The sequence below is a fragment of the Humulus lupulus genome, chromosome 9 (genome assembly GCF_963169125.1).
Source record: "Humulus lupulus chromosome 9, drHumLupu1.1, whole genome shotgun sequence".
Lineage (NCBI taxonomy): Eukaryota > Viridiplantae > Streptophyta > Magnoliopsida > Rosales > Cannabaceae > Humulus > Humulus lupulus.
Genome location: NC_084801.1, coordinates 184,099,987 through 184,165,381, shown reverse-complemented (window position 1 = coordinate 184,165,381; position 65,395 = coordinate 184,099,987). Strand labels below are relative to the sequence as shown.

The window sequence follows — 65,395 nt, the reverse complement described above, 5'->3', positions numbered from 1 at the left end:
AGTGTTGTTCAAGATAACTACGCTAAGTGGCTTTACGAAACCAACAACGCGAAAGACAGTCAACAAATTATACATTTTAAATTCACTAGCCTCATCAATAAAGTAGCAAGACAGTGGGTGACAAACACCTTTATTCTGAAAACCAAATAAATGAAACTAGAGCAACTATGCAACCAGACATAAACAACAAAACAAAAAAAATCCAGCAAGAGAAATGATCCTTCAGGTCCTTGCCTCCCGTCATCCACCATCCAACAGTCCAGATCTTCCAACCACATCGACCCCACTGCCCTATCGCCACCCTCCGGGATAAGCTGCCCCAAAACCCAAAAAGCCTCGCACCACCCCTACAAAAACACCTTGGCCTTGGCAAGACGGCAAACAACATAACAACAACACCAATTCGGACCCAAAGATGGCAGCGACATCCTGAAGCCCAGAGAATATTGACACAACCTCTCCCCTACCACCACCCAAAAATAGAGAAACACGACCCCTTGCCCAAGATGTTCCTCCACCTCACAATCGTCTACAACTATAGCATCCACACCTCTCATCTCGGCTAGGCATGTCCAAGCACACGACAAGCGCTAGCACCTGCAGTCTTAGCCGAGAAGAGATAAGAAAATAACATAAGCCTTAAACAACAACTAGAATTTTTCGTGACCTTTTTGGAGATTTTCTATTATAGACCTATAAAGTTATTTCTTAACACACCCCTTTCAACATATAGAGCATAAATAAACATTAAAAAATAGATTATCAATTTAAAAAATTCAATTTGTGCAAAATATAAATATAAAAGATTGTGACTCATTTTAGTTCTCATGAGATAATACTTATATTTTACTGTATATATCATATGAACTCTATAAAAATGTGCAATAAGAAGTGATAGTTGTCATAATATCTCTTAATTTTGGATATATATATATATATATGATCTTTGAGGCTTTATGACTAATCTATAAAATATATGTATATACTTTGGATATGATTAGCTAAATTTTTTAATATTTAAGCCATTGTAAACTAAGATTATTTTTTCCCAGGCCGGTCCATGAGCATTGGGACCCAAGGAAAATTTTGATATTTTTATAATATTTATATATAAAATGATATTTTTGTAAAATCATGAGTTCTTTTTGTATTGAAAAAAATAACATTTTTATTTGGGGCCTAAACACAAGTCTGACTCGCCGGTGACTAAATTTTACCAAGCTAGTTATGATTAATGTTTCTAATAACTTAGTATTATTATTTTAGTTGAATTTATATATATATATATTTATTGAGGGATAGGGATGGTCAATAAGGTATTTATTATTAAGAGATAATTTTATGCTTATTCAAAATTCAAAGTGTGAATTTTTTTTATAATTTTAAATTTTACGAAAGTGTTTTATTTAAAAAAAAAAAAAAGAAAAGAGAGAGAGAGAGAAAAAAAAAAGAAAAGAAAAAGGAAATGTGACCTGTCAATTTTAATTTGTCATTCAATCAATCAACCACGTAGGGCCTCCTAATCATTCTTATTTAAAGTTGGTTTTATCCAATTTGGGGTAGCGTAATGGCCTATCATCATTGAGTAGAATCACCCTAAACCTTATCTCTTATAAGCTTCAAACAAGTACCACAATAGGAGAATGATTATTAACACAATATATCAAATTTATAAATTTATTATTAACACAAGTATGGGTCCGACCATTGTTGTTGTTGTAATTAATTAATTAGATTTTCTTGTAGTTTTGTTGTTCGGTTATATGTTTAGTTTTATTTTAATTTTATTAATAGATATGATACCAAATTTTCATATCTATATATTTTTATAAATAAGATGCAAAATATAGTGCCACATATAAAGTCCGAATTGTCATTAAATAAAATTGATGCTCCGATCTATAATTTTTACACAATACAGAGCTTAATTGATATTTATTCAATATTAATTAATCTAGATTGTAGAAAATGAAAGATGTTTCAAAAAAAAGAAAAATTGTAGGATGTCACTTCATCTATGTTAAGCTCACTACTATTGATTATAAATAAAGTAACTCATCCTCTCTTATAAATTATTGAATTTCGAACACTCAAGTTTATTGTCTTTTTTACTTTTCGAATGGCATCTCCTTTTAACATAACAAGAGAAAAGGCACACAATTATTTATAGGAGCTTTAGCTAAAGCTATCGTCTTTATTATTCATGTCTTTTACAAAGCTGATCAATCATAAAGTGGCTCATTTTTTTCTGTTGGGTCATTTAAATTACAGATGGTAGAGTACTATACTACCATGCAATTCGAGTCACAAAAAATGACACAAGTGTTCACTCCCACGGTTCACAAACAGCTAGCCCTAATGGTTTTAGCGGAACTCATTTTTCAAATATCTGAATATGTATTAGCAGTTGTTTTTCGTGGGAATCCAAAGAGTACTCTCACGACTCTTCTCATCAACAAAACATATCTTTTGGACATGATATTCACATTGTCAGAGTATTTCATCGAAGTTTTCTTAGTACCAGAGCTGAAACAAGTATGGTGGATGGTTCAGGTGGGGATGAGCATGGTAGTAACAGGAGAAATCATACGCAAGATGGCCATCATAACAGCTGGTTATGGGTTCACACACCAGATCAGGACCGATCGGGACGAGGAACATCAGCTTGTAACGCATGGAATATACAGATACATGCGTCACCCTGGTTATGTTGGTTACATGATTTGGTCAAATAATACTATGCAATCCATTGTGGGCGATTGGCTTAGCAGTTGACCTTTGGCGCTTCTTCTCTGATAGGATTTTATATGAAGAGAAATACTTGAGGATTTTAGCAGTTAACTAATATGATGAGTACGCTAGGCGAGTTTCTTCTGGAGTGCCTTTTGTAAGATGATATATCACCAAGTCATTGATCTATGATGCTAAGCTATGCTACTGTGTCTTTTAGTAGGAGTAATATATATATATATATATATATATGGAAGACTTCTCTCAATGGTTACTACCCATAGATGAGTACTAATAATCATGGTGATGTGGTAATATGGTGACTTGGTATAGCAAGTCACCAACATGTCATTTTTATTAATTTAGTTATTATTTTTTTATCTTAATTAATCTTTACATAGAAATTTTAATCTTTATATAGAAATTGACATAATTTTAATTAGTCAATATGTAAGTCCATATTATTTTTTTAATCTCTCTACAAATATTGAGACCATTATATCATGTTTATAAAATTTGAGAGACTATTATCCATTAAAAATTTTTAAAACAGGTCACAGACATGATAAGGTTCCTAGTGTACAGCTACAATACACCTATCACAGTCATACTTGAGATCCCATCCAAGGATCATCCATACGACCCAGGGAGCTTACTCCTTTCATCACCATGGCATAGATGATTACTGTGTGCTTAATATTCTTCTATGTCAATTTGGGTTTCTTTCTATGCCTACCCCAGTTCAGATATAATAACAAAACATATATTTAGTTTTTGGGACAAAAAGATAATATTTCAATAAGATACTTAATATAGTCTTTTCTCTTTATATTCCGAATATGATTTTTTTTATTAAAATACAATTAAAAAATATATAAATTTTTAATGATATAAAAATGTTTTGAAAAAAGTCAAAAAGTTATTGTTGCTTTTTTTTTACATTATTTTCATATAATATTAATAATTTTGAAATTTATTTATTATTTTAATAAATATATTTTTCTCATTTTGAATTTTGAATATAAATACACAAATGGGTGATTGAATATTTGAAATTTAAATGCTAATCAGAGCCAAATTTTGTAATTAGTAATCTTATTAAATAAAAAATGTAACTTTTAATCTACCAATGAATTTTATTACGAGAGAAATAAAAATGACATATATTGTGCATTAAAGTTTATTAGATGATAATAAACACATATTGAGAATTCAAACTTTATCTTTACAATAAGAAACTACATTTTTTTTATTTTTTATTTATATTCCAAATAGGACATTTTTTTTATAAATAAATATAAAAAATATTTATAAATTTTGAATATGATAAGTTTTTTTATAGGAGTTTTTTTTTTATTATTTGCATATATTGAATATTGGCTTTTTTTTATATGATTTTCATGAAGATGAATGGTTAAAAAGATAATGAAAATAAATATATAAAATAAAAAATTTGGAAATTTTTATAGTGTCAATTAATTTCGAAATTGTGGATATATTTATATAAAAGAAATAAAAAATAATACTAAATAGGCAAGTGATAAGGATGATAAAAAAATTAAAAAATAAATAAATACAAAGAATTTCAAAATTTAGTTTAATTAGGTAATAAATATTAGTTTGAATGATAATTGTCACATTAATTATTATTGCCAAAAAAATTAGGTGACAGTTTATTTCAAATAAACATTTATGTAAATTTTATTATTTAATGTTTTATTATAGAAAAAATCTATTATTAAAAATATATTGATTTTTTTAATAAAAACTCAAAATAACAAAAAGATGTTTTAACAAATACTATATTTATATACGATATGTTAATGAATAAATTTTTTAAAATGTACACTATTAAATATATCAATCACCATTTTTATTTTTGGAAACAAATAAAATAATAATTTTTCATTAACTACTGAAGGGTATTGAATAAACTAATAGAATTATAGTTTTTATTAATTAAAATTTTAAAATAAAAAATATACACACACTAATGTTAAAATTATTAATTATATATAGAAACTAAAATATGTTGCAAACTGTAATTGTTGCAAAACTATATTCTTTTTAGTGGCATTTGAAAAAATGTAACTAAAAATAATTAAATATCATTTTCAAATATTACGAAATTTTTAATAATAATATATTACATACTTATTTTTTATATTAAAATTTTATTTTAGTGACATTCTATAAAAATGTTACTAAATGATATTTCAGAAAATAAATTCCTTTATTTGTAGACATTTTGATATAATAAAAATTTATAAATACTTTCCAATAACAATTTAACATTACAATATTAGTTTATATATACAAAACATCTACGTAATACACATAGCAAATAAAACGTATGTAATTCTATTTATAAAAGTTTACTAAAACAAAATACATAATTGTAGTATAGAGCTTTTCTTCTTTTTCTTCGGTTTCTTTCAATTTCTTTAAAAAAAAATTTCTAAGCTCTTAATTTTCTTTTGCAATCTGCATAGTCAAAATACTTGCACTGGTAATTCAGACACCTCCCAAATCTCACAGAATGATACCTAGATATGTTCCCTCCATCAACCCATTTCTTGCTAACGATGCTATCTCTACATCACTAAATTTAAATAATGCCTGCAAATCCAATAAAAATGAGGATAATAGTGAAGATTATAATCGCACACTCAAAGAAATTTCATTATCAATATTCAATATCTTCGACATATCATAAGAAAATAACCCAGAAAAAAAAGATAAAATGAAAATAAAGATGATAGTGAAGATTAAAATATGACAAAAGTATATGAGAGCATTACCGCACAATGACAAATACGGGAGGTGCGCGACACTGGGCTTTGAAGTCTTGACCCTAAGGTGTCCTATGGTGGTGGCAGTGACTTTCATATCTGTCTATAGAGCAAGATCGGAGCCGAGAATCCTAGAAACGCCGACGACATTCAAATCCAATTTTTTTGAAAACCCAAAAAATAACCAGTTTTTTTTTTTTTGAAAACTAGAATGTAACAGTTATAACATTCTTGAGTAATTTTTTTATTAATATATAATGCTTATTTATAATACAAATTTCCTTTATAATATTTAGATATGATTTTTTTAATTCTTTAATTTAATAATTATATGACCTACATGTCATTAGGTCACTCTTATAAAAATTTAAAAAGATCACAATTTATTTTTAGAAATTTTAATTAAAAACTATAAATATAAATCATTGATCTTAATCCAATGGTTAATATCAAAGTAACCATCCATGGGTAGTAACCATTAAAAGTACACCCATATATATATATATATATCAAACTGGCATATTATGCAGGCTTCTATCGTAACAGCTCTTTTCATTTTTTATATCAAATAGCGGTAGTTAATCTAAATCTAAATCATGAATGTCTTTGATCTAGTGTCCGTTTTCTCATGAAGGTAATTTTGTAATTTGGTCACTAAGGGCATTTTTGTCTTTTTTTGTATATTTTTTAAATTAGAGATGTATGAACTTCTGTTGTTAATAAAATTTACAAATTCTTCAGTGAAATATTTATTTTTATGGTAATTAAATCCCAGCATAAATATAATGCTAAGCGAATAAATAACTGTTCGAGTTAAGTTGTTATTTATTCGGTTGAATATTATTATTATTATGGACATAGTAGGAATAATAATAATAAGTATGTAAACTTCTATACGTATTATCCATATAAATATATATATATATATATCAAACTGGCATATTATATGCAGGCTTCAATGGTAACAACTCTTTTCATTTATTTTCAAATAGAAGTAGTTAATCTAAATCATGCGTGTCTTTGATTTTGCATTTTTCTTTTTATCTTGTTTAAGTAGCTTATTCAAATAGGTCATTGGTTTATCATTATTTATTGGTATACCAAAAAATTACTCACGGTCATGATGCAGTTTAGCTTAGTGAATTATATTTATCAAAATTGATATCATTATTTTAAAAAACAGTTACATGTCATTGTGTATAATGTTTTACTGTATATTTTAGGTGTACATATCATTTATCTTTCAACAAAAACTATGTTTAAGTGATCTTTAATATAGTTTGATCAATCATAAAGTGACTCATCACTTAAATTATAGATGGTATAGTATGTTATTTGACTCTAGCTAGATATCAAGTTGTTTATAAAAAATATAATAAACTGCATTGTACCATGTAATTTTAAACATGATGTGTTTACTCCAAATTTAGTGTGGTGTAGGGTGTGATTTGAAAATTGATGAATGCGATTCAAATCACATTGCATAATTTCTAAATATGTTATATTTGTTAAAAATATTGTTGAATAGTTATTATATTATTTGGAGTTTAAAGTTTATATAAATCAAATCTTAAACTTTTGTATACATTGTAATTGTTCTTGCTAAATTTTTCGGACAACAATTCCATAATGGATCTTCAATGAACTCAACTGTACTTCATTGTAGACACCTAGTTGAATAAATCAACATTAATTTGAATTGGAAAAAGAATCAAAAGAGAGGTACCTGAAAGAAAACTTTCTGATGCTTAAGTCAGTAAATAATCTTTCAATTTCAATAGAGTAACAGTATAGTAAAGATCAAGAAAATCCCCTTTTGTTAATGCCAAAGATAGCTATTTATAGAGAAAAATGAAACAAAGAATATAGAATAACTTATTCTTATTAGTCCACGTGTCCTGCTCAAAACTCCAATTTCCCGCTCAAAATAACTAACTTCTTTCCGCCTTGTAGAAACTTTTGCCTCTTATGAGAGGCCTCATCTCCTTTCGATAAAGATAAAATATAAACAATTGAACAAACTTCCCCGTATTACTATAATTCTCAACTGAACAGGGAAAGGTGCAGAGCACCTTGATATATAAATATATATATATATATATATTTATACAACAATGGTTTATTTATAAGTTTATTAATAAAATGAGTTGCTAAAACACCTTGCGATAGTAGAAGGGGCTCATAAATCTTTTTTCAGAAATACTAGTGTAACGCCTTGGATAGCCAAGACCGTTACACTGTGTGTTTATAAAGTGCCAGACTTGCTAACCAAGTCAATTATTTTAAATTGTGTTACGGAAACTATAAAGGGACTAGGGTTAAAAACGTTTTGGTCTCAAAAGCCACATTTTCATTAAGAAGCATCATCTGTTACACGGGATCCAAAAAATATTAAGTTTAAAGACCGTTTACAAAAGACACAAGATTTATATACAATATCAAGCCATACTAAGGCAAAACAGACAGTTAGGTAATCCCTGTCCTGATCCACTCCTCGACCATGGCGATCAAACAGCTGGCTATGTACATTCAGCCTCGCAGCTCTCCACCTCAGGACTGGTCCAGCTTGCCCTTGCCTTTACCTGCACCACGTAGCACCCGTGAGCCAAGGCCCAGCAAGAAAACACAACAACAACTGAGCATAAGCAATTAGCAGACAAATCAATATTTCACATTGCATCACATATTCTCAACCATATAGCCATTCAACTCATATCATTTACAGTTCACAAACGATAACTAGGGCTAGCGCCCTCAGGCTGCTCCCTCCGTTATCCCACTGACCCCGGCCCGCTTAAACCGAGCTCAGTGAATATTAAGCTGTCCTCGGCTACCAGTGGCAAAGCCGCACCCTGTGCGCTAATATTATGTACGACACTCTTAGGCCGCTTTTACATGTCCCATGGCGTAATACCATCATTGACACGATACAATTCTCGGGAGCACTTAGTCCCATCACAAACATATAATCGGGTGCAGTTTTCTTACCTTTTAGTTCACTAGCTTTGATCCCTCGACTCCTTGAGCACGATCCCCCTCGAGCCCTAGCGCTCACCTAAACACAACCACAGGCCAAAGTCATCATCAATCCTTAAGTTCAAAACCTAGCCTCGAGGCCAATCCCGAGCCCCCGGGAAGTCCTAGTTCCACCAAACAAAGTGGTGGAATCAAACCCCAAACCCTAGGTCAAAAACTCTTGCAAATAACCCTAAAATCCCCTTTAGGAAGCAGGGTAGCGCTACAACGCTCATGGGAGGGCGCTAAAACGCTACAAACAGAGGCAAAACCCCATCAGCAAGCTTGGCCTAGCGCTATAGCGCCCAAAGGCTAGCGCTAGTCACAGACAGATACCACCCCCAGTTCTCCTTCTTGCGATTTCCTCGAACCAACCTCAACCAAAAATCTTCCAAATCTTACCCAACCTCAAAATCAACCTTATAACCATGATCCACTCATCCCAAGCACCCCAAATACCTAGAACTCAAGCACATGCATCCACAAACTCAAAATTCACCTTACCCACTCCTAAACACTAAAACTCAGCAGAAACCAGTTTGAACAGCAAAGTTAGAGTTTAGACTTTATACCTTTGATAGGATTTCGACCAAAAATTGCCTCTAGACTTCCTTGACTTGCTCTTCCTCAGCCTTAAGCCTGAATTTCCCTATAGTTCCATCCAATTCAACTTAAACACCATAGCTCAAAAACAAGAAGCAGAAGCTGAAGAACTCCAAAGTCTTACCTCAAGTGCTGATGAATCCTTGCTAAACCTCTGCCAATTTCTCAATCCTAGGTTAGGATCTTGATGCTTAGTTTATTCCAGCTCTCCTCTGAGCTTTGCTCCAGAAATCCTCAAGAAACAGATGAAGGAAGTATAAACCGACTTAGAGAACTCTCTCTGTTTTTCTCTCTTTCTTTTGCCTTCCTTTTCCCTCTTTTTCAGACTTCTATACTTCTCTATAATTCCCACTAACATAAAGCCTTGGTAATACTTAACTCCTGTAAGCCAAATGACTATTATGCCCTCCCTATTAAGTCTAACCCCTTTAATCCACTTAGGGCATTTTAGTCATTTTACCCAATTCCCGCTAACTCCTCGAGTGTCTCTAATATTTCCCGCTTAATTCCCGATACCTAATTAATCACCAATAATGCTCCTCAATGTCAAGATAGACTCCAGTACACTCACTAAATTCCCATTTATACCCCTAAGCTCACCCCGAGCCAGGTATAAATCCCCTCCATGACTTTACCGCTACTTTGCTCACTAGGATCGTCTCGAGTCACAGATCACAGATATATCCACATAATAATGTGGTCTCGAAAATTATCACATATATCAATACAATTATGCCCATAATGACCAAAATTACGATTATGCCCCTCTAACCTAATCAGGGCCTACATGCATACTAATACACATATTCATCCATCTTAAATATTCAAATAATCATATAACATGCTTTAAATCATAATCATGCATCTTAATCATTAAAACCACACATAATTCTCATTATGCCCTCCAGGCACACTAATCAAGGCCCTTAAGCCTTATTAGCGAATTTGAGTCGTTACAACCAGCTTTCTCATAAACCTTCGATCATGTAATTAAATTATTTCAAAAGGATATAAGTATTGGTTGTTGCATATAAAAGGATCTAGGCATTGCTTCTTTAAATTTGTTTTTGTCATCGATAGATACGTCACCCAAGATATGAATATACGTAGATACGACACCTTATATATGAGAAAATAATAAGTTTACATGAGAAAAAGATTTTTTAGAAGGATTGTTGTTTCAGTAAAAAAGAGGATCGACCCAAAATCTACTATCATATGAATATAAAATTTATTCTCAAAACCCAAGTGTTTTTTATATCTATAAGGACAACTCTTTTTATAATTAGCTATAAACTATATATAAAAAGTTCTTATTTACTAAAAATATCGGGAATATATGAACGTGCCTAGAAACATAGAAAAATATACCAATAAACTCTATCAACTTAGTATAGATAGTAATGATATAGATTTATTAATAAAAGAACTAAAAGAAAATCTAGATAATCAGTTTAATAATTTATCACATAACATAGTAAATGTTGTTAATGAACATCATATCCAATTATCAAACGAGAAATATAATATTAGATATAAGTTTATATCTAATCAAATAGCTTTATTCACCATTTTATAATTAGTATTATGTAAATTGACATAAATATTCTTATATAATTTTAAAGTAATTAAAACAAGAAAAAGTAATATGTAATTTTTATTAATAGGATCAATCCAACAACGTATGTGACAAGTCGAATTGATTACAAAGCAAATTCAATTGACCAAGATATGCTAACTATTGAGTTGTTTACAATGTCCATTGTCAAAGAATTATCAATCTAATAATGAGTTCAAACCTAAATAAATTCAAGACATCATTATTGAAAATAAAGCAACGATCCACAAATCTCAGGAAATTTGGCGCATCGCGCCGAAATAACACAAAAAATGTGATCAATAAACATTTGAACAACACCCAAATGTAAATCTGAAGGAAATCCATCCAAGTGTTGTTCAAGATAACTATGCTAAGTGGCTCTACGAAACCAACACCACGAAAGACAGTAAACAAACACTTTAAATTCACTAGCCCCGTCAATAAGGTAGCCAGATAGTGGGTTACAAACACCTTTATTCTGAAAACTAAACAAATGAAACTAGCTAGAGCAACTATGCAACCAGACATACAACAAAACAAAAAAAAATCCAGCAAGAGAAATGATCCTTGGGATCCCTACCTCCCGTCATCCACCATCCAATAGTCCAGATCTGCCAGCCACATCGACCCCACTGCCCTATCGCCACCCTCTAGGAAAAGCTACCCCAAAGCCAAAAAAAGCCTAGCACCATCCCTACAAAAGCACCTCGGCCTTGACAAGACGGCGAACAACATAACAGCGACACCAGTTCGGACCCAAAGATGGCAGTGACACCCTAGAGCCCAGAGAATAGTGACACAACCCCTCCCCAACCACCACCCAAAGATAGAGAAACACGACCCCCTGCCCAAGATGTTCCTCCACCTCACAGCCATCTACGACTATAGCATCAACACATCTCATCTTGGCTAGGTATGTCCAAGCACACGACAAGCGTTGACACCAACTGGCTTAGCCAAGAAGAGGGAAGATAATAGCAAAAGCCCTAAACAACGACTCTAGGATTTTTCTTGACCTTTTTGGAGATTTTCTATTACAAGCCTATAAATTTCTTACTTAACACACCCCTTTCAACATATTGAGCATAAATAAACATTAAAAAATAGACTATTAATTTAAAAAATTTAATTTGTGCAAAATATAAATATAAAAGATTTTAATTCTATTAATGATTTTAGTTATCATGAGATAATATTTATATTTTATTGTATATATCATATGAACTCTATAAAAATACGCAATAAGAAGTGATAGTTCTCATTATATATATCTTAATTTTGGATATATATATATAATCATCTTTGAGGTTTTATGAGCAATCTATAAAATATATATGTATATACTTTGGATATGATTAGCTACAATTTTTAATATTTGAGCAATTGTAAAGTAAGATTATTTTTACCAAGCTAGTTATGATTAATGTTTCTAATAACTTAGTATTATTATTTTAGTTGAATATATATATATATAGAGGGGATGTCAAATAAGGTATTTATCATTAAGAGATAATTTTATACTTATTGAAAATTCAAAAAGTGTGAATTTTTTTTATAATTTTAAATGTTACGAAAGTGTTTTATTTAAAAGAGAGAGAGAAAGAAAAGAAAGAGGAAATGTAGGAATAAATACTCACTATTTAATATAATTTGATCTCATTTAAAATCTTACACTAATTTTGTCAAATAGTCCATGAATATAAATGAACTCCTTAATAACCCCACATGTGGCTACTTCAACCATACAATCACATCTCTCAATTTTTTTCCCACCTTTTTGACTAACAAGACAAAAATATAAATAATTATAAAAAAAGTTAAAAACTAAATTGGAATGTAAGATTTAAAAATGAAGGAGCAACTATTTTTAATATTGGTATTTATATATTTTTTTAGATTTATATTTCATCTTTTTATTTATTGAAATAATAATCTTTAACAAATTATTTCTTGAATTATGTATTTTATAAAATATTTTAAATAGATATCTAAACCCAATATTAATGAATTTATATTTATTAAAAATAACTACAATGTGAATACATACTTTATGTTCATACCCCACTATCATAGAAACAAGGCATGGTGGGTGTGCTTTGTTGAATTTGTGGATCAAATTTAAAGAATCTGTATCCATATATTTTACAGATTTCAGATTTATTTTAGCTCAAATAATATATGAATATCATTCAAGTTGCTATATAAACGAAAATGATGGTTAATTACAGTTACACAAAACAAGGGTCATAATTAATAAACACTAATCACTTTTGTAATTTCAAGTTGCTATCATTCAAGTTTCATCAATGGCGCACTCAATGGTGAAATAATTTCAATGATTTTGACTAAGATATAATCAAGGTCTCTCTCTACTTGTATATATTTCTCTAGAGACTTTTAATATTGTATATAGGAATATATATATATATATATGTATATAGAGAGAGAGGAATATAGATATAGATATAGATATCAATGGGTGGAGAAGATAGTTCTACGAGGGAAACGACACTCGAAACGACGCCGACTTGGGCTGTGGCAACAGTTTGCTTTGTTTTGATTTTGGTCTCTATTATCATTGAGCAATTGCTTCATCTCTTAGCCAAGGTAACCAACCATTTTATTTTCGTTACTAATTTCCTTAGGTCAATATATATTATTTGCATTAAAATTCATTTATGTATTTGTATAGTATTTCAATAAAAAAAGGAAGAAGTCACTGCTCGAAGCTCTTGACAAGATCAAATCAGGTGTGTACTAATCAATTATATATATATATATATTGTGGAAATATTATTAGAATATATTTATATATATTACTAATTAGTAACTAATTATGAATGTAGATTTGATGCTGTTGGGGTTCGTATCATTGTTTTTAACAATTACTGAAAAGACAATTGCAAATATATGTATACCCCAAAGTGTTGGCAACACATTTCTTCCTTGTATATCCATAGGTGTAGAAGAAGAAGAAGAAGAAGCCAAGTGTGCCCAACAGGTAAATCAAATACACTTTTGATAATATGGCATTTTTGCAAAACTAATATGGTATTTTTGCAAAATGATTGGGATGGAAAAACAGGATAAGATTTCTCTGCTCTCGAGGAATGGTGTGAGGCAGCTTCAGTATTTGATCTTTGTGTTGGCCGTTTCACATGTCTTCTCTTGCATTCTTACTTTCGCTCTTGGCATGGCCAAGGTAAAATCTTCTTTCGTTTTCAAATTATTTAAATTAAAAAAGAGAGAATAAATTGGATGCCAAAATACATTTCATCAAACATTAGTGTTGTGTGAGTCATAAAAGTGAAAAGAGAAATGAAAAGAAGATAAAAAAAAAAATACGAGATGAGTTGGCCTAGCAAAAAAACAGTATTGTTATTTGGCACTTTAAGGTATTCGACACCATAGAATTAACATTAGTTGGTTAACGATACCCTATAATACTTATTAAATTAAAATGTATGAGACCTGATAATATTAAATTGCATCAATATCAGTATGTAACTTTTTTGTGATATTGGGCTCCACTAATATTATTTAGCAATACTCGCAAAACACGTGGGAGTATCAATATGAGTAGGTCATTGCCTATTGATATATTTGGATTATAATCACTTCATTAAAACAAAATAAAAAGAAAGGACATATTGGCTTGTGATTGGATGTTATTATATATTGATTCTAATTTTCAATATTAAATATAAAAATACAAATTTCAGATGAGGAGTTGGGAGTCATGGGAGGCAGAAACCAGAACATTGGACTATAAATTTTTAAATGGTAAGTGTCTATATATATATATATATATTTATATGAGGATAAGAATCTAGTCTTGATCCCCTTAAAGAAAAATCTTAGTGTTGATATGAAACTACATTTTGTTGGCCCTAATTATACTATATTTGGTCTATTTTTCATTAATAAAATGTAAAGGACAAAAGCATATGGACCAAACTAATAGACAAATAATGTGAAAATTCATGAATGACATTTCAATTTTACCAAAAAAGGGGTTTTGATTTGTCATTCCATCTACCAAGTAGGGTCTCCTAATCATTCTCATTTAAAGTTGGTTTTATCTAATTTGGGGTATCATGATGGCCTATCACCATTGAGTAGAATCACCCTAAACCTTATCTCTTATGAGCTTCAAACACATTATATTAAATTTATAAATTATAATATATGATTTTTTTTGTTTTGTTATTATCACTAAAAATGCTACATCAGCCCTCAATTATGGGTCCCACCATTGTTATGATTGTTATTGTTGTAATAAATTAATTTTATTTTCTTGTAGTTTTGTTGTTCGGTTATATGTTTAGTTTTATTTTAATTTTCTTAATAATATTCCTACCTCTGAGGTTATAATCCATCTTTTATGGTGGTATTGTAGTCCCCTCTTGTGTGGGGTTTCATTAACTCTGTCATATTTGGTATGTGAGTCGGTTCGGTCCGGCCCGACTCACATTTTCGCACCTCTGAATATTTCAGAATGGGTCAATATTCAATTCATGTCGTGTCGAGTCAAGCCAGCACATATTTGAAAGAGTAAGTCCAGTACGGCCTATGGGCCCAACCCATGTCGTGTAATGCCGTGCCAATTTTTAATTCATGTCGTGCCTGGCCCAAGCCCATATTTTTTCGTGCCGTATCGTGCTCGTGCCAATTTCGTACCGTGCTAGAAAGTCCGACCTATATTTACAGCTCTTATTACTGTTCCCGTAAAAAGATTCTAGTAGCCCAGCACGAAAGATTCTAGTGGCCCAACACGATAACAGAATTTAAAGTCAAGATATTTTAGACTTTACGATGAGTTGCAGTTGCATCTTATTTGAATATTGAAATTACTAGTGGTGTATTTTTTTTAAAAATATGTATATCAGATCCGCGAAGGTTTAGACTGATCCATCAAACTTCATTTGGGAAGAGGCATTTGCACTATTGGAGCCAACATCGAATTCTGCGATGGCCGGTAATTACTTATTAAACCAATTTTTTTTCCTTCATAATAATGTGACATTTAATATATTTTTATTAAATTAAAGAAAATTTAATAAAATTATGATTAAATTACAGGTATGCTTTCTTAGACAATTCTATAAATCTGTATCCAAAGTGGATTATCTTACTCTAAGACATGGATTCATAACGGTACTTTCTACTGTCCTAATTCATCAGTTATACAACTATACTTGTACTTAAGTTATTTTTTTAATTATTATAAATGTGTAAAGATAATTGAAATTATATTATGATACCACTATATTCTAGGCACATTTTGATGAAGGAAGCAACTTTGATTTTCAAAAATATATAAGAAGGGCTTTGGAGAAAGATTTTCGTGTGGTTGTGGGGATTAGGTAAGTTTTCATTTTGAACAAGCACTCGTGAAATTTGATAGGGAATTTATTTATTTGGTATCTTGTATTTTTACAAAGTATCGTTTTAATATTTTTTTTTTAATAATGCTCGTATGTTACCCTGTATTTTAAAATCATACATATTTTGTATTTTAGACTCAGATTTGATAGATAAAATTTTATCAATATGACCAAATTGTCATCAGTTGTATGTAATTAAGTAATTAAATTTGAATTTGTAATTCATATAATTGAGAACAGATTGATTAAATTAGAAAAAATTTATCAATTAAATTTGAGTTTGGGGTAAAAAATATATATCATTTCAAAATACAATGTACAAATATGTACTATATCAAAATACATGGTATCAAATGAATATTATTGTAAACACAGGATACCAAAACGATACTTTACAAAAACACAGGATACCAAATGGTTACTTACCCAATTTTATATAATAATCTCCAATTTTTAACATAAATATATTTTTTTATTTTTATAAAAGATTTTATTATAGGAATATTATTTCTGTCCCTACCGGTAGAGGCATTTCTATTTTAAGCCTTTGGAGAAATTATATTCAAAGTCTTTTATATGACGGTATACATGATGGTTATAGCAGACATACCATTAATTTTTTTAAAATTCAAAATAATTTAGAGTATCGAAATCAGGGTTCAAATAACAGTCTATTTTACTTGCGTATAAAAAAATACCATAATTTCAACACTATAAATTATTCCAAATTTCTCAAAAACTAGTGGGATATATGTTATAATTGTAATGTAAACCGTCGTATAAAAAAATTAGACTACAATTTCTCTATGTGTAAAAACAAAAAATCTCCCTATCTAATAATTTTCCTATATATCTATATAGTTGAATTGTCTATTATATCAAAAACATTATGGAGCTTTAGTCAAAATGAAATTTAATGAAATATACATTTTCTTTTTCATGAAATACAATTTCCTTTTGTATTTATTTGAAAAGGACTATATAGTGAAACCTTTATTGCGCTTAAAGTCAAGAGAGTTTTTTTTCTTTCTAATATGTTATCAATGCATCACAACACAATTAGTACTTCATTAACTCACAATAATCAACAAAACTCTAATATTTCTTCTATTCTTTATGCAGTTGGTGGATTTGGATTTTTTCAGTACTATTTTTGTTCTTCAATGCACATAGTAAGAAAGATTATATTATATTTATATATTACTTTTTAAAAAATATGATATTTTAAAGAGTAATTAATGAAAATGACATCTTTTAAGAAATATTGTGCACTCTGACCTAATTTTGATAATATTTTGCAAAATGACATCTGTCTAAAATTTCAACCAGCTATCTGAATTTTTTGACCAGCTGTCTGAAAACTTGCGACCAGCTATCCGGAGTGTCGGAAGTCATTTTGCAAAAAAATTATCAAAACTATACCAGAATACAAAATAACTTCAAAAAATGAGTTATTTTGCCAAAACAATCCTATTTTAAAGTGTTTTAGCACTCTATGTAATGTAAAAAAGCTTATACAATTACTTTTAATGACATTTTTTGTCTTGATTTTTTTAGGCTTTCACAATCATCTATGGCTTCCTATAATCCCATTAGTGGTAAGAAAAAAAAAACATTATGATTTTGAATCATGGCTTATATGATGTGCTAGTATTTATTAATTAAGTATTTATGGTTTTATAGATGCTGTTAGTAGTGGGAACTAATCTACAGAGCATCATAACTAAGATGAGCTTGGACGGCCATGATAAATCTGAAGTTGTAAGAGGCACTTTTCTAGTGAGGCCCAGTGACCACTTTTTCTGGTTGGGCCGGCCCAAATTGCTTCTCCATCTCATGCACTTGATTTTGTTTCAGGTGATTCCTCGGCTAATTAATTTAGGAAAAATTACATATAGCACCGTAATTTTTTTTTAAAATTGAAAAATATGGAATTTTACAAAAATGATGTAAATACTGATAACAGTTATGTAATTATCTATTACAATTTTCTATTTAGTGTGCAAATATTATTTACAAAATCGTAACATATAGTTAGAAACTTGTAAATTTCAGTTACAAATTTATAAACTTTTGTTACAAAAAAACTGTATTATAAATTTTAGTTACAAATTTATAAACTTTGATTACAAAAAACTATGTTGTTACAAATTTGTAAACTTTGTTTACAAAAAAAAGCTCTGTATTTATGATTATGCCTCTCCGTATTTTTGTAATTTTTTACAGATTCCATATCTTTAGTATTTTTTTTTAAATCTTAGGTATTTTGGTGAATTTCCCATTAATTTATATATTTTATCATTTAATTTCCAAACCAATTTTGACTGGAAATTTAATAAAAAATTTGTGCATCTCCAATATTTGAGAAAATTAAAAATTCATTATCGGTATTCACATAAAACAAGTAATTTTTTTTTCTTTTAGTATAATTAAAATACCAATGTTATTGTTATTTTTTAAAAATGCCATAATCTAATGACATGAAAATGTTGTGGGTGCAGAATTCTTTCCAACTGGCATTCTTTGCATGGACATGGGTACGCATTAATTCTCAAGTAGCCTGTTCTTTAAATTGTAAATGTGGTCTTTAAATATACATAAAGATACACATAAATAAATAGGGTTTATACATTTTGCGCTATGTGTTTTGTCTCATTATTTGTTTAGATCTTATATTTTGTAAAATAGTTCAAATGAAACCCTATACCTGATTTTGGTCAAAGTTTTCTCAACTGAAATCACAAATAATTCACCGAACTAACAATTCAGAACAAAAATAAAATCATTCTGCTTAAAAACAAAGTTGTTATATTCAATTTTTGTGTTTATCAAAATTGAGTTTAGAAGTCTATTTTAACCGTTTTACAAAATATAGAGTCTAAAAATAATTTTTTTAAAATACAGGACCTAAAGAGGTAATCGAAAAAAATACATAGATACAAAAAAATATAAACCCAAATAAATATGTTATAAGTTTATGTGATATATTTCAATTTGTGAATTAACTACTTCTCTCATATTATTAATTACATTACATTACAGTACAAATTTGGGTTGAGGTCATGCTTCCATCAAGAAACTGAAAACATCGTCATAAGGGTTGCCATGGGAATATCCATTCATATGCTTTGTGGCTACGTAACATTACCTCTATATGCTCTTGTCACACAGGTAAGTACATTAGTTTTGCTTCTATTGGTAGGGCCAAATTTATTTTCGATACGTAGTGAATTTATAACTCATTTTTTTTATATCATAGTAAATATTAGAGCTATGTAAAAAAATTTACAAACCGTCCAATTTGAATTAACTGTCCAAACCAAACCGACAAAAAATGCAACCTAAATAACCCGACAAACATTTTAACCATCCAATTATTATATTGGGTGGTTTGAGAATTATACCAACCCGCCCAATATAAACCGAATAAATCGATTTAAAGTTTTTTTTTCATATAGAAATACATATATTGATATATTATATGTAATATTAAATATTATATTTAAAATTTTAACAATGAATGTAGAATAATGTTTTAAAGTTTTAGTTTAGAATAATATGTCTAAGCTTGGAAAATGTATATTATACTTTTAGTTTCATGAATCTAATTATTTGTACATTCTAAAAAAAAAAATTAACTCGACCAAACTGCCTATAAGTTAAACTTTTTTTTTCTTAATTAGACGGGTTAGAGTTAGGTTTTTGTAACCCTATTTTTTATTAGGTTGATTAAAATATGTTATAACCCGATCAAATCGATCAATGAACACCTCTAAAATATATTATAGTTACAAGAGATATCTATTAATTTTTTTTTTTAAATCAAATAATTTAATATGCTGAAAATAGGAATCAAAATAGGAAGTGATTGTTTAAACTCTATTTTCGACATTCAAAATAGTTAGTTGCACGTATGTAAGTGATTGTTTAAACTCTATTTTCGACATTATAAATTATTCGAAGTTATTTTTCATAACATGCATGCATGCATATGTAGTACGTACATTAATTTGAATGGATCGATCAGATGGGATCGTCAATGAGGACAGCAGTGTTCACAGAGTTGGTTGTGAAAGGATTAAAGAAATGGAAAGTTAGGGCAAAGAAGAATCTGGCAGCAGCGAAGAACACCAAATGGAAAGAAGAACAACGTAGCCCAACATCACTGGATAATAATAATCCTAACTCTCTCCAAATTTATTCAGCGGTCGACGCCGCCGCCTCACTTTCTTTCAGTACTCTTGATCATGCCTCTTTCTCTGTCGATGTGGATGATTCTGTTGCAGTTGAAATCACTGATGAGGACAGCTTCAGACCCATAAATGAATCAAACCATCCTCGTGATGACGACGACGACGACGATGGTGATTATGACCGCAAGAAGATCAGCTCGTTTGATGGGTTTCGCTCCACCGAAACAAACCTATGAACTTTTCTTTTAATATTTTGGATAATATTAATTGCCTGTACATTTGTTATTATGATTAAATAATTACTTTCTTTACCTGTTTTTTGAATTTCGATGGATATAGTCTGATGATGAAGTTTGTACGAATATATCATGTAGTAGTGTTGTTTTTGTAATTAGCATATAGCTACTACTGATCATGTCCTTGTAATTTTCTATATCCTAATTCTTTATAAATATATATATATATATTCTATTCGTTTCTGTACTAGAGTCTTATTAATCCAATTAACCTCATCTGCCTAAATATTTATATATATATATATTTGTTATATTAGAAAACATATTTTACACGACATATTTTCGTCTCCAATAATGATATTCGTTACACATTCATCGTTAATTCACATATCAATTAGAAAACATTCTCATACGATTTATTAGAGTCTATATATGTTACAAAAATGAATTTTGGTAGAGTTAAGTAGTGTTGACCATTTAACCCGCAAAATCCGAAAACTCGACTAACCCGACCGATCCGAACCCGCAAAACCCGATTTTAGCCAAAATCTGAAAATTTCAGGTGCACCCAAACCAATTCGAACACATTCGGGTTCGGGTTTAAATTTCTTATAGTGTGCGGGTTCAGGTTAAACCCGAAACCCGAAAGGGAACCCGAAATTATTATGTGTTTGATATTATGTTTTCATAGATTTTTGTTTTATAATTTTTGTGTGAAATAAAGTACTTGTCTAACCAAAAACAATTCAACAATTATGCTTTTGAATGTGGCTATAAATTACTATATTTCGGTAAAAATACATGACAAAAGTTAAAAAGAAACTCAAGAAATGGCATTTTTGAAAAAAAAATGTTGTCAAAGCCCATTCAAACCCGAACCTGACCAAACCCGACCCCACCTGAAAACCCAAAATCCGAAAATACCCCAAATCCGAAAATGTATCGGACAGGTTCATTACCATTTTCATGCACTTGAACCTGAAAATCCGCCCGATGTACAGCCCTTAGAGTTAAGTTGTAATAATCTCTCACTATAAGTTTTGATAATGTTAGCCTAGGAATCTCGATCACTGTAAGAAATTGTCCCTTGTCATTGCTAAGGACATCATATGTTGTCCTTAGTACTCTTTAGCAGTGACATTTGACTGCTAAATGGTCATCGCTACAAACTCGTTGCAAAATGTATCCTGCAGAGGACATTTTTCAACGCATTATAGCATCGTGAAAAGTACCAAAAATACATTGTGAAACTTTTCACAAAGCAAACTGGCATCACACTGAGAACTCATAACCAAAGGTCAAGCATATGCCTTTAACGACGCCTGTAAGGAAGTATCAGGAAAAGTCATTTTCTGCAATGCATTAAAAGGTCGCTGAAAGTCTCAATAACTTTTAAAAAAATATTAATTTTTAATAAAAAATGGACCTTTTGGCGACACATTATGTGTTGCGAAAAAGCATGTCTACTTAAGAAAATAATTTCTTAAGAGTGATTAAGCTACTTGTCCAATGTCGCATGTACTTACTGAATAACATTTTTACGTGTTAGTTGAGTTAGTTGATAGAGATTTTTTGTGGTAGCTATATAAGTCTTTAGCTCAAGCAAATTTGTATCAGTTGAGTTATCATGTTTTTCATATCAGTTTTCACTTAGAGAAAGTTAGTACATGTTATGGGCTACTGTCCATCTGGTTATGAGTCAGTTACATATAGACCGTTGGGTTGTTTAGCTTGTTAGAATTCAGTTACATATTTCTGTTATATTTGTCCAATCTGTTACAACAGAATTCTCTAACAGATTTCCCTTTCTGTTAGTTTTAGTTATCTGAAATGTGTATATATATTGAAGTTGTTCATCAATAATACACAACAGAGGAAATTCATTTACTCAGATTTTATCTCTCGTATAGTTTCTCAACTGGTATCAGACGCTTAGGTTTTTTTTTCCTCATTCTCCTCTACCGATTCATCTTCTTCGAAGCTTAAGTCCATGGCAGCTTCCACAAGCAGAAATCCAGAGATTGATGCCTCATCTGCTGATGTACACTCATCGTCTCCGCCTCGTATTCCAGCTCCAGTGATGATTCTTCCAGCTAATATGGTGGCTCTCAGTATTCGATTGACTCGCTCCAACTACTCCATCTGGCGATCTCAGGTTCTGCCTACGGTCCGAGCACATGATCTTGAAGGTTTCCTCACTGGTGCGCGTCGTCGTCCTCCAGCCACAGTGCTCGATCGATCAGATCCTCCTCTCCTTGTTACAAATCCTGAGTTCAATCAGTGGCTTCGTCTGGATCAATTCCTCATGAGCTGGTTGCTGAATTCAATGTCTGAAACGATGCTGGGACATGTAGCCCGATGTGCTTCGTCTGCGCAAATATGGTATGAACTCTCTGAACTATTTTCTAACACCTCCAAAGCTCGGATATTGCAGCTACGCACTCATCTTCAGCTTACAAAGAAAGGATCGACGCCTGTGGATGAATATATTCTGAAGATGCGGTGTCTTGCTGATGCGCTCATTGCCGCTGGACAATCTCTCACCGATGATGACCTGGTTTTGTACATACTCGGCGGTTTGGGACCGGAGTATGAATCGGTAGTCGTTAATCTAACTTCCAGAGAGTCAGTTACACTGTCTCAACTCCAATTTGCTCTACAAAGTCAAGAAATGAGACTTGAGCAACAGAATAGCGTTGCTGCCTTGGATCTTCAAAATCCAACTGCAAAATTTGCCTTTGCAGGCAAACGTTTTGGCAATAATCCAAATCAGAACAATCGTGGTCGTGGTCCTCCCAATCGCGGTCGTGCAGGTCGGAATGGTGGTGGTCGGACACATTACAGTCCAAATCGACCGGTTTGTCAAATCTGCTTCAAACCTGGGCATGTAGCTTTGAAATGCTACCACAGGTTCGATCTCAGCCCCATCCAGTGACACCATGCCTACAAATTCCTCACCTCAGGCACTTGTTGCTACACCACCCACTGTTGGGGATCCCAATTGGTATCTGGATAGTGGAGCGTCTCACCACGTCTCCACCGATGAGACTTCTCTCAATGCTACTGCTCCTTACAGAGGCAAAGAGAAATTGACTGTAGGTAATGGCTCCTCTCTACAAATTCAGAGTATTGGTTATTCTTCTATTGAATGCAATAGATCTCTGCATCTCAAGAATATCCTTCATGTTCCACAAATACAGAAAAACCTTATAAGAATTTCGAAATTTACACTTGACAATGATGTTATTGTTGAATTCAATGCTAACTCTTGTTTTGTCAAGGATCTTTCTACGAAACAGGTTCTGCTTCAGGGCACAATTCGTGATGGGCTCTACCGACTGCACCTGCCTCTTGCTTCTTCACCGAAAGCATTCACTGCAAAAGGACCAACTTCCACACCGAACACTGCTGAACATTTTACCATTCCTTCACAACATTGTAAGTCCTCTCGAGTTGCCGACCTGTGGCACAACCGACTTGGACACCCCTCACATGTAATCCTCAATAAGGACCTTCATTCAATAAATTCAAATTTTTCATTTTCCAATTCTAGTTTTTGTGATGCTTGTCAATATGGCAAAAACCATATGATGCACTTTCCTAGTTCAAATCTGAAAACCAGTGGCCCCTTAGAGAGAGTTCACTCAGATCTTTGGGGTCCTTCCCCTTATCCATCACCTGAAGGGTATAGGTATTATATCCTATTTGTTGATGATTTTACACGTTACTCATGGATTTATCCTTTAACTCAAAAGTCTCAAGCATCCAATATTTTCTTAACTTTCAAAACATTTGTTGAAAAGCAACTTAGTGTACCAATTAAGTGCCTTCAAACCGACTAGGGAGGGGAGTTTAGACCATTTCAAAGTTTGCTTCAAAAATTTGGGATTCAATTTCGCCACCCTTGCCCTCACACTCACCAACAACAAGGACGCGTTGAGCGTAAACATAGGCATGTCACTGAAGTAGGTCTCACAATGTTAGCCCAATCCCATTTACCACTCATTTTTTGGTGGGATGCATTTGTTTCTGCAGTGTTCATTATCAATAGACTCCCAACAATAGTACATCAATATATGTCTCCATATGAATGTCTTTATAAACACAAACCAGATTACAAGTACTTCAAAGTATTTGGTTGTGCATGTTTTCCATACCTTAGACCTTATAATACCCATAAGTTCCAATTTAAGACAAGCAAATGTGTGTTTTTGGGCTACAGTCCATTTCATAAGGGTTATCGTTGTCTCCATTCAAGTGGGCGTGTTTACATTTCTCGCAGTGTAAATTTCAATGAGAATGAATTTCCATATTCCCAAATGTTTACTCAGTCAGCCAACACAGATCCCTCAATGTTCACCCAACATTATTCTACTCCACATTTTGTTGTCCCTCAATTCTCATCACCCAACCCGATTCCTCCCACACTAAACTCTTCCCAGCATGTCAATATTACTCCTACCTAAGCCACATCTAATTATTCACCTCAATACAGTTCAGTTGGTATCCATGATGTGCCTCACGCAGAATCTGCTTTTGAAGATAGATCTGAGACAAATGAGGTAAACTCCCAATCCTTCTCCCATACTTCTATTCCTTCTGATAATACTGCAGCAATTTCTAACAGTCAATTAGTTATGCCTACTGTACCACCCATTTTGAGAGCTCACCCAATGAAAACAAGATCACAGTCAGACATTTATATACCAAAAGTCTACATTGCTGCTAGTTCTGACCATATTTTATATGAGGAACCTACTTCAGTCAAGCAGGCTCTATCTAATCCTAGCTGGCGAGCTGCCATGAATTCTGAGTTTGAGGCTTTACAAAGGAACAAAACTTGGACCCTGGTACCGTATACTGATGATATTCATGTTGTTCATTCCAAGTGGATTTTTCGGACTAAATACAAAATCGATGGTACCTTGGACAAGTTCAAGGCATGCCTAGTAGCAGAGGGGTTTCAACAAACACCAGGCCTTGAATTTACAGACACTTTTAGTCCAGTGATTAAAGCCTCAACAATTCGGGTTGTCTTCTCTCTAGCAGTCACCTATAGCTGGGATATTCATCAGTTAGATGTGAACAACGCATTTCTCAATGGAAGCCTCCAAGAACGTGTCTACATGAAGCAGCCTACTGGCTTTGTTGACAAGAAGTTTCCCAATCATGTCTGTCTTCTCCATAAAGCGCTCTATGGGCTAAAGCAAGCACCCCGCGCTTGGTTTGATCGGCTTAAACAAGCCTTAATAGACTGGGGACTAAACTGTTCTGTATCTGACACCTCTCATTTTATGCTTCTGTACGTGGCTCAAAAATCCTGTTATTAGTATATGTGGATGACATTCTCATCACTGGAGACAACAAATCACTCATTTCCCAGCTCATCCTTCATCTCAAATCTACATTTGCGCTGAAATCTCTTGGATTGGTAAAGAGTTTTCTTGGTTTTGAGGCTGTGCGCACCCCACATGGACTACATCTCACGCAAACTCGGTATGCTACAAAGCTACTGAACAAAGCCAGCTTGCAAGATTCCAATCCAGTTCCCACTCCCATGATTCTTGGCAATAAATTTTCTCTTGGTGACAGCCCTCTTTACCATCGGCCTGAAGTGTACAGAAGCTTCATTGGTGCTCTCCAATATCTGACTTTAACAAGACCAGATATCACTTACTCAGTTAATAAACTGAGCCAATTTCTCAAAGCACCTACAATTAATCATTGGAATGCCTGTAAACGCATATTGCGTTATGTCAATGGTAATCTCCATCATGGTCTTTACTTTACACCTGCTTCTCCTCTCACTCTTCAAGTATACTCTGATGCGGACTGGGCTTCCAACCTTGAAGATCGAAAATCCATTAGTGGATTTTGTTTATTTCTCGGTGGAAATCTTATCAACTGGGGCTCCCGTAAACAAACTGCAGTTGCCCGATCTACTACGGAATCCGAGTATCGAGCACTAGCTTCGGCAGCAATGGAACTTGTTTGGCTTCACTCCCTTCTCACTGAAATTGGTATTCATGTACCCTTGCTGCCTACTCTTTGGTGTGACAATCAGGGCGCCCAAGCACTTGCCTTGAATCCGGTGTTTCACTCGCGCACGAAGCATATTGAGGTCGATGTTCACTATATTCGATCTCAAGTTGCTGACAAGAAGTTAGAGATCAGATACATTCCAAGTGCTGAACAACCAGCTGACCTATTCACCAAGGCCCTCTCTAATCCTCAGTTTCAGTATCTCTGTCGCAAGCTTCACTTACAAGAATCTAAGTACAGCTTGAGGGGGGGTGTTATGGACTACTGTCCATCTGGTTATGAGTCAGTTACATAGACCGTTGGGTTGTTTAGCTTGTTAGAATTCAGTTACATATTTCTGTTATATTTGTCCAATCTGTTACAACAGAATTCTCTAACAGATTTCCCTTTCTGTTAGTTTTAGTTATCTGAAATGTGTATATATATTGAAGTTGTTCATCAATAATACACAACAGAGGAAATTCATTTACTCAGATTTTATCTCTCGTATAGTTTCTCAACTATACAGAATTGTGTGGTTCCCTTAAGAAGAGTTTAGTTTCCATTTCTACTGCCGAGGATTTGTGTTGAAGACACATTGCCATTTGATACATTTTGTACTTGGAGATAATTGATATAGAATATGAGAAGATATGTTTGTTTCTTCATGGATGTAGGCATCACATTGGTATTGAACCACGTATTTTCTTTTGTTCTTTTACTTACTGCATTGAGATTAGTTTATATGTTCTTATTCATATTTTGTGCTATTCTTTGATTCAAAATCTCTTCTGAAAGTATTATTGTTTAGTGTGATTGTTCTAATCACAACAAGTGGTATCAATGCTCAGTGCTCAGGTTGTATTAGAGAATCAAGAATCTGTGTTGAGGTTTTAGAATTGAATCAAAGATGGCTATTGCAAAGCTTGAAGTGGACAAGTTTACCCGGATAAATGAATTCAACCTTTGGAGGATTAAAATGAAGGCTTTGTTGGTGTAGCAAGGAATTTTAGAAATCATTGATAGTAAGGTTCACTACTACAAAAAAAGGCAATTGTGTCAGTCAAACGCGTCAATCAACGCAGTTGACTGATGCTGTTGACCAAAAATTAGCATTTGTGACAATTAGGCACTGCCACAAATGATGGGGAAATTGTGTCATAACATACACTGACGCTGTTCAATGGGGCCGTTTGCGTCAGTGCCCCACTGATGCAAACGGGCCATTAACAGCGTCAGTGGGGCACTAACGGTAACAGCCTGTTTGCGTCAGTGGGGCATTGACGCAAACGCCTAAGTGAAACGCACGTTTCACTATGGAGCGTTTGCGCCAGTGCCCCACTAACGCAAACGGGCCGTTACCGTCAGTTCCCCACTGACGCAAACGGCCCCAATAACCTAAATAAACCCTCATCGTCCCGTGTACAGACCCATTTACCTAATGTTCAGAAACGAAAATGCTTGAAAAACCAGAGAAACCAGCGGCGCCTCCTTCCACATTTGCTCACCTAGGTACGTTTTTATCAATTTTAATGTAAAAATAATGATTTATATATGTTTATGTAACTTATATATAGTTTTTTTTTTTTTTTGTATAGATTTTATATTTTTGAAGATTGTAGTTTGAAAACCCATAAACTTTATTGGTTTTTTAGGGTTTTCTACATCAAGAACTCACATTGCTTAATTACCACAAGTAAGTGCAATTTTATTAATTTTTGTGATTTAAATTTAATTTTTGTGATTTTTTTTATAAATTGACATAATTTTGGATTTTTTAATTTTTGAATAGTTTTATATTAATGATTATGTAATTGTTTTAGGTTTAAACTTTGCATTTTAATTTATTCAGCGGTCGACGCCGCCGCCTCACTTTCTTTCAGTACTCTTGATCATGCCTCTTTCTCTGTCGATGTGGATGATTCTGTTGCAGTTGAAATCGCTAATGAGGACAGCTTCAGACTTATAAATGAATCAAACCATCATCGTGATGACGACGACGACGACGATGATGATGATCGTGATTATGACCGCAAGAAGATTAGCTCGTTTGATGGGTTTCGCTCCACCGATAGAAACCTATGAACTTTTCTTTTACTATTTTGGATAATATTAATTGCCTGTACATTTGTTATTATGATTCAATTATTATTACTTTCCTTGCCTGTTTTTTGAATTTAGATGGATATAGTCTGATGATGAAGTTTGTACGAATATATCATGTAGTAGTGGTGTTTTTGTAATTAGCATATAGCTACTACTGATCATGTCCTTGTAATTTTCTATATCCTAATTCTTTGTAAATATATATATGTTAACCGAGATTTTCGGTATCTATATTAATAAATACTACCTAAGGGTAATTGTAATGAAAGCAAGAGATTAACACGGAGTTTTTACGTGGTTAGGGCGTTAACAAGCCTTAGTCCACGAGTCTATGTTATTAGAGCTTAAAAAACATTTTACAATGGAGTTTCCCTCTGTATTTTGATAGAGTTTTTGTATATCAGGTTCAGAGAGGTCCCCCTTACAATTTTCTATAGCCTGTATTTATAGGCTTATGGGAACACTGGGTTTGGGCCGGGTATGACCCGGGTCCATCAAAGACACGGGTATTTTTGACATTTCTAGTGGAAGCCCAATACAAAAGATACAACATACATGAAACCCAGATCAGTTAAGGCCCAACAAGTTAACTCAAGAGCTATATCTTGCCCGACAAAACGGTGTTTTTGGTCTGGACACTTCGAGTTACGAGGCAGATTCAGGAGACAAGACCAGTCAGAGTACTTGGCAGCGCAGACCTGAAACAACGGCCTGCAATCCCGAGGTGGCCTTTTCTGCAGGTGAAAAGTGGGGACAACGCCCACGCGGAGGGGGGCGGCTTCAGGATCCTGGACGCCTGACCCCTCCAACCGGGGAAGAGACGATCCGAGTTCGTTTACCTTCGTCCCTCTTCATTTACCACAGGCCCGGACCGTACCAGGGTCTGGGACCAGGGCGCGTATGTCGTGGGGGGTTTGAATGATCTTCATATCACCCGGACGACCGTCCCGGAGGATAGAACCCGGAGGGCCATGCCGGACCCCTCAAATGGGCCCGGACATACACTCCCGGCCCATACCCCTCTCGGACGTTTCCGTACCAAGAGGCCTTGGGCCGTGCCCGTATGCTTACACGGCCCCTGACAATGGGCCTGGACGAAGGTCCCGAGTCCGTGCAGGAAAATGGGATAACAATATATATATATATATATATTCTATTCGTTTCTGTAAAATCCTTTATTGGCATATTTGACAATATTAACAAAATTAATTAAATGAGTATTTTCAAAATGGGTAGTTTCCTGTTTTGTTGAAGTGTGTCTTTTTATAATCAGATAATTATATATATGTTAATAAAATAAATATATAATTTCCTATAAAAGAATATCGTTTCTTGAGATGGAAATTATTGGTATTTATTTTTATCCTTTGATCTGATTTATTTGTCCAGAAATCGTGTACAGCTTGTAGTGATAATGTAGAAATTGTTTCCTTATTTATTTAAGGAAACTGGGTTGAAAAACTGTCCAGGTTCAATGAGGATTGTCAGTCTGTTTGAACAGATTCTGACTTTCCTATTTTGGAAGATTTTCCATTTATTGGCTGTTTGATTTCTGATTTGTTTTCCACGACCTAAAGGGATTCTAAAAAGTATATAATCATCCTTAGGTCGCTGGTTTTTTATTATCTCTCTTGGTGTATTATTTTCCAAATATTTTTCAAGTTTTTAGAGAGAATTTTTATTATGTGAAGAACTTGAGTCCAGCAAGTTCTTAGTGGTTTATTACAGTGTACTTCCGTATTGTTTTCTTTGTGTTAATTATGCAGGTTGAACACACTTGGACATTGGTCATCAAGCTTCGGGAGAAGTCTTGTTCGTGAGTCACTTTTCGGGAGGAAAAGTGCAAGTGTTATGATTTGAAGGGAGTTCAAGATCTTAGCACTTCAGAAATTTGATTAGGAGTTTAGATTACAACAATTGCGACAAATTCAAGAGGGAGTCTTTATTTGTATAAGTCAATTTGGTTTTGTAATCATTTAGATATTCTTCTAATAAATTTCATTCTCTGGGCGTAGCCTCGTGGACTAGTAGCAATCTGCAAAGATTGCTGATACCACGTAAAAATTCATGTGTTCTTTACTTTATGTTCGTTTTTATCTTCTTGTCACAAACTGTTTTAACATATCTGGTTTCTGTTCAAACAATCTTTGTGTCTGTTTAAACATTTCTGTAACAGTTCAACAATTAATTATTTTATTTGAATAATTAAGTTGGTAATCTTATAAAAACGGAATTTCAGTTTCCTGTACTAGAGTGTTATTAAAATTATATGACATTTGGGTCTAATACTTGACTACTCAAGTTTCTCTCTCTTTAATCTCATTAAAAACATAAAAACATATTTTAAACACTATTTTTTCATTATTATTTCTTAAATTTGTAAATTTGTACAATTTATGTATTGAAACTCTCATTTATAATAAAGAAATGTATTATGAAAATGTGGGATGTTACAAAAAGAGACCTAAATGATCAATATAGCAGTTGTAAAAATTAAAATGTAAACATTTTTCGTAGTAAATAAATTATAAAAGAAATTGAATATGGTATGTATCGATCCTAGTAGAAAATTAAAATTAGGTGGGTCCATAAATTATTAAAATTCAAGTTTGATATTTTGACTTGAAATTGCGACTACTTTAAACTAATTAGTCATTGCTAGTACCGTGGTCGGTTCAATATATATGAATCTATATATTTATAGTCAAACTATTTCTACCTAAAATGGTATCTCATTTTTATTCTTACATAAATTTGACAAGACATTTAAAAACAAAGTAAAAATTATATCTAAAAAATATATGATAAAAAGTGAAAACATATCTTTGTATGTTTTTCTTATGATGAGTTGTAAAGACCACTTTATTCATCATATTCCAAAGAAAACCATAATGTGTATATATATATATATATGTTGATTAACCAAAAGTATTTCTTTGAAGCATTCAAATTAGTAAAATGTATATAGACAAAACCTAATCCATATTTTTTGGTTCAACAAAATTATGCACTTTTCTTCTAACCTAGCCTTGACCAACTTCAATTTCTTCACAAATTGAGCAAAATCTAAGAGACACTTTAATAGTAAATCTCATATGATCTTAAGAATAAAAGTATATATATATATATAAATATGCACTATATATAATAATATGCTGACTTAGTCTTCTTTCTTAATCTAACTCGATGATTATCAATCATGTTCATAACAAAATGAAACAACACGTGCGATATCATGTGGAGCTAGAGAGGTCACTCACGTGGGGGCCACGTGATGAGATAACACGTGTAACTTATGATTAAAGTTTTTTTGATATTCACTTGGCCGCAACTGCAACGCGTAGGTTACACCACAAAATAAAGTTTTTGACTGCTTTTAGAACAAAACGTGATTTAAAATCAAGAAAGAATCCACGTCATCCCACGTCATCAGAGAAAGAAAGATGAGTGTGTGTGAGTCAGTGGTCGGTCATCATAGATGACAACGGTTTCACAAACGTGGCAGAAAACTACAGGTCCATGTGAAATACTTGGAATAATTAATTTAATAAGTATTATGATATTTGACACTTTAAGCTGTCCAACAACATTTGATGTGTTATTTTATGATTGATTAGCGATACATCATAATACTTATTAAATTAAAATACGTATTAGATTATATCAATAGCATCAGATTGTTGTGATAAGTAAGCCAGTTATAATGTGAAGTGTCATGGGTGACGTCATTGCTAATGGTGTCGTGTACATGGCGCGCGGTCCTGGGATAGGCTTGGCATTATTATTCCAAGGACCACTTATTTTGAATGTGACCACTCTCATTTTGTGGCTACACTTTTCTGCATGAAAACTCTCTTGTCGATCATCTCCTTGCTTTTTTTTTCTCTCCAAAGTGTCTCCTTACTTTAAGTAAAATCATCTTTGGTTTGGTTTGAGAAAAATAATTTCACATACAAAAGAAATATCCAAATATTATAGAAAAGTATATTTAGCTAATTAAAAATTTAAGTGAGGCATATTATTCGAATTTGTGTGTTTGAAATGAATGAAAGAAAAATACTTTACTTATGTGATGTTTGGTAGTGAGGAAGGAAATTAAGAGAGATGAGAAAAAAATGAAATATTTTTTCGTTTATGTTTGTTAAATAAGAAGGAAATAAAATTGTGTTACGAAACTTATTATTTTATTATATAATTCTTCGGATTAAATCTTTCAAGCAATATTTATTTCACAAAATAGAAACTCCGATATAGATTATTTCTCTATAATCAAACTTTGACAAAGATAAAAAGTGAATACCTATAAGAAAACTCTATGATGCTTAAGTTAGATCTTATTTTCTTTATATTTTGAGAGAATAACAATATAGCAAAGACTCTGAAAATACTCTTTCATCTATGATAAAAGTCAGCAATTTATAGTAAAAGAACAAAGAGAAAGTTTAAAATGACTTATCGACATTGGTCCACATATCCTCTCCAAGTTCATTTTTCTCGCTCAATTATAACCGACTTTCCCTAGCTTCATTAGATCATTCGTTCATCCTTAAAGGCTCGAGCTCCTGCTTCTTTTCTTCCTCTTGTGGAACTTCTCGCTCGGCTTTCCCTTTAATGAAGCGCGCATTTCGAACAACTCAACTTTATTTACAAACACATTAGTCTCGTGAGTAGCATGTTCTTTTCACAATACATTGAATATAGTAATAGATATTATTTCATAAACTCTAATTAGCAAGAGAGATTGAATATATGCCATACTACAAGCATCGACAGAGGAGTAGATAGATATCTCTAAAATGGGATAAAAAAATCAACAACTATAGTATTTCTGATACAAGTCCATTGGTCTTCAGAAATCCCCAAGATTGATCAAATCGATGGCATTTTCTATGAATAAAATTTGGACCAATGGATGCCTAATCTCAAATAAAGTTCATAAAGTTGCCTCTGAATGGATTACTCTTCAAACCAATAGTAGCTAGACAGAGCCCTAATTTGAAAGACATTTAGTTTAGATTAATGACAACTTAATCAAGTAGGCTGTCCTAAGTCAAGAAACTACCTAAAGTTAAAAGTGTGGACATATTCATATGGTTAAAAATGGAGTTGATAATTGGCATGAATGTGTGGACATGGAGAATTGAAACATTAAAATAATAATGGTTTTAATAAAATAATTTTTTCCACTAACTTTGGTTGGATTTTGAGTTCTATCAAAAAAGGCAATCAAGATACTTTAGTATCAAGGTCATCAATTCTAAAAATGGCTGACCCCAACAATTCTATGATAAACAAGTTAACTAATCATCCCTCGTGTAGAGTGTCAAAGTTATTGATTTGGGTAAAACAAATTATATAGGGTAAAAATAAAAGTAAAATAAAGTCCATGACATGTACAATTTTAAATAAATAAATAAAAAGTAGTAGCCATCATGACTTTTGCTAGCCCACCTCCATCTACCATTTTTTTTTTTGTACAATTGTTGTACGTGGAAAACACGAGATGACTTGTTTTGTTCGTGCAACATTTAACGAAGCCTTCCTATCTCGAGGTTCATGGTTTTGAGTTCAAGATGTTCAGATCCGTCCAAACATAGGTCGCCAAAGAAATGAGGAGATAGTTTAGGTAGATCCTAAGATCGCCTAAACTTAGTTTGTGTAACCTGATAAGCAAATTGAATTGTCCTGGGATGTTTGAGCTCGCACAATAAGACTTCAAATCGCGACTGATAGGCTGGAGACGCTGATACAAATCCCTGAAGATCCATGATTTATATCCATAAAGAGATTATTGCAATTTTGCATGGTAAATATAATCAATCAAACAATTAATATCATTTATATAATAAAGGGTAGTTACAAGCTTTTGTAAGTTTTCTAAATTTGTCTATTTTCCCCATGTAAATAGAGAGAATGGACTAGAAAATGGCAAACATTTTTTTTTGTATAAAACTCTGGAGAAATTGTATAAATAGTTTCTTTGAGAAAATACATCAATAATATTGATTCATAAAATTTAACAACTGAACTATGTAAAAAGTATATATTTCTATTATTTATGTTTTATATCAAACTTAATATTATTTTTTTAATTCTTAATTTTTAGTTTATGAAAAATCACATCAATAATAATTTTTAAATAATTTAAGAATATATATTATGTTACTTTTATGTATTTTGACTAAATACTACTTTCAATAATATCATAATATGTCCTTGTATTTTACTAATTAATACAAAATACTTCTTTAATCTCATTTTCGTTCAGAATTAATTTCAATAAGATAATAACACTCTCTATTATTTACTTGAAGTTATGTTTATATTTTCTAATGTTTTATAAAATCTTTTTAAAAAATTTAATTAAATAAAATAAGATATTTCTAAATAATATTATTTCATTGTATGAAGTGCAATTGAATTATAAAATTGCTTGGATCACTATTTGTTAAAAAAATGTCTAACTTTAAAAATAGTTTATATACAATAATATGGTATTCAAACAAGCTAATTGACACATTTTTTCAAGCTAGATAAAGAAAAAAAAATCTTCAGAATAATAAAATATAACATTACAAGATTTGGTAAGAAATGCTTGAAATTTCACTTTTATATATTTTTCAAATGTATTAGGCGAAATCCAATGACACTGCAAAACATCATTTTGGTAATGTGGTTACACTATATTCATTTCAATCACACGGTAAAAAAAGAGGAAGGCATTTTATAATTTTGGTGCTAGTCTAACACAAAAATAACATTTGCTATTGGAGTTAGGGTGAACATTTGACCTGCAAAACTCGAAAGCTCATCCGACCCGCAACCCAAAAATCTAGTTTTTGACAAAACCTGTTAATTTCGAATCCAATTAGACCTAAACCCGAGTATGTTCGGGTCGAAATCGGGTGTAGTAAATACACATATACCTGAACTCGAAAAAATTAAAAAATATATTTTAATTTTAATTCAAATTTTATGACAAAAAAACCCTAACTCCCTATTCTTTCGAAAAAAATTACTAAGACCCAATTTGTAAAAAATCAATTGAACCAAACTAACAACAAAGTTAAAAAAACATGTGAAAAGTAAAAATAAAATAAATAAAAAAGTGTCAAAAAATTAGTATTTTTGAAATTTTTTACCAAGACCTATTTTCGGCCCAATCTCACCTGAAACCCAACCCGACCCAACTAAACCCGAAACTCTAAATTACCCAAAAAACCGAAAAATTTGAAGCTGGTTCAATACCCCATTTCCCAACTCAAAATCCACAAACTTCGAAGCTGAAACACCTAAAACTCAAAAACTCAACACGTGTACATCCCTAATTAGAATTGCACTTATGCTGAGTTAACGCCACAATTATTTCCACCTCCCAAATCTCATATGCTATGTGCCGAGTTGTTACACTACCACAGATTTGACAATGAGTAATATCACTATCAAAAGTGAACATTCATGGTTTACAGCCAATGGTTTCATTTCAAGACTTTTCCTCTTACTTGGTTTATTTTCTTTTTCTGCTTGTTTTTTCATCACAAATTTTCATGGAATTTAAAGTAACGTTGCAAAACCTAATTTTAGTACTCTCACCTATTATTTAAAATATATATAATAATAAAGTATACTAAAAAAATTCACAAATGCATAATAATTAATGTGGAATTCATGTAAGGATTTAATATATTGTGTCGAATCTATCTATGAGATAGTAGCATAGGGTGTGATTAGTAGAGTATCCAAATATAATTTTATCATTTTAAAAACTTAAAAACAGTGTGTTCTATAAAAAAAAAGTGATTGGTAAGATGTTTTTTAAAATAAAATTCAAATTAGTATTCTAATTTTGTGTTATAAAATCAAAAACAAAAAAATCACGTTTTTCTTATTCCAAATCGTTGTTTCTTAAAATCCTACAAATCTATCACGTTTTTATATTTTTAGATTCCATACCAATCACATATTTAGATTTTTAAAACTCAAAAACGATTTTCAGATACTAAACTAATCACATTTTCAAAAATATATTTTCAAACTATAAATTCAGATTTTATTTTAGAAACACATTTTTTGAAAATGCAATTTTCCAATCACAACCAATCAAGCCTTTACTTTTTTAATTTTTTTTTCTGGAAGATTAGTAAATTATATATATTTTTTTAACAAAATTTTTAAATTAATTTTCTTCACACACTACTCGATACTTTGAGTTCGTAAAAAATTATTAATTTTTTTTTACCGATTACTTTTTTTAATAATATTTATATTATTAATTTGATCTCAAGCATCCCATATAATTTCAACCCACTTTGTTGATTATACTATTACAAACGAAATAAACTATTTGCACACTTTCCCTATTTGACTAGGGCATTTATTTTTATTTATTTTTAAATTAAACCAATAAAATTATCACTTCACTTGTTATAATCTTATACTTTATCACCGTAAAATGATAATAACACTTGCTTTCTTTATTTTATTTTTTATTACACTATACAATAAATTGATCAAGGAATTATACTTCTTTTTCTTACCTGTATTTAATAAATCAGTACAAAAAACATACCCATAAACTTAATTTTAATCAAATTTGTTTTCAATATTAATAAAATATCCATATTATTCTTACATAAAATATCTAATATATTAAAAAAAACTTTGAATATATATTAGATATATTATTTAATTAAACTAGAAATATTGTAGTAATAATTTTGTACTAATTTGTCAAACCAATCATAATATTTTTGGTATTTATTAAACAATAAAAAACAGTAAATATAATTATTCTACCAATATTAATATACAATATGTCATAAATATTAATTCTACCTTGTAACCATTCTATTCTATCCAATGAGTAATGATGTTTTATAAAAAAAATATATGTAATACGTGTCTGGTGGTGATAAAAGTTGGTTTCGCTACGTGGATATTTATAAATTCTTATTGTTCATTATTACAGTATATATTGTAGTCATTTAAAACATTCTACAAATTTTGAAATTTTTTTGAAGAATTTATGGTGCAAAAAATAATGTTCAAATAGTAGAATTTTCTACGAATGCTTGTTTTTCAATACACGTATAAAACAAGCTATTTGAATCTTATTTTCGACAACGTAAATTACTCAAATTTTCTTTAAAATTTGTGAGATGTTCTAAATGACTATAATATACACTGTTATAATAAAAAAAAATTCATTTATAACTATCCAAGTGCCGAAAGTAAATTTTCTGAATATCTATTTGGACAAAATTCATTCAACACTGTAGTCATTTCCTAAATATTTTATAGTATTAAAATATAATTTATCCAGAAAGTACCTTATAACATATTAAATACAATTTTGAATATATAATGAATTATAGTACAAATTTTATTTGCAAGATTCATCCAACATCTATGATAGAAAAACGACAAAACCCATCGGATGAGAAGTAGCAACTTGGAATATGTCCTACCAACGCGGGTGACGTAACATTCGTCACCCTATAGTGTCAGTGACGCAGAAGATTACGTCACTGCCGTTGACGTTAGCGTCTCGACCTTCCTTCCTCGCCCGATATATCTTCCCCCATTTCTCTTCAAATTTCTCCAAATCTCACACCACTCTCTCTCTCTAGCTTTCTCTCTCTAGATTCAATTTCACAATCACCATGCAACAGGCAATCCCCTACCGAACATGGATCCAAGGCCCACCCGCGGGTGACCCGAGACCACCGGCCAGAAACCCGATCGAAGACCCGGTCTCGGCCAATACTACGAGCGAAGCTAGCGAAGCCATACAATCAACGGTATCGGAGAATGCGGTGGTGGTGTTCGGACGACGTGGCTGCTGTATGTGCCACGTCCTCAGACGATTGCTGCTCGGTCACGGCGTTAACCCGCCCGTTTACGAGGTGGATGAGGAAAGAGAAGCCGCCGTGGTCGAGGAATTGTCGAAACTTAACGCCGTCGGCGACGGTGACGGCGGAGAAAATTGTAGTGGTAAGGTTCAGTTTCCGGTGGTTTTTGTAGGTGGGAAAGTGTTTGGTGGCTTGGAAAGAGTCATGGCTTCCCATATTTCTGGTGAATTGTTGCCCATACTCAGAAAAGCTGGAGCTTTGTGGCTTTGATTCTATACAACTATATATATATATAATCTCATCTTTTATAAATTATATATATTACAACTTTTTTTTTTTTATAATGCAGCAAATTATTCACACAATTTCTTTTAGTATATTTTTTTTATTCGGTTCTGTGATTAGATGAAGAAATTAAAGGTTATAATTTAGATCCGTATTGGAAAATTTCATGAAGTTTTGTTCTGATTTTTCTTGAGAATTAATATATATATATTTGTAATTAAAAAAAAAATGTATGGACTTGTAGTGTTGAAGATCAATCATAGAGAGGTAGCTTGAACCAAAATCATTAATGGCAATGGGTTCCACAACTTTTAATCTAGATCCGTACGTACCAATCAGTGGAGGATTACTTATAATTGTTTTCATAGACTCACAATATAGATCAATTTCCCTTATAATTTGCACGAAAAAATTATTGGGAAAATAATTTAAATAAATATCTAAACTTCGTTAAATTTTTATTTGAACAAAAATCATAAATAATTTACAAAATTAATAATTTAATTAAAAACATAATTATTTTGCTTAACAACTTTATATTTATTTTTTTTATCAAAATCATGTTTAGGTTCTATTTAAATAATTTTATAAAATATAAAATTCAAACAAATAATAAGACAAAGTAAATGATCTATAAATCTTAAAGATTGTGATTGGTAAAATTTTTGTTTTTGAATTTTTTAAACACAAAAATTAAAATATTATTTTTATTTTTGTTTTTTTATTTTTTTAAAAATAAAAATATGTTTGGTAATTATTTTTATTTTGAAAAACAAAAAATAATAAATTTGTTTGATAACTTTTATTTTTATTTTTTGTTTAACAATATAAAATGATGTGTTAATTTGAAGAATATAAGAACTTTATATTTTTATTTTTATTTTGCTTAACAACTTTATATTTATTTTTTTTATCAAAATCATGTTTAGGTTCTATTTAAATAATTTTACAAAATATAAAATTCAAACAAATAATAAGACAAAGTAAATGATCTATAAATCTTAAAGATTGTGATTGGTAAAATTTTTGTTTTTGAATTTTTTAAACACAAAAATTAAAATATTATTTTTATTTTTGTTTTTTTATTTTTTTAAAAATAAAAATATGTTTGGTAATTATTTTTATTTTGAAAAACAAAAAATAATAAATTTGTTTGATAACTTTTATTTTTATTTTTTGTTTAACAATATAAAATGATGTGTTAATTTGAAGAATATAAGAAAAAAAAATTAAAAGTGAAAAAAATTTATTTTCAAAATTTAATGAATTTTAATTAAAATTTTTAAAAATAATAAATAAAAATAAAGTTACTAAATATTGTTCTATGTTTAATTATCAAAATTTTAATTAATTAAATAAAAAAATTATTTTTTAAGTGTTACCAAAAAAGCACCTAAATTATATCACACAAATTGATTTTCTTCTTCCAACAATTATAACCAATTAAAAAACTTTGAGGGGGACAACAAGAGATATCGACTTCTTTTAGAGTATTGTTAAAAGGTTTTAGTGGTGTCCAATACGACCTTACATAATAATAATAGATATTATTAATGTAATTTAATATCAGGTCAGACATATTTTAATTTTAATTTAAAATATAATATATGAGACTCGATATTAATTTACATCAATTAATATAAAATTATGTTGAACACCATGAAAATCTTATACTTATACTTATAGCAATGCTTTTTTATGCTTATATTATTTGACCTATTATATTTTAATTAATTATATAGTAAAACAAATATAGAATAATAATAAAGATTGTGAAATGGAAATTAGAACTTTATCCGTTAAAAATAATAACAACTAATTCGGATATAATGTTATGGCGTGGTACAATGTACAATATAATTTTCCTAATCTGGAAGCACAAAATTAAAATGAATTACAACTCTGCAATCATTTAAAGAAAGCCAAAAAGACCTTACTATCTTCTTAATTTGGCTAAATTATTAAATATATATTATATAAAGTGTAATGTATATCAACACATATATATGAAATTTCACAAATAAGATATCTAATAATTTAGAAAAAAAATTCAAAAATAACTAATTTTTATGTTTGCACTTTTTTTAATATATTATATGGTTTTATAATAGTTTTACTGAAATAGTATTTTCTATGTTTTCTTTAAAAAAAAATTTGATTTTTCAAACCTATATTACTACAACCAAAGTCTCTAAAATGTATTAACTTATACTAAATAATTGCAACCAAAAACTTTAGAATATATTACTGCGGTGCTCCCTCTAAAAAGGGAGTAATGATATACTCACTTATATTTTTGGTTTATAATCCTTTTTTATATATATAACTATTTATATTGTATTTATATTAGGCACAACCATCAGTTTTTAATAAATTTCGAATAATTTACAATGCCGAAAATAATATTTAAATATTATGATGCACATTTGACTTTTTTATTTACAATGTTTTAAGTGCCCCTTAAATAAAATGGCTCATCTTCTATGTTAATTTTCAACAACCTGCTCTACTTTTACGTATGAAAAAAAAATTATATATTGGAAAGTTACTATTTTGTTTTTTATTTAAGCTCGTTATTAAATTTAATGTTGAATTTATAATAATAATAATAATAACCTTATGTTGTCTTTTATTTTATTTTTTTAAAGAAGTATATGTTATCTTAAAATACTAAAAGTGGCTCATGCTACTAGGTTTTAGTCAAACTTTTATTTTAAAATACAAAACTACTCTCACTTGAAATGCATCTATATATTTATTTATTAACCTAAATAATATATAAAAGAGCTTTTAGTATAAATGCCCTGAATTTTTTGCTATTTGGCAATTTAGTCATTGATAAATTTTGTTGATAATCATTAAAATAGTTCTTTTCTTACAAGTATAATTTCAAAGAAGCAGTTTTAAGAAAAACTAAAATTTAACTTTTAGCAGTAACTTCTGCATAAATTATTCAATAAACTACTTTCTAACTAATTATCAAACACTAAATTGGGCAATACCCCTAGTACATATAATGTGAGAACAGAGCTTGAACAGCTAGAAATGCAATGTTAATGAAGTCTGGCGACCTTATTAATTTTGAATATGACGATGCGATAATTAGCGAGCTGCAAATTAGCGACCTAGGAGAAACTAGATAATGCTAGGTAAACTAGATATTCTATTCCATGTAAATATGTTAATTTTAAATTTTCATTGAATTAGTAATACTGGTAAATATTTTATACAAATTAATTCATTTTTTTAATCAACAACAAAATTACTTCATCGATTGTTTTGATATGAAGAAAATTATTTTGTAATATAACTATGAAATTTAGAAGGGTTATTTATAGGGTTTTTTCAACCGCAGTCCCCATTTTTTACACTCTATAATACTTAGGTCTCAAAAGTTGATTTTGCATCAGTTAGGTCCCCAACAATTTCAAATTAAAATGATCCCTAAATACTATTTTTATTTTTTTCTTTTAAAATACATAAAAAATACAAAATAAATTGTGACTCATTCTTAAAATATTTGGACATTTAATTTATGACAATAAAAAACATAACATGAGAAAAAAATTATTTTCATGACATTTTTAATGATACATAATATTTTTTTAAATTAAATTAATGTTTCATTAAAAAAAAATTATTACCTACGTTGTTTTTTTATTATATTATCTCAATATTATCAATTTTTATTATGTTTATTCTTGTTTATTTCATATTTTTCTTAAACTTAATAGTGTATATAAAATTATTTATGTGTGTATATATATATATGTGTGTGTGTGATTTTTTATAAGTTACATTATAGAAAAAAATTACAAAATAAAATAAATATGCACATAATAAATATTGATAATCTCATGATAATTCAGTTATTAATATTAAAAAAATATAGGTAATAATTTTTTTAATGAAAAATAAATTTAACTTGTAAAACTACTAAATATTTTTTAAAATGTCATGAAAATAATTTTTTTTTCAATGTCATTGAAAAGATATGAAATCAACAATTCCTACAATGAAGGGTGCCTAGATGTGATAGTCTAGAATATTTTGTGATTCCTAATTATAGGTTGTAATTGATTTGGAATGATTTTTCTTATATGATTTGTGTAGTCCTTATCTAGAGGTGTAATGAGCTAAGGCTCAAAGTATTCCTGTACAGTTTCTATATAAAGAAATGAAATACCTCAGCATAGATAGAGCTGCGAAATATTATTCTCCCAAAATCCAAATCTTGTCTTGGTACCAGAGCCACAGAGGCCCACGTTGCTACCATGTCCGACAAAAGACAACACCACCACACCCAGCTTTGGGAGCACACCGGCAGTCGTTTCTTCAAAGGGTACGCACTTTGCTACCACCCAAATGGGTTCAAGCCCCAATACAGCCACAACAATCACATCTCCAATCCCTTCGTATCATTTCGGGGGCACTCTCAGCTAGCCTTTCGTAATGAAGCTGGATAGAAATAACTTCACCATGTGGCGCACGATGGCTTCTACCATCATTAGAGGACATCGCCTGGATGGATTTCTGAATGGAACCAGACGCCCACCACCAGAGTTCATCCCTTCCAGCCTCAGCTCCAACGCACAAGAAGACACTGCCGGCAATACAGAACTCATGAGCAATCCAGCGTATGAGCAATGGATCATTAACGATCAACTCTTCATGGGATAGCTCTATGGCTCTATGACAGATACCATAGCCACGGAAGTAATGGGCTGTCATACTGTAGCAGAGTTATGGAGGTCTCTTGAGACACTTTATAGGGTTCACTCAAAGGCAAAAATGGATGAGACACGTACAAAGTTGCAGACCACCAGAAAGGGAGCCATGAGCATGACCGACTATCTCTGACAGATGCGCACTTGGGTCGATGTGCTCGCTATAGCAGGTAGTCCATATCTTGAATCTCAACTTGTTACTAATTCGTTGCTTCTCCTGAAGTGGTCGACTCAGATGTATGATATGTTAACAGTGGAGCCAGCAACCATCTTACTTTTGATGTGAACAATCTGAACCAGCAAGCTGCATATGGTGGTAAGGAACGCCTCACAGTAGGCGACGGTAATACCATTCCCATCTCTCATATTGGCACAGGAAGTTTATACACTAAATAAGATCATTCTCTTGTGCTTAAATGACATGCTACATGTCCCTAAAATTACAAAAAAACCTTATTAGTGTCTCTAAGCTTACTGTTGATAACAATGTGTTTATTGAGTTTGATGCCAATTATTATTTTGTGATGGACAAGGCCACAAGGAGGGTGCTGCTCCAAGGGACAGTTAGAGATGGTCTTTACCAACTCAACACCAACATTAATCGTTCCTTGTCTGCTGCAAAATCCAGTTCTTCTTCGAGTCCTTTTACTGCTTCCTCTTTTCTGAAAAGTTCCAAAAATAATGTAGATCAGTCAGTGACTGATGAGTCTTTACTTTCCAAGAATGATGCATGGCATAGGCGTCTAGGCCATGCATCTCCTAGAATTTTACACCAAATTCTAGCTGTCACTAATGTAAAACTGTTGAGAAATGAAAAACAACCTTTTTGTGATGCATGCCAATATGGAATATCTCATTCTTTACCTTTCCCGTCATCAAATAGCAAAGCTTCCCATGTTCTAGAATTGATTCATATTGATCTTTGGGGGCCAGCACTAGTTATGTCAAATACTAACTATATATTTTATATTCACTTCATTGATGATTTCAGCTGCTACACATGGCTCTACCTTCTCAAATTCAAATATGATGCTCTTGCTGCCTTCACTCAATTCAAAACACTGGTAGAAACCAATTCGATAGGAAAATTAAAACACTAAGGTGTGATTGGGGTGGTGAATATCAGTCTTTCTCAAACATTGTGAAAGAAAGTGACATTCTCTTACAACACTCATGTCCACACACATCTGCCCAAAATGGGTGTGCTGAACGCAAACATCGCCACATTGTGGAGATGGGACTTACACTCTTGGCACAAGCTGCCATGCCACTCAAATATTGGGTGGATGCTTTCCAAACTTCAGTATACTTAATCAATCGATTACCAACACCTATTTTGCATCACGTTTCACCCTTTGAGACTCTCTTCCATAAAAAACTAGACTATTCTCTCATTCGTGTCTTTGGCTGTGCTTGTTTCCCGTGTCTTCGCCCATATTAAGAACATAAGTTCAATTTTCGCTTTATGAAATGTGTCAATTTAGGCTACAGTAATTTTTTCAAGGGATATAAATGTATAAGCTTAACTAGTCATGTTTATATTTCTCATAATGTGACTTTTAAAGAGCATGAATTTCCATTTAAAGCAGGGTCTCTTAATACTCTTCAGCCCCCAAAACAGGTTACTCTCACTCCCACAACTTTGTTCCAAATTCTTGCGCCTCCACTCACTTTGACCACACCTGCTTCCACTTCCAACTCACCAAATTTCCCAGCTCAAGCGTCTGTTGCAGCAGCACCAGCCACACACGCCAGTCCTTCACCTAACAATGATCAGGTATCTTCTCTTGAACACTCACCTTTGATTACTGAAACTATTGATCATGTTGTTGTGTCCAGCTCGTCTAGTACAGCCTCCAACCATGATTGTAAGTGTCTTACTTTGTGTATTTTGTATTTTGGCAATTTCATGATTCATCTGTTACTTTTTCAGTTGCATCTGTATTTTGATAGTATTTCGGTTCATCTGCTATTTTGCCAGTTGCATCTGGAAGTTTGATATTGTTATAATTGTCTGTTTGCTTACGTGGCTTAGTTTAATGTGACTGTGTTGTTAGGTTTCGAGTTTTTAGTGTGTGCTAAGTTAATTAGTTTTCCTAACGATTTTCTATTTTGAGTGTGGCCGGGTATTTGAGTTGGTTAGAACTCAGATATATAATTGGTTAATTGGTTTTTCTCAGTGCAGTGAGTTTTTGGGGTTTTTCGTTTGGGTTGTTTTTGTTGTCTTTCTTTTATAGGTTGAAGAACTTGATTTTCAGAGGGTGTTCATCCATGGCTAGCTGTGATTGTTCTTCAGGCTGAGTATTGGAAGAAAGTTAGATCTGCAAGAGTTTAAGTGTAAAGATTCAAATAGATCAAGCTAAGGAATTTTGCAAGAGAGACAAGTATAGATGATTTACTGTTTTGGTTGTAAAATCAGAGATACTGTGTAGAACTTGCATTTTATATCTTAGTGGAATTCTTTTTCTGGACTAGGTCCCAAGGATTAGCCATTACTTTGTGTAGTGGTGAACCTTGTAAAAATTGCTTGGTGTGATTCTTTTACTTGCTCTTTGTTATTTCTTTAAATCTTGTTTTACTTCTTCAATATTCTAGATTCTTAGGTAGTCTATCACCTTCAGTGATGTTGCTTCTTCACCTCATGATGACACGACCAGCAGCATTACTCCTCAGCAGTTACCACCAAAGATTGCTCCTAAACCATCTCATCCAATGATTACTCGAGCAAAAGATGGAATCTACAAGCCTAAAGTGTATCTCAATTAGTCCCAGTGGTCTCCTATCTCCGAGGAACCTACTTGTGTTGAAGATGCCCTTGGAATTAAGGGGTGGTGTAAGGTAATGTAGGAAGAATTAGGTGTTTTACAAGCTAACAAGACCTGGTACCTTGTCCCAAATTCTCCCCATTATAATCTTGTTGGTAACAAATGGGTGTTTAAGATAAAGAAAAATGCAGATGGCTCTCTCCAACGATTCAAAGCACGCTTGGTTGCCAAGGGATTTGTAACGTCCCTAAGGTAGGGTACGTTCGCCACATACTCGTAATTCTAGAGTCTACAAGTATGTTAGGCACTTGACCAAAAGAATTAAATAAAATGATACGAAGAAATACAGAAAAATTTTAAAACTTTTATATAAACTTATTAGTAGAAATTATTACACGTATGAATACTTTAAATTTAAGGCTGCCATATGAAAACTCTAAACCATTATTGCATTGCTACTGAGTCCGTGCTCCATAAGTTGCTCAACAGCTAAAGCCACACCTGGAAAAATGTTGGAAAATAACATAATGAGCTAACGCTCAGTAAGCAAATCTCATGCATACACATACACATGAATGTCGTGAGTTTATAGTGCACATATACTAATATGCTGACTTATATACTTATGCATTTCATTTATTGCTCATGCACTTTCAAACCTTACTTTTATGCTCTTTCTTTTAGTTTCACATTTTTATGGGCCCAATATCACTTGTGCACACTGTTTGATTCGGCCAATGCCTGCAGGGCTTGTTACACATATCATATAGAAACTCATGGGTTCTCCTCCGGCTAGCCATCATCACAGCTAGGCTTATCATAACACTCATTTCATCGTTGCCATAGCTGCCATACTTATTACACATATGGAGGAGAAAGACGGAAACATGGCAAACATATCTGAATGGTCAACTCTGACCTAGCCCACACTAGTGGGCAGCCACTATAAGTCTTATAGACTTCCATATTCTTTACTGAACTTACTTGATTGCTTCATCAAAACAGTGGCACCCTCTTTAAACATCTTATTATCGCTTTGCTTAAGCCTTGTGTCATTAAAATGTTCACTTCACATAAGACATTTCAAGGCATTTCACAATTTTCCTCATATTTATATGCATGGTCTTATATCACATAATAATGTATCACATAACTGTACATGCCATGCATACATGCTGATGCTGAAATGTCAATGTTCATGTTCATGATTCATGTTTGATGGTATTCAATCAAGGCATTGTATCACATCTCATATAACTCAAAACATCTTTAGTCATAATACATGAAGCTTTGGGTTGGTGGCGTTGTTATACCTTAACGTAGAGCTATGGCTCAGGTCTAAGGTTTCCAGCCTAAAAACTTAAACGCTTCATATATCATAACATATAACAATCATGAACATAAAATAATCCACATATTCATCAACATAAGAACACATACTTGCACATAATTCATATCATTTTTAACCAAGTAAGACATCTTTCACATATCACGGAATTCATCAATTACATATCACACAACACCCTTATGGTGTTCATATAACCATTATTCACATACTTATCATATGCATCATCATCATACCATACTTAACTTATCAGATGTACACAATCAATGTAGTCATGCATCTTACACTTAAGCACAAAATGTGAGATTTACTTACCTTAAGTCCTTAGCTTATTTTAAAATTGCTCAGCAAGAGTCAATCAATCAAATCCATACAAATCCTAATCAAGGCACATCATTTATTAAATTCTATCAAAATCGTAAATATACACTATTGATAGTGTATATTAACAATATCATAAACTATATGAATGATAATAATAATTATTATCAACGTTATACAAATAACTCTTCATATAAAACATTGCTCATTTAATAATGTACTCTCATGATAATAATAATAATAATAATAATAATAATAATAATAATAATAACAACAACAATAATAATTATCATCTATAAATAAACTTATTTCAATAATAATAACAAAATACCTCAATAACAATACATATATGAATGTATATATATATATTCAAATAGTCATTTTATAAAAGAAATCATATTTTTAACATAAAATTGTAATAATCAATATAATGATAATAATATAAATATAAATATTTATATTATTATTAATTAGTCATAATATCAATTCCAGTGATATAATAAATATACTTTCTCCAAAATTTACTGGTCTTACAAATATCAATAACTGTAAGAAACTAATATTTGATATTATTTTAATATTCAAATATTAATATACAATAATAATGGTTAAATAATAGGTTTACTATAAATCACACTTTTCATATATATATATATATGAATATGTATTCTTGATTTACTTAACAAAACAATAACAATAATAATTAAAATTAATTAATCATAATAATTTCCATATTAATGGAAAATCAATTAAATATGTATTTTTATAATTTATTTAATATTTAATATTTTCTAGAAAATTGGACAGCACAACGGCTATAAAGTGGACAATTCCAAAATCAAAACCTGTATAAAAAATACATATAATCCCAAACAGCCAGTATAATTACAGAAAAATATTTCATATATCAAGAATATATAATTATATACTATAAATACACATAATAACAATTATTCTAATCAATCACAATTAAATCACAATATATAGGTCAAAGAAATTATACCAAAGTGATCGGGTTCCACAACAAGTCAAACGATGATTTTCTGAGACTCAAAACATACTTCAAAACCTCGAACACTAAGTTTCGACCGTCGGTTTACGGTGGATCGTGGTGGGCCCACCACCCAACTATGGTAGATGTAGGAACCAGTTATTGGGTTTTGAAGCCCACAACACGAGGAACACGATGGTGGTGACGGATCGACAAACGGATGCCCGAGGTGGCCGAATCGCAACTTTGAAGTCGCGGGGTGGCCGAACTTAAATCGACCAGTTGAGGTGTTTAATCGGCGAGTGAGCTCTAGATTCCCGCGTGGTCGATAGTTCGAAGGCCTCTGAATCCAACGGTCCGATGCGTGGCTATAAACGGTGATTGCCGGTGGACGTTCGGTGGTCGGGCAGACGCACGCACGCGAGAGAGAGAGAGAGAGAGGGGCTCGGGTAAAAAAAGAAAGGCTGAAGCCTTTTCTTTTTTTTTTTAAAATTATTTTTAAAATTACACTTGGACCCAAAATACTAAAATTCTTTTCAAATAAGCCCTTTAGCAAAACTTTCTTAATTTTATAAAAATCCCCAATTAAAATTATATGACATTTGGGTCCAATACTTGACTACTCAAGTTTCGCTCTCTTTAATCTCATTAAAAACATAAAATCATATTTTAAACACTATTTTTCCATTACTATTTCTTAAATTTGTAAACTTGTACATTTTATGTATTAAAACTCTGATTTATAATAAATAAATGTATTATGAAAATGTTGGATATTACAGGATTTCACTAACGCCTGGGGATAGACTTTGGTGAAACCTTCAGCCCCGTGTTTAAGGCTTCCACTATGAGAATTGTCTTGACCATAATTGTCTCTAGAAATTGGCAAATAAGACAATTGGACATCAACAATACTTTTCTAAATGGTTATCTCAAAGAGGATGTATTCATGGCTCAACCTCAAGGTTTTGAAGACAAGGATAGACCTGACTATGTGTGCAAGCTACACAAGTCATTGTATGGTCTAAAACAGACACCACGGGCCTGGTTTGAAAGACTAAAAAACACTCTGCTGACTTGGAAGTTCACAAACTCAAGATCAGACAATTCCTTGTTTGTTTATAATCAAGACAATGTGATTTTGCTAGTACTGATCTAAGTGGATGATATCATAGTTACTGGGAACAATACCAACAAACTAAATGAGTTCATAGCAACCTTGAACAAGAGCTTTACACTCAAGGACTTGGGACCACTACACTTCTTCCTTGGTATTGAAGTATACAGAGACGAAACAGGGATCTATCTGACACAATCTAAATACATTAAAGAGATACTTGACAAATATGGGATGAAAAATCTGAAACCGTGCTCGACTCCCATTGTAGCAGGCAAGCCAATGTCTATTAATGAGGGAGAAAAACTGATGAATTCGTTCATCTCTGGAAGTGTAATGGGTGCTTTACAATACTTGTGCCACACTCAACTGGATATAGCATATACCGTAAATAAACGTAGTCAATTCCTACAAGCACCTTCAAAAGTTCATTGGAGTGGAGTTAAGCGAATGTTGAGATATTTAAAAGGGTCAGTTGGACATGGACTACACATTGTGCCTGGTGATCGGTTGAGTGTAACAGGTTATTCATATGCGGATTGGGCATGTTGCCCAGATGATAGAAAATCAATTGATGGTTATTGTGTCTAATTTGGTGACTCACTTGTGTCATGGTCATCGAAGAAGCAAGCAGTAGTAGCAAGATCAAGCACCAAATCCGAGTATAGAGCTTTGGCACATGTAGCTGCTGAAATTACGTGAATAGAGTCTCTATTGAAAGAACTAAAGTTTCCACTAGCAGCCAAATCAATTACATGGTGTGATAATGTGAGTGCTGCTGCATTGGCGTCTAATCTTGTGTATCATGCAAGAACGAAACATATTGATAGCCCATCACTTGAGAACTCCAAAGTTAAGCGTGCTTGACTTGGAGTAATCTCAAGATGGGTGACCTCCTGGGAAGTTTTCCCAGGAAGCGTGCAAGTGAGGACAAAGCACGCTGGAAAGACTCGTATTGGTTTGTAGGGCCAGTCGTCGTTCCAGGAAGTAGCTATAGTGACGTGGGGCGTTAAAAATGGTATCAGAGCCTTAACCCAGCCAGAAGTGTGGCCGACGGGGATGCCGGGCCCATAAGGGGGGGTGATTCTGATAGTCAGAATCCCGTGATCCATAAGGGGAAAGATCGGGTAAAGCTGTGCAATCTCACACCGCCTGGGGAAGGTCAAGTGTGCTGATTCTAAGACTATGTAGGTATGGGACTACACAGTTGAAGATGATTTAAATGAATTGATGGGTACTACCTATATCAACAAGATGCATCTTCTTTTCGGTGGCCCATCACGTGAGAACTCCAAAGTTAAGCGTGCTTGACCTAGAGTTGTCTCAAGATGGGTGGCATCTTGGGAAGTTTTCCCAGGAAGCGTGCGAGTGAGGAAAAAGTATGCTGGAAAGACTCGTGTTAGTTTGTAGGGCCAATCGTCATTCCGGGAGGCAGCCATAGTGACGTGGGGCGTTACAATATGCACTTCGTGAGGGACAAAGTGCTCAAGAAAGAATTGGAGGTCAGATACATACCATCTTCAGATCAAGTAGTTGATGGTCTAACCAAGGGGTTGTCTCACTCAAATTTTCGAATGCTGATAGACAAACTCTGTGTGCAAATAGCATCCCTTCGTTTGAGGGGTGGTGAAAAGATATGAAATCAGCAATTCCTACAATGAAGGGTGCCTGGCTGTGATTGTCTAGAATATTCCGTGATTCCTAATTATAGGAACTATTCATTGTAATTGACTTGGAATGGTTTTTTTTGATATGATTTGTGTAGTCCTTATCTACACGTGTAATGAGCTAAGGCTCAAAGTATTTTTGTACAGTTTCTATATAAATTTATGAAATACCTCAGCATAGATAGAGCTGTGAAATATTCTTCTCTCAAAAATCCAAATCTTGTTTGTCATGTTTGGTATTGTCAAAAATTAAGTGATCCAATTTTTTTTAAGATTAATTCACTTTTTTATATTTTATTTATGTATTTTGAAAGAAAAAAGAAATAAAAATAACATTTAGGGATCTAAATGATACGATTTGAAAATATTAGGGATCTACCCGAAACAAAATCAACTTTCGGGACCTAAGTGTTACAAAATATAAAGAATGAGGACGGCTGAAAAAAACTTATATTTATATTTTAAATGTTTTAAATTTACTTAATAATTTACTAATTTAACAAATATATTATACATATTGTTCCCCTCTAAAAATTCAACTCTAAGTTAGCCTTTGCTTATATTAATACAATATAGATATTTATATATATATATATAAATAAATTTCTTATCCTTTCATATTTTCTTAGTTACTTACGTAATATCTTACGTACCTCTAGATGAATAAGCCTATTCTATTTCCTTTTCAAAATATAGCTTATGTAGTGATAGTGATTAGTTTGAGGAGTGCATTTTTATTTCATTCCGTGTTGTTTGGTTGGTAAAATGAAGTGGGAAATGATTTTTCAATGAAAATCTTATTATACTTTTGATGAAATTATTATTCCACTCAAAATTGGGTGGAAAAACAATTCCATTCCATCTTTTATATTATTATATAATTTATATATTATTAAAAAATTATGATTCTTATATTATATAATTTACATCATTTTTATTATATATTTGACAATACTTTTTATATATTTTTTAGTAAAAAAAAAATGTTTATTGTACAAAAATATATTATTATATATTATTTAATTATTTTAGATATTCATCTTAAAACTTTATATTATTTAAAATATAACAACAATTACAAACTATTAAAATTGAAATATATTTCCTACTAGGATTTAAATTTAATATAAAATTAAGTTTTATGATTTTTTAATAAAATAAAAGAAAAGGTTCCATTCAATTAAGTAGATTTTTTAAGTATTAATGATATTTTATTATACTTCTTTCTACAAAATATTTATGTATAATATATTATTTATTTGTTTAATTTGTATATAAGGGTAATTTAATAAAAAAATAAATTTAGAATAAAATTGATAATTTGGTATATAATAAAAGCTAACATTAAAAAATAATGATAAATTGATTAAAAATTATATTTTATAAGAGTAGAGTAAGGGTATTTTGGTCAAAATAAAATAATTTCATTTTATTACATATTATTATACCAAACATGTTACTCCTTATTCAGTTAATTATTCTAATGTCCATACCAAACAAAATAATCAAAATTTAATTCTTATTATCATTTTCATTACCATTCTATTTTTGTTTTACAATCAAAAGCCACTTAAGATTTGTCAACCACCTAATCGTTTTTTTGGAGAAACTTCTAAAATTATGAGGTCACATGTATTTATTTATAGCCTCCATGCAAACCCTAATTTTCCTAAATCCTATTTATGCATAATTATCCATAATTATATTAGTTAATAAAAGAGTCAATAACTAATCTTAGCCTCTTCACCAAAGGCCATTTGTGGAACCTTTCCATACCACCATTGATTGAGCTACAAATAGATATTCCTTAATATAGAGCCACTTCACCATGTCATGTCATATCCATATTTTTTATAGTCACTTATATAAAATATATTTATATATATATAATAATTTCATATTGTTGTAGACATGGATTACCATTTAATCATTGAGACCTATCTGATCATATATGCCGCGATTAATAATTAATTGCATCAATAATTTTGACATAAATGGTGCTTCTACTCACAATTTTATTTTTTCTTTCCACACCCATTTTTATTAAATTATTTTTTTAAATATATCTTTATCATAAATTTACACAAATATTCTCTTATTTAACATTAAAGTTATATTTCTTTCACACACATTTTTTTTTTTGATAAATTCTTCACAAACACTTTTAATCCATATACTAAATAACAAGTACAAAATATATTATCAATATTAAAATGAATTTGCTTACAAACAAAAAAATCGTTCATATTGTAATTTACTAACTTTTTGTTCTAAATTTGTGTGTAAAGGAATAAAATTTAATTTTACAATTGATTATGTTTAATATAGAGATGTATCGATATTTTATTATTTGAATAAATTATGGGTGTAAAAAGATTTTTTGTAATATAAATCTTTTTATAAAAGAGTAATTTGTAGAAAATGAAAATTAGGAAGGGGTGTAAAAAGAAAATTTCCAATTATTAAATTTTATCATAGCCAAAAGGGTGTTATCAAAAAGGAATGAGGAGAGAAAAAAAATGGTGTCCCAATAAAATCACTCTATTTTTTCACATTGGTATAATCCAAATTACTAGGAATATGTGATTCAAAAGTTTCCATATAAAGCATAATTTTTTATGTTACTATTGGTGGGACAAATATACCCATAATCAATCATAGTATTAGAATATATATATATATATATAAATAGTGAAACCTTTCTCTCTTTTGGATCACCAAAAGTGTGCTTTGATCAATCTCAACTCTTTATATTTATAAGTCAAACTATGCAAGTGTCATTTTCTTTTTTAAGCAAATGGCCGGCAAGGCTATGAAATGATAAGAATATATATAGTCATCTCTATTAGTACTACTCCTACTATGTGCACTCATTTTCCATGTCACCACTAAGCACTATATGACCTTTAATTATAATAACATTATGAGATTATATAGTCGTAGGTACTTGAATTTGTATGCATTATATATCATCTTGACCTTTGTATTTTTACCGAATACGCAATCGGCCTATGTGTTTTGTTAAATGACGATTCAGACTCTGTGTTTTACAAAATTGATCAAAATAGTACTCTATACCCGATTTTAATCAAAATATTTTCAATAATAAAAGCAATTATCGGGTCATTAGTGATGCGATGAGTTCAGAAAAGTGAAGAAAGTAGTCGATAAGCTGATAATGAAATATTATATTTGAATTTTTTTTTATCAAAATTAGGTATAAGATAATATTTTGCAAAACACAAAGTCCGAATTGTCATTTAACAAAACAGAGATCGTATTTAGAAAAAATATAGGTTTCCTGTAATAAATATATATATATATAATGTTTATATATTTATATTAAAATAAACATACGTACGATCGAGTCATACAATACAAATCCCACAATATAATGCTGGTTTTTGAGCCTATTCGCGTTGATCTCATCCATACAATAGTAACACGTAATAGAAATAAATTATTTTTACCAAGAACAAGAGGATCATTATTATTTAGAAAAGAAAAAGAAAAAGATAAAAAGAAGTGGGGTTGGGAGGTTGAAGATAAATTATTTTTAAGCTTTCGCATTCACAAAAGTAGGAAAAATCCATTAATTATAATTATGGACGTTTATGTTGTCTACAAGCGAATGAGATGACAACATCATTTATACTTATAGGAGAATAATTTGCTGATAATTACATATATAATAAAAAATAATAATGTTTTTCTTGTCAAAGGATAAGGATGAGTATGGAAAATTTAGTTGTCTAACCAAGTCCTCTCTTATCCCTACAATATATATTTTGTTAAGTTTGTAAATGTAAAATGAGAGAGAGATCACTTTTGACTCTATTAGAAAGACAAATTATAATATAATAATAGTGACAGTGTAATTATAGCAAACATTTTATTAGTTTTTAGATTTACTCTTACAGATAATAGTTAGAGGGTGTTTCGTACGAGGTTTGAGTTTGTGAGAGTAGGGTTAGAGGGATTTAGATTAAGTGAATGTGAAACTCAAGTGTCACTACTACAAAAAATGTTTTTTAGGACTCGCATCCCGCGAGTTCTCTATTTGAGAGCCTTAAAAACTGGGGTTTTTAGGACTCGCAAATAATGTTTTTAGTCCTAAAAGAATGGCCGGAGTAAGTGGCGGCACCACCACTCCACGGTGGCCATTGGGTCTAATTTTTTAGTGGGTTTTGAAGCCCAAGATGCAAGGAATATGGTGGTAGTGGTGGTTCATCTCGTGGTGGCTCGAGGTGGCCAGAAAGTGGTCGGATTGTTGGAGGAAAAACCAAAATCGCATCAACTTCGACGACCACTTTGAGGGTCTTAGGCGGCGCATGAGGGGCTGAGCTCCGGGGGTTAGAGGTTTCGGGGGGCGGCGCATCTCCTAGGGCGGCGCGTGGCGGTCGGCGGCAACGGCAAGGCGACCGTTTGGCCATGGCAAAGACGAGCTAGAGAGATAGGGAGCTTCAAGAGAAAGAGAGAGAACTCAGGAGAGAGTGTGTTTTGAGTTTTTTTTTATAATATTGAGTGATTTGAGGGATTGGAAGGAATTTGTGATTTTTTTAAATTCAAATTTTTAGGACACACGTGGTTTTTAGGGTTGGCGAAAATTCTTGCGAGTCCTAAAATGTCCAGGAGGTGTTTGTTAACAAAAAATTCAAATTTTTAGGACACCTATATTTTTTAGGACTCGCAAGTCTATGAACTGTTTTTATGACTCGTATTTAAGTGAGTGTCCTAAAAAGTATCCTAAAAAAGTGTTTTTATAGTAGTGTGTTTAAAATGGCTACCCTCAAATCAATAAATTAGATTAAGCATTCTCATTCCTACCAAACCAAACGCCCACATCAAATAACTCGTGAAAATAATGTCCCACCTAAAAATCTTCTTTGATATATTCCCCACATAATGTATTTAATACTAACTAGGCTGCTAAAATGATTAGAATAATATTAATGAACGGTTAAAATGGCATAATCTCGATACAATAAAGTCAAAAAAAACCAGCTCAAGCATAGTTTGAACATTGTTGACTAGGTGATTTTGTTCTTAATATAAAAAATTCTCAGCACGTACGACTTGAAATTAAAACCTAAAAGTTCTATAGGGTTTAATTGAATTAGGATGAAGAGGACGATGGATGTCCACAGATAGTGCATATATATATAATTATATGTTTATATTTTTATATAAAGTTCAATACTTAATTTATGACGTATCACAAAAAAGAGCATGAAACATAATTAGCCTTGTTTCTTAGTGGTACTCGTCTATTCCCTCACTGCCTCTCGTTTAGATTAGTTATTTGAGGCCTCAAATATGCTATGTATAGTATATATAAATATGTGTCTTTAAAAGCCACGGTGGGGGTTCAAAAACCCCCAAAAACATATAATTATATAAATACATATATATATGTATATTGTCCTTTATAAGTGGTGTTATTTGGTCTACGAATTGGTGGTGGTAGCTACTTTTATTCTCTTTTCTTTTTTTTATTATTATGAAGAGGTTGGATACTCCATTCCTCTAGGGTTATACCAATAATGCGATGTCAATACTAGAGATCACGATCAAACTCATAAGAAAGTTATGTTGCCACTAAAAAAAGTAATTTTTTTGGTAGGTTGTGTCGGGTTGAGGATTATTGTAAATAGAAAAGTGATCATTTGTTAACATATTTTGGATTATGACATTGAAATTTTCTTAGGTATGGGCATTATTTTTGTCTCTATCGTAGGAGCGTTTTCTATTTTCAGCATTTGGAGAAGTTGTAACCTAATTTTTTTGCATGATGACTTACATTATAGTTATAGCAATATTCCCACTAATTTTCGGAAAATTTCAAATAATTTATGGTGCTGAAATCAAAGTCCACAAAGTCAGTTGCACCTGTGTCTGAGCGTGCAAAAAATACTATTTGAACTCTGATTTCAGTATTGTATATTATTAAGAATTTTCTGAAAATTAGCGGGATGCCTACTATAACATCATGTACGCTGTCATACAAAAAAAAAGATTATAATTTATTAAAGTACCGAAAATAAAAAATCTTCCTATAGTAAGGGTAAAAGTAATATCCATAACTAAGAAGCTCCCTTTAATATATATAGGATAATTCTCATATAGGGGCTTCACTTTAATCCCTATCGGTAGGACTCTTCAGTGCTCTCGACCTGTGAAAAATTTTCGGTATAATTTTTTTTATGACCATGTATATTGTAGTTGTTTAGAGCATCATGCAAATTTTTAGAAAATTCCGAATAGTTTACAGTGCCGAAAACTAAGTCCAAACATATTGTTTTCCACGTGCATAAAAAAAATAAGTCACACGTGCAACAACATTTTTTAACTTAGTTTTCGGTACTGTAAACTATTCGGAATTTTCTGAAAATTTGCAGGTTGCTCTAAATAATATACACACTCATAAAAAAAATTGCACCAAAAACTGTTCACGAGTTGAGAACACTAAGAGCTCCACCAATAGGACTGAAAGTGAAGCACTTATAAGAGAATTGTCATATATATATATATATATATGTTGTGAATTGTAACATGTAATGAATTAAAAAAAAAAAATGTATATGCCTTTATAGGCTTCATCATATAATATTTTTGCGAAGCATTAATAGAAAAACAAATTATACATTATCACGTTTGCATTTTGTGACCCCAACATATAGGCTTTCATATATATTAATTGATTAATATAAAAAAATTATGTATATATCTTAATTAGTATAGCTATATAGTTAGACAGGCTTTTGAAATTGACCAAGAAATATTTTATATTAGGGAAAATATTATTTTGGCCTATGTGTTTTTTCCGAATATATGATCGGGCTCTGTGTTTTGTTAAATGACAATTCGGACCTTTTATTTTACAAAATAGATCAAAATAGTACCCTAGACCCGATTTTGGTCAAAATATTTTAAATTATAAGATTAATTATCAGGTTGTTAGTGATGCGATGAGTTAAAGAGAAGTGGAGAAAGTTGTCGAGTAGCTGAGAATGAAATATTATATTTGTAATTTTTTTGACCAAAATTGGGTATAATGTATTATTTTGAAAAATGCAGAATCCGAATTGTCATTTAACAAAATACAAGGACCAATCACATATTTAAGAAAAGCATAGGTCAAACTAGTATTTTTCCTTTATATTATAATACTCTAAAGAAAACTAAGTGGGGTGATGTAGATCATCAACAATCCAAATAGCTAGAGCTAGCTTCTCAACTCATCTAATTATTCTTTCCGCGTGTTGGAATATACATGAGATTATTCTACAATTTATATAGTGCTATTACATGTATTCTATACATTGTTGGACTCGTAGTACTCCACCAACTTTTTTTTTTTTTTTTTGAAAAATAAAATTCCATTAAAGATTCCAACTTAGCCAAAGAATGAACCAATTAAGGAATTTGCTTCATTGAAACCAAATAACAAACTTAAATGTTTTTAACAAAGTCTCCAATAGAAGAGAGATCACAGTTAGAACTAACAATTTTTCCAACACCACAACAAAGCTGGATACAAACCACAAGCCTTCATGATAGTAGAAGAGAAACTTCCAACCTTGGGAATAAGCATACCAGCAATAATTTTACCAGAATGATCACAAAACACTACTCCAAACCCCATCGTAAATTTATTTGGAAAGATTGTAGCTTCCATATTTAATTTATAGCGGCCAAGAGAAGGAGCCAACTGCAGTGGCATTTCGATACTCAAACAAAAAAACATTAGCCCAACTTGCGGTTATGATTGGTTAAATATAAAGTTAAGTGTATTTTCACAAAGTGGAGCAAAACATTTAACGATTTCACATAGTGGTAATGTGAAATTTAATTTTTTATTGTAGGCATTCAAAAATTTCATTTTTTGGTCTAAAATAATATAATAAGGTGTCTAAGCATGCCCAAAAAGCTCGAAAGCATTTAGATGTGTTTAATGTCACTTTTGGACAAGTTGCACAAGACTCCGGACGATGCATCGCCCCTATGGAGGTGATGCATAGCGCACACGTGACAAAAATGCAAGGATACAACAAGCTCACCTACTGTAGGTGGCACATCACTTGACAGGTGATGCATAGCTCTCTAACACTCTCAATTTTCTCCAAGAAATTCATCACGATTGCTTGACTTGAGAATTTCATAGGCATGTTGTATCTCACTCTTTATTCCTTCATAGCATAAACTTATTTTTGAATTTATCAAATTATATAAAATCAATAAATAAAAAATCAATAAACATAAAAAAATTTAATCTAAATATAATATTAAAAAAAACTAAAATCAATATTTCTAAAAAAATCTTTAAACTAAATTAAATTAAAAACTCAATCAAATCTATATTTAAATATATAAACACATTTAGAAAACAATCAAGCAATAAATTAAAATAGTTCAAAATATAATTTAGTTTAGATTTATTGTATTATATTTTATAATTGAAAATATTAATTTGTATTTAATTTTCAGGAAATAAATTGCATTTGAACATTAATAAAAAGAGAGAAGAAATAAATAGTTAAAAATGAAAAAGAAAAATGAAAATTTGGCATTTTCGTGGTCCAAACCCAACACGAATAGGCCCAAAGGAGCCCAAACCCGCCTAGGCTTTGCCTTGTTCTCCATCACCCCAGCGCGCCACGTGGCGATTTTCCCTCGCGCCACACGTCCGCGAGCAGCCCAGCCCAGCCCTGTGCCTGACCCGCGAACCACCCAGGCAGCTTCGCCCGTGACCCGTGCGCCCAGCCCGCCTAACCCATCTGTTGCTTCTTTCCCCTCCTACAGCTGCACACATGTCTCTCTCCCATTGGCTGCGGCTGGGTCAAAGCTCCAGCTAACGCCAGCCTCCTTCCAGCCCACTTTGGGCCTTGGACCCTTCCATTTTTAGCTTTAAAGCTCACATTTTGTGTTGGTTTAAAAAAAAGGGGTATGATGACCATTCAGTAAAATAGCTAGGTTAATATTAATAATAAGATTTTATTTTTCAAAATCATATTTTATTATTAATGTTTTAGATTTATTTTGTAAACCCAATTTGTAGTTTAATTTCTTTTTAGTCATTTTCTTATTCTGTAAATAGGGATTCTTCTTTCACATTTGGTTTGTAATTTCTAGAGTAAATAAATTATAGCAAAATTTCTATTCACTTTATTCTCATACTTTCTTCTTATAATTTTGTGAGAATGAAGAGCATAATGGTCTAATTTTGGGAAGGTTAGGGATGATTCCATTTGCTAGTAATATTATTTTGTTACTTTGATTTACTATGTTCTTAATATAATACATTTGAGTTATTTATGTTCTTTCAACTTCATCTTTATTTTGTTATATTTATTTACTTGTGCTGATAATATATAGGATTAGTCATGCTCTTTCTATGTATTTCTAATTAGTAAAAGTAATATTGGTACATAATTTTATGTCTAATCTTCTATTGCATTATTGCCCTTTTGTCATTTTTAGATTTTTCATAAGATTAACGTTGTGCTCCTAAAGTAAATAACTTTATAACACAAATGAACTTTTGTTAGAAAAAAATATGTACTTTAATGTTAGATTTTTCAAGTAAATGTTGAGATGTGAACTATTTACTTGTATAGTTTTGTAAATCAAATAACTAAGTAACTAAACAAGCATATAGATGATTCTTGAAACCTTTCTACTTTTCAACTCTTGATGACATCTTATTTTTATTTCACTTGTCTCATTTTATCATTTCATTAAAAAGACAATAAAAAAATCTCAAATCTCAAATCTATTTTCATTTTCATTTCTATTTATTTCATGTTACTAACCTTTTGTGTTATTTTTCTACTAATATTTTGGTTTTAGGTTATCTCATTTTGGATCGATCGCCCGACTTTTACTACAACTACCGCTTAGTGGTTGTCATAATTTGGGCGTTAAACAAAGATTTATATATTATTAGTAAATATAAATAAAGATAATAAGATGAAGAAAAATAGATGAAAGAAAATTAAATCACTTAGATAAATAAACTTGAAGCACACGATGAATCAAAAATATAAAACAAAATCATTGTACATATATGATCATCCTAACATTATTATGAATATTAGCCTATTATGCTATACATTCTCATAACAATTATAGATTAAAAATATGAGAAATGAAACTAAAATTTAGTATAATTTTGCTAGGAAAAAATTACATACCAAATATGGAAAATGAGCACTTATTTATAGAGCCTCAAAAATGACTAAATTACAAAAAAAAGTTTGGGTCTTACAAAAAAAAAAGAGCAAATATGAAAACATAAAAGATGATTGCTTTATTCCCTTGTTGACATAATTATTATTTTGGTTTTTGTTGTGCATGAATGTAGAATGTGACTGGAACGAGCCAATGGGAAAACCCCACTTAGCGTGCAGCTGAAAAAAACTACCATTTTGCAGAAATTGACGTTTTTGCAAAAGTTGGTATTTTTGCAAAGTGAAGACAAAGTTGGCATATCAGGGAAAAAGGGATACCCAGTAGACTAGGCTGGGCCGCGTGTCAGTTGGGCTGGGAGAGGAAAGGGCCTGGGCTGGTATTGTTCATAACCCTATTCTCTTGCAAAAATGCCATATTTTCAAGTTTCAGCAACATTTTTATTTATTTATTTTTTTGCTTGCATTTCCAAATGCCAAAATGCATTTCAATACCTAAAAAATAATAACAAATAAATTAAATATTTTCTCATATAAGTTAAATCGTATTAAAAATTTTAAAATATTAATTAAAATTTAGTTTGTTTTGATAATTAAAATCAATAAATGTGCATTTTTTGCCACTAATCACCTGCTCGATGTTGTTCAGTATAATTGGTTAAATAGACATAACTTTTCACTTAGTTATCTGGTTAAGGTTTTTTTTTTTTAATTTCGGTATTTTTTTTTCGAGATCTAAAATTGTGTATCACCCAAAAAATAACAAAAATTTGTTTGTGACTATTGTTTATTTGGGGTATTTTTAAGATCTACACTTCCCAAATGTGTATCTACATATCTTATATGTGTAGATCTCGGAAAAATATCCAAATTAAAAAAAAAACCAACAAACATACAATCAAATGAAAAGGTATGCTTCTTGAACAAAATGCATCGAACAACATTGAGAAATATCAATTTTTTCATCAAAAATAAAGTTTTTCAATGAGAACCATAAAAAACCATCGAGAACCATCAAATTTTTCGAAATTCTACAGATTTCAAAATTTCAGAATTAAAAAAATCATGAAAAAACAAAAAAATTCATGCCATAATCGTTTGAAATGTATATATTAGTATTTTAACTTAAACTTTTTGTTAGTTTAAGCTTTGAATAATTAAATACATAAAAAAAAAAAACTAATTTATGATATTAAGGTGGAGAAGCCAAAAGACAGATAGATGGAATGCATAACTAGGGTAGTTAGGGGTGGTGTAATTTGTAGAGCTATGGTGGTCGAAGTAAGGAGAGAGAAGGAGAAATAAGAAGAAGAAAGAAGAATGAGAGGGGTATTTTGGTCTTAATTACAATTATTAACATATTTTAGAAACAATTAATTAACTGAGCATATTAAAAAATTAAGTTGCCAATTGAAGCATAGTTGATAAACGAGTTTTAGACTCATTTTAGTGTGTCTTCTTAGAAAGTGTTTTAGTTAATTAGGTTATTTTTTGTTATATTTTATACTTGTTTTGGTGTGTTTTAAGGTTTTTGAAGGCTCGTGATTAATTGGAGTGAATAAGAGGTCAAAAGTCGAGAAAATGACAAAATTCAGGATAAAAACTTTGTTTTGAATTAGGCGGTGTAGTCACTTAAGGTGTGCGGCGCAAGTTGTGACTACATCGCGCCCACAAATCTACAAGCCAAACTACTCGAGTAGCTTGACTACACTGTGATTGGTGCGATCGCGCCATGTGCCCAGAAAATGGGATTTTTGCGATTTTTGAGGGAGCATTTTTGCGATTTTATTACTACACCCTAACTATCATTATAAATACTTCATCATATTCGAATTTTAGGGCGATTCAAATATGGAAACTTAGAGGCTATCGTGGAGACGGAATTGGATCGACAACAAGTTTTTTCTTTCTTTTGCTTTCTTTAGTTATTTTCATGGATGTTATGAATATGAGCATGAACTAATTTTACTTTCTAGGGCCTTAATGGAATCTCTTGAAACTATTTATTAATTTAATATAATTTTCTATTTATTATTCTTCTATATTGTGATCTATTCAATTTATGTCATACATTTTTAATTCAAAATCTTATAAGTTTTGCTATAATTTTTTAGACATAAATTTTGATATTGGACGAGAGTACTTGTATAGTTTATGTAGTTTTATGATTGTTGTGCTTGAAGCTTGATATGTGTTTGAATTTATCACAGAGATATCATTAGTTTGCATACAGGTCGATGTTTATATATCCTAGTACGAATATAAATTCCTTCGTTAATCCACTATCACAATAGGGAGAAGATTAGTAGAATTTGTATTGTTAAAATATTAGAGTGGATAGATGATGAAGTTAAATGCCTTACTGTTACTTCCATTAAATTAAATATTATTATTTATTTTCGTTATTTTTATTAATTTTTGTCTTTGTTCTTAATATTCTTGAAATCTAAGTTTTATTAACCAAATAGAATTAGGAAATTAATCTTTGGTAATTAAAAATCAATCTCTGTGAGATAATACTCTATTTACCTTTATCATAAGTTGTTCGCGATACATCTACTTGTGTAGTTTTGTAATCCAAGCAACTAAACAATCAATCTCTATGAGATAATACTCTATTTACCTTTATCATAAGTTGTTCGCGATACATCTACTTGTGTAGTTTTGTAATCCAAGGAACTAAGTAACTAAACAAGCAAATGGATAATTCTTGAAACATTTACAATTTTCAACTATTAATTACATCTTATTTTTATTTCACTTGTCTTATTTTATCATTTCATAAAAAAGACAAAAAAAAAAATCTGAAATCTATTTTCATTTTCATTTCTATTTATTTCATGTTACAAATTTTTTGTGTTCTTTTTCTACTAATCTTTTGGTTTTAGGTTACCTCCTTGCGGATCGATTGTCTGGCTTTTACTACAACTGTCGTTTAGTGGTTGTCATAATTTGGGCGTTAAACAAATATCTATATACTATTAGTAAATATAAATAGAGATAATAAAATGAAGAAAAATAGAAGAAAGAAAATTAAATCACTCATATAAACAAACTTGAAGCACATGATGAATAAAAAATACAAAATAAAGTCATTGTACATATATGATCATCCAAACCTTCTTTGAAATGTTAGCCTATTATACTAGGGGTGCACACGGGTCAGATTTTTGGGTTTCGGATTCATCGGGTTCGTGTTTTGCGGGTTTCGGGTTAAGAAAAATGGTATCGAAACCGATCCAAAATTTTTCGAATTTTTTCGGGTTCGAGTGTAATTTCGGATTTGATGGGCCATTTCTGATTTTGGGCCGAAAAGCCCAGATTTGCAAAAATGCCATTTTTTTTTCAAAAATACCATTTTTTTCTAAAATATCATCTTTCTCAAAAAATATGTATGTATTTTTTGCTAGGAAAGATAGTAAGTTTTCCCATTACTGTTACTTTGACGTAGATGCC

At 31.3% G+C, this 65,395-nt stretch overlaps 2 protein-coding genes across 2 annotated transcripts; both read left to right on the top strand.

Annotated features, from left to right (window-relative positions):
• The first annotated feature begins 12,975 nt into the window (after positions 1–12,975).
• Positions 12,976–20,755, top strand: LOC133801567 (MLO-like protein 6). The gene is made up of 14 exons (XM_062239807.1): positions 12,976–13,347; positions 13,433–13,490; positions 13,587–13,741; positions 13,826–13,942; positions 14,463–14,523; positions 15,630–15,718; positions 15,823–15,897; positions 16,018–16,106; positions 17,250–17,299; positions 17,685–17,725; positions 17,811–17,984; positions 18,629–18,664; positions 19,170–19,298; positions 20,155–20,755. Exons 1-14 carry the CDS (start codon positions 13,216–13,218, stop codon positions 20,554–20,556), a joined length of 1,608 nt encoding a protein of 535 aa, XP_062095791.1. The 5' UTR covers positions 12,976–13,215; the 3' UTR covers positions 20,557–20,755.
• A 17,520-nt stretch (positions 20,756–38,275) lies between these two features.
• LOC133801565 (glutaredoxin-C9-like) lies at positions 38,276–39,115 on the top strand. Its single transcript, XM_062239806.1, has one exon. The coding sequence runs from the start codon at positions 38,346–38,348 to the stop codon at positions 38,802–38,804; it is 459 nt and encodes a 152-aa protein (XP_062095790.1). The 5' UTR covers positions 38,276–38,345; the 3' UTR covers positions 38,805–39,115.
• The last annotated feature ends 26,280 nt before the right edge of the window (positions 39,116–65,395 follow it).

What these genes read in the sequence shown, in the direction of transcription:
- LOC133801567 (XM_062239807.1), top strand. Translation starts at nt 13,216, where the DNA reads ATGGGTGGAGAAGATAGTTCTACGAGGGAAACGACACTCGAAACGACG. An exon ending in TCTTGACAAGATCAAATCAG is followed by an intron (nt 13,491 to 13,586) that starts GTGTGTACTAAT and finishes TTATGAATGTAG; the next exon opens with ATTTGATGCTGTTGGGGTTC. An exon ending in TAAGACATGGATTCATAACG is followed by an intron (nt 15,898 to 16,017) that starts GTACTTTCTACT and finishes ACTATATTCTAG; the next exon opens with GCACATTTTGATGAAGGAAG.
- LOC133801565 (XM_062239806.1), top strand. Translation starts at nt 38,346, where the DNA reads ATGCAACAGGCAATCCCCTACCGAACATGGATCCAAGGCCCACCCGCG.